This window comes from Lissotriton vulgaris, chromosome 4_1 (assembly GCF_964263255.1).
Source record: "Lissotriton vulgaris chromosome 4_1, aLisVul1.2, whole genome shotgun sequence".
Classification (NCBI taxonomy): domain Eukaryota; kingdom Metazoa; phylum Chordata; class Amphibia; order Caudata; family Salamandridae; genus Lissotriton; species Lissotriton vulgaris.
Window position 1 is genome coordinate 718,518,704 of NC_141691.1, and position 72,089 is coordinate 718,590,792.

A 72,089-nucleotide genomic window follows, 5' to 3' on the forward strand; every position below is an offset into this window, starting at 1 on the left:
TACCATTACATTCGTATGCCCTTCGGCCTTGCCTCAGCTTCGGCTGTTTTTCAACGCTTGATGAAAAATTTATTTAAGGATATTCCTGGATTTGTATTCTTTCAGGATGATATTCTTATACATGGGAAAACTGAACTTGAGCATGACGAAAGGGTTAAACATGTTCTGAGTATAGTTAAATCTAGTGGTTTAACACTGAGGGGTGACAAATGCAAGTTTTTGCAAGATGGTGTTAATTATTTAGGTCACCACATTTCCCACAAAGGCATTGAACCTAAATTTAAGATTATGGATGCGATTCAAAATGCGCCCATGCCTACCAATAGGGATCAGCTTCGGTCATATTTGGGGTTAGTGGAATATTATTCCAAATTTGTTAACAACTTTTCCACTAAAACTGCTTCTATGCGAAATTTGCTGAAAAAAAATGTCAAATTTGTATGGGATGAGGATTGTCAAAACAATTTTGTGTCAATTAAGAATGAGATTGTACAAGCTAGTCCACTTAAGTTGTTCAATATTAATGACCTATGCATTATTTCTACCGATGCTAGCAATGTGGGTCTGGGACTGGGTGCGGTCCTGCTCCAAAAAAGAAGTGATGGTCGCAAAGAAACAATCGCCTTTGCTTCTAGAACACTGAGGGGTGCTGAAAGCACTTATTCAACTATTGAAAAGGAAGCTTTGGGTTTGTGGTGGGGCGTGCAGCATTTCAAGAACTTCTTATGGGGTAATGAATTCATTTTGAGGACCGACCACAAACCTTTAGTTGACTTATTCACTACAAGGGGAGGTGGCAGGGCTACACCACGTGTCGCCAAATGGCAGTTCAGGTTGCAAGAATTCCGCTATCGTCTTGAGTACGTGCCCGGTGTTAAGAATCATGTGGCTGATTGTCTGTCTAGATTGCCCCTTTGTTCTGAGAATGACACTCTTGAGCGGGATGATTTGGAAATGGTGTGTGCTGTGTGTTCTTTGTATGACACTGTTGGTTGTGCTCTTTCTGAGCGCGAGTGGTTGGATGGAGTAGCTGAAGATAACGTGGTTTTGAAGGTAATTGATTGTTTATCGGGGGTGTAGCCATGTGATAAGGATTGTCCTTCTGAATTGGTTCCTTTTAAAAGGGTCAAAGATGAGTTGTCTGTTATGGATGGCATTTACGTAGGTGTGGTTTACTTGTGGTTCCTTTTCCGATTCAGAGCAGAATTCTTGATTTGGCTCACGAAGGCCATCCTGGCATTCGTGCCATGAAGCGTAGGGTTAGACAAGATTTTTGGTGGCCAGCGCTCGATAGAGATGTGGAACATTTTGTGCATGATTGTTGTACGTGTGTCACTAGTGACAAGTCTCAAGTGACAAGACCTTCCCCTGTTGAACCTATTGTGGTGAAGAATTTACCTTGGTCAAAATTGGCTTTTGATATTTCTGGTCCTTTTGGTCTCATTGGTTGTTCTCCCAAGTATGCCCTTGTTCTTGTTGATTACATGTCTAAGTGGCCCGAGGTGAGGTTTGTTGACAATGCCAACTCGTCATCCATCATTGATTTCTTTCTTGATGTTTTTCTTAGGGAGGGTTTTCCGGAAGAGCTGGTCTCTGATAACGGCACTCAGTTAACCTCTTTTGAGATGCAGGGATTTTTTAGGGATGCGGGCATCAAGCATGTTTGTACGTCACTTTATCACCCACGTAGTAATGGTTTAGTCGAGCGCTTCAACCGGGTTGTCAAGGAACAGGTGCAACTTGCTTTGGTGAATGGGTTGCATTGGCGTAAAGCTCTTTGTGATATGTTGTGGGCTGTGAGAACTACTCCTCATATTAGCACTGGTGTTGCCCCATTCACTTTGCTTCGTGGAAGGGTGGCTGGTTCCAAACTGAACAAGGAATGGATGTCTAGAAGGGTGGTCGATTCTAGTAAATTGTCTGGTGTAACGGATGTCAGAGCTGCTGTACAAGTGAAGTATGATACCAGGCCTGGTGCGAGTCATCCTTTGGATATTATGGTGGGTGATTGGGTGCGGTTTAGGAAACCTGGTTTTCTCCGCAAAGGTGAATCTCGGTTTTCATCCCCTAAAAGGGTGTCTGTGGTGAAAGAACGTGTGGTGGTACTGACGGACGGTAGAGTGTGGAATAAGTCTTAGATTTCCATTGTTCCTAAGTCTATGGTTGGCGAGGTCAACAAAAGATTGGGCACACATTCTCCTCCCGTTGAAGTGTCTTCTGATGTTCTTGGTAGGGATGATAGGAATGGTGTTGTTCTTCCTGGTCGTGCTTCTCCTTTCCGCGTGTCATCCAGGCCTTCCAGGACAAAGCGTTTACCTGCTAAATTTCATGATTATATTATGTAGTAGTCTGTGTGTCATCCAGGTTTTTCAGGACGAAGCGTTTACCTGCTAGTTTCATGATTATAATGTGTTGTAGTCTGGGGTTCTGTCATCTCTGTCCTTTTCATGGCTTTTGTTCTTTCTGGATATGTTCTCTTTCTGGAGTTGTGCGTGTGCCTCTTTTTCTTGTTTCTCTCTTTGTCTATTCCGTTTCGCTTCTCTCTTTTCCTTTTCCTCTTCACTTTTCTTTCCTTGTCATTTTGGCTCTGTTTTGTTTTCTGTTGAAGGAGGGGAGGTGTGTTGGGATCTGGTTCTCCCTTCTGGGAACCTTAGTGCATGAGCGTTCCCTGCGTGGAACACTCTGCGGGGAATGTTCTCTCATCGGCAGTTGCTGCCGGGGAGCTCCTGTGTCTGGCTGGAATAAAGTGTCCTCCTTCCTACCTTGCTGTGTGGAGCCTCACTTCCTTTCATATGTTCAGGGGCGAGTAACAATATTTCCTTCCTTAAAAGAATTATGGACTATCAGGAAATTTCTCCTTGGTGAAGGAGGATAGCATTTACAGACTTCCAAAGGTATACATTGGTTAACTAACTGGTAAACCACACATTGAGATGCTTTCCAGGCACAGGATGTCACACTCAAAAATGATGGCTGGGATGTTTGATGGTGCATAAGGTCTCTCTTGAGCTCTCAGAATGGTGTGGGCCATTGGAGACCTATTATGCTATGTCATGTTATGGGTATTAATATAAAAACACTCTTGTGATTCATCCAGTGGAGATTTTCCTATGGGTGGAAGTTAATTCTTGAGTAACCTTTGGAATGTGTCTCTGTTTTGGGTTGTGAGGGTTATCCTTATGGCAGTGCTCCATAAGGGGGATCTTGAGACCCTCCAACCGTACTGGTGAGATAGTGAGGTGGTTTACTCCTATGTGGTGGTTTGCAGTAGGGGTTCAGTCTTCCACCTTCACCATATCAGCTGATGATCACCTGCCACAAGGTTGATTAACACATACCTCTTGGGCTAGTAACTATTGCATTCTTCTAATAGCTCTGTGTAGCTAGATTGAGTATCTGAACTGGCTGTTCCACTCTGGAAATGAAGTATTCTGGTGAAGGATTAGCATCTAGTATTTTTGCCCATTATGCTGGTCGTAGACTATTCCTTGATGTATTGACTGTCAAGTCATATTCTTGTGTAGTTAAATCCAATTTCTTGTCCTGGGTCCCCAAGTGTCCCTGTACATCATTTTGTCAGAAGAAAAGAACTTTGTGTGGTAGGAAAAAAGACTTATGATAATGGAGATGGTGTGAGGGATGGAGATGTTGAGAAGACGTATGTGGCCACATGTATTACAAATCCAATTTTGCATTCCTTAAATAGCGAATTTTAGGTAATCTTTATTTAAGGAATGCAAAATGGTATGTAACAAAATAGTGATTACCTAATATCCATTCCTAAAGATTTGCAATCACAATTAGGTAATTGCTATTAGGTAATACTACTCCATTAGTTTCTAATGGTTCGAATGGTTTTGCATTGTCTAATTTGCACTTACTTAATTGGTAATCGGAAATTAGGCAATGCAAAACCAAGGGTGTCCAGGGGCCAAAACCCCCTTAAGCACACCCCAAAAATGTGCACATGTAAAGTTTAAAAAATGCATTTTTGAAAAATTGTACATGATTGTCATCGACTTGGGGTCGATGGTAATAGCATTTCCTAAATGCTCAGTTTGCATTTCGAAAAAGCTTGGATAATGTACTTACACAATCTCAAATTGCGATTCCGTATTTGCACTCACTATTTTAGGTAATCCTAAAAAATTGTGATTACCTAAATTTGTAACCACTAAGCCTTTAATACACCTTGAAAGGCTATTTTGCATTTGGAAACAGCCGAAATTACTGATTCACACCGTTTGCAAATGCTACATTATTTGATACATGTGGCTCATGCTGCGGCGCGGCCTCTATTGGGGACTACAGTCCATTCACTAATACGCCTGCAGGGTGAAGAGTTACCTGCTGCCACAAAGGATAGCGGAAGCATATCTTTATGTTTTTTTAAACCACACAAGGTGTTTACTCCAGGAGTAATTTGTGAGCCACCCGTAACTTTGTATTCCCTTAGTTATAAAATGCTATGATGCATTGGTTACATTGGTTATGTGTTTAGTGATTTATGTCATCCTGGGGCCCCTCTAAGCTCCGAGTGGGTTACAGAAGGGATAGCTTGTTTAATCTATTTTATTAGTTTTTACCAATCTGCCAAATTTTTAGCCGTTCAATTAGTTAGTGTAATCAGGACAAAATCAATGCAACATTATTGTTTTTATTTATTTCATGTTTTGCATACATGCACATATTTCAATCTGCTAATTTTGTTTCTTTATGCTAACTGGAGGAATATTCTTTTATCCACCCCTCATTTCAGCCTTCTCGTTCAGTTGTGATATGCCATTGAAAAGCGTTGATTTGGCTAAGAACTCCCTAAGCTACACAGTTTTCCCGTTTAATCCTGCTTTATAAACCCCTGTGAGCTTTATTGAACTGAAGGAATTTTACTTGCATCCTTCAGCCAGTTTACCAGGAGTTGTATTCAATCAATGTAATGTCAGAATGATTGAATGACTTTTCATATTCAATCTTTCAGAGGTCATGATCTCTCTAACGCCATAATGATTAAATATGACTTGTGTTCTCTTTGGCTAAAGCACTTCATATTATAAGAAAACAATCTATAACATATAGCAGCAGAGTGTAATCTTAAACATCTCTGCTGTTAGTCAAGAAAGGTTACTGACTCACATCGAACAATAAATTCCATGGGGCTCATGTGTTAGAAATACATCCGAAGGGTCATGCAATGCAAAAGCCATTAAACTCGGCTATGGATTCCAACATTATTATAGGGAATGGGAGGGCTAGTGAGAAGTCTGCACAGTGAGACTTACAAAAGAATATACACAATTTTGCAGAACCACATCTAAGTCAGTGTAGTAATTGAGGCTGAACTACAGCTTATAATGATTACATCAGATATTTTCCTTGGAAAATTCCATAATGTTTATTGCAGGTGCCGAACTACCCTTAGTAATAATGCAGCATGTTTATAAAAATCACAAAACACCACACATTTATCGATTGAGGACACGAAAAGCTGAAAGTATACTGTGCACACGTTAGACATAGTGACACATTACAATGAGACAAGTGTAGTGGAAGCACTATAAAAGAGTGCATTTAAACGTGAGATGAAGAGAACATATATTCAAGACAATACAAATATATATAAATGAGTTGCATTAAAATATTTATAATGCACATATTGCTTGTTTACGTACATTGATGGGATTTTGATGTTAAGTGAAGTGGCATGGGACCACATGCATCAAGGAAAAATCCGGTCGTAAAAGGGCAGATTCGCAGAATCTGTCCCTTTGCGACCAGTATTTTAGCATTTGGGATGCATCATCCCAAGTGCAAAAATCGTAATTTAAGTCATCTCAAAAGTTGCGATTACTTAAATTGTGAATGCATTTAAGGAATTGCAAATTGTAATTCCTTAAATGCAATGCATTAACCAGTAAAATGTTGCGATTTCCCAAATGGGAATCACAAATTACCGTCAATCACAAGTTGATGGTAATTTGCAATTTCTTTGAAAAATACACTAAAGTGCATTTTTCAAAGTCTTATGTTACACACACACATGCCCTTGGGGCATGTGTGTGCACAACATGTGGATAAATTGAAATTTCAGGGGTGCCACAGGGTGTCTTTTTCGGATCCTTGCGTCCTTGAAATTGCATGCGCAATTTGCGAGTACCTATTGGGTACTCGCAAATTGCGCATGCAATTTCCATTCATTTCTATGGACCTTTAGGAATGAATGGGAAGCAATTCCTTAATTGCAAGTCGAAATTTGCGAGTCGCAATTAAGGAATGTGCAGGAATCGCAATTTTTTTTGCGATTCCTACATGCATAGGCAATAGCGATTCTTTGACTGTGATTCCTTAAAAATCGCAAATAAAGAATCTCAGATTGTATATTTTGATGCATGTGCACCACAGTGTTTTGATGCTTTCTGCTAGAATGCACATGTTAGACAAACCGGAGGAAACATTTACAAAAATGGAGTACAAGCTTGGAACTTTGCATAGTAATACTAGAGCTCCTATAGTTTAGGAAAATTTGAAAACAAATTCTTGAAATATGAGTTAAAAAAAATTCTGCACTTATAAGAATGTTAAGAAAAGAATTTGGTAGTAGGGTATTTCTAACGTTATCTATTTGTGGAAGTTCTATATATAAATAGTTTTGCATTGATTTAATTATATTATTTATATGGTTTTAGAGCTCATTTGATGTAAACGTACTACTCTAACTTAAAGGGCTTTTCTAAATGTTTTTTTTCTAGTTCTGATGTTACCCCCGACTTAATACAATGGTTCATATTCTACTAGTAAAATGTTGCTTTATTTGTCCTGAACATGTGCAAACCCCTACATTCCTGAATGTTACTTCAATGTTCACAGTGAAATATTCTTGTGGGAACAGAATTTCAGCTTTTGCTTTAAGATAATTACTTTGTATTATGTTTTACTAATACAGGCCTATGTGGACTATCAATCTCTAGTTACTCATGACCAGCATGGGAAACCATTTCAAAGTTTTAAGTGTCTTAAGTGACATTATGACATGTGATAGTCTTTTGATAGTGGAGTGGTGCCACGCCACTGGAAATTGCTAGAGACTTTATAAAAGAAGAAACCCCAAAAGGAGGGGCAATGCCATTGATTTTTGCATCTTGATGAATGCTATACTTTCCTTTTTTCCGTGGGAGGGGATGCTTTGCCGACCGATTTTTGATGAACTTTCCTCTTACCTTTGGAATGCCTGGCTGATGCTACAGTCTGTAGCTGATGGACTGAACCTTGTTTGTTGAACAATTTCCATTTTTCATTTTCTTTATTTCTTTGTTTATGCTAATGGACTCGGCCTTAATGGACTTTAAATGCGAAGCCTTTTCCTATCTTTGTAGGAGTTGAGCTGTTAGACAATGAACTATCCTTCTGCCTTCATGGTGAGAGGACTCTGTAACTCTATAGCTGATTCTGATTATAAACATTCAAGAAAGCCTGATTAAATGTTTGGCCCTACAAGCTATGATATTTTTAAGTGAATTTCTCAAGAAATTACTTGTGGCAATAACCTTTGAATCTTTAATACAATAATCAAATGAATCAATTACCTGTCTGAGCCTATATTGAACCCTGTTGGTTCTTCCATTTAAACTCCGCTGTTTTGTAATGAATTAATGCACTGTTGGGAGAATTTGATAGAAGGTCAGGTATTGCTATTTTGTTTTGTGTTGCTGTTGCAGAGCTTTTGGTCTGCATAATCCTAACTCAACTTCTCTTCTGTAAGGGGCTGTGTCTTCCTGTTGCCATCCTTTATTTCTACAGCATGGTATTAAGATTGGTGTACCTAAATTCGATCGCTAATTTGTAATTTGGCTGACAATTATGATCCTCAATGGACAGCTAATGTGGTGTCTGGCTACCCTAATTTCTACCCCTCCTATCGGTGGAGAAAAATTTGTCAGAGGAACATTGGCTCTGTGGTAAATTGGAGTGCTGTAGACTTTCTAATTCTAAAAGGCCCAGTATGATTAGAGAACTAAATGAGAGTAAGCATATAATAAATATTTGTACCATGCTTACGCTGCAACAAATCTGGTAACAGAGCTATGGTTCTCATAGTAAAGTGAGATTTTAGGGTGCCAAAAATAATCCTTAGCCCATGTCCAAAAAGTCCACAATTGTTGGCTCAACAAAGAGAAGGATTGATGGAGTGCTGATGGAGTTTCGCTCTGGATAGAGTCAACGATTAGCAACAAAGGAGTGCGAGCATTAATAGGGATGTGCATTTCTATTGCTTTTGCTTGCGATAGTGGCTTTTGAAATGGCTATATGTTGTTGAGCGGAGTGAAATGGTTAAAGTCCATGTATGATTTTGGCTCCTTTTGTGCAAAGAGAAAGTTGTAAACGGGTCCAACGTGGCCTAATATTTAAAGATATTTACCTACAGGTTGTCTCAGTGTAGAAGACACTGCATATGTTGTCTACTTGTTTGTGGGATTGGTTGGTATATGTTGTCGATATCACCATGGCAAGGTTTTTCTTTGTGTATTAGCGGTAAACATTTGGTATGGTTGATCTCAAGTGCATAGGGACTAACCAGGGGTGCGTGCAATTTGCGTAGTCTCGTTACGGAAAGTTCCGCGAAATGTAAAAAATCTTCACGAGCTATGCAGAATTCCACGAGCACGCGGAATAGCTTGTTCCGCTTGTTTCTATGCGTTTTTCCTGTTCGGAGACGCTGTTTGCGTGCTCAGGGAAAATACCTCGCAAACTTGCCCATGCGGTCACCAATTGCCACGGCCATCTTGTTTCACTTGTCCAGGCCCGCTCGCGATGTGTGTTTCCGGTTCGAGAACGCGGATGTCTGATGGCGCGTCCAAATGACGTGTTCACAAAAACCTACTCTTGCGGGATCGCATGGCTGGCTACCAACAGATAGGAAAACTCATTGGCAAACTCAGGGATTCCTGTAAGTCGCTCCCCCAAATGCAAACACGCATTTTGAAAGCACAAACAACGAACATATTCTGCTATTCCGCAGATCGCGGAATTTTTGGCAATTCCACGTTCTACACGGAAAGCGGAATTGTCAAAATCTTGCAAATTCTGGGAGCGGAATGGAATTGACCGCCCAGGCCTACTAACTATATCAATTAAGGGAGAAATCCTGCTAGTAAAAGTTTCATTTGAAGTGAAAGAGTATAGAAAGCGAATATCCTTTAGTGAAGCAGACAGTTTTATTTGTTGCTTGCATAGTACTGTGATTTTTGGGCTTAAGGAAAAACCTGCAAGAGAAATTGTGAAGGAGGGAGAGCTGCTGCTTGGAGCAAGTTTGACATCACAGTGTGCCGTGCTGTGATTGGATCGTTGATGTAAAGCCACACTGGGATTGGTTGTCTACTTCATAAGAGTCACACTGTGATTAGTTGAGGTTGATAAACAGTTGAATTGTGATAGAGTAACATTTCCTGGATTTACGGAAATTATTTGTGAATACAGAATTGAATAAAAATGACATTCTTTATGTGATTTCGGAAATTAGTAAACAAAGATGAGACCATATTTGCCAAAACAAAGGTAGAGGTACCGCTTGAGGGTACACCAGGAAACATTGTAATGATGGACAAAGGATTACATCCTTGTCTGTGGCTTGAGTTTTGGCACAAATTTAATGAGAAGGATGAGGACTTATAGTTTCCTCGTTATGGGGCATTTAATTTGAGGATTATAGAAAATTTAAGGAAAAGAATATGCGAAATGATAGATCCTGTAAGATTCACTCTTCTTGAGGCTTTAAATACCTGGAGGCATATTGCTCAACAGAAAGATAATGAGAAATACCAAGGGAGGTTTAGGAGAACAATAGATCATTAAGCAGAATCTAGATGGGATGCTCAACAGAAAATGAGGAGAGCAGATATGATACATGGAACACAATTATATGCAGGGTTGGAGGTTGATGAAATTGTTACAGGCAAGAGAAAGGAGAAAAAAAAGCATTTAGAGGTCAGTGGTGACTCCTCCGCTATGGCAGTGGACTGTTGCCCCACTGCCTGGCTCAGAACCAGCAAATGTAAAATAAAACAATGCAGTTTTCAGTTTTTAACGTCTTTATTTCGAATTTTCTTCATAAAAGACAAAAAATTTACATACATACAAATGATAACACTATAACATAATCAAGGACAATAAAAATAGACGTAAAGAACAAGAACAAGAATTAAGAATTAAGAATTAATTAAAAAACCTCAATTAAATATGTATATAAAGACGGCAAGAGAGAATTATTATTGAACAGATAAGTATAAAAAGACACAACCTCATTACTGGTCAAAGTCACAATCTAGTAGGCTAACATGCTGTATGAATTTTTCACACCGGGATGTTATGAGCTGTTTTAGACCTTAATAACCAAGCCCATCCAAGAAATTTGGCCAATCCAATGGATAGCCATTCAGAGGTGTTAGTTTTTAGGATGAGCAAGGCTTCACTACTCGACCGGGTTTTTAATCTATTACATATAGGCTTTAGCCACTTGTGACGTGGTTCACGGTAAGCAATATAAACAAACAAAAAATGACCTATTGTTTCTTTTTGATCAGTACAACAGGGACAGAAAGAAGACTCCAACATCTGCCAACCACTAATGAAGGCCCTTAGAGGCAGTGTACCTAGTCGGAATTGAAGGTAAAGTTTCCTATCTAAAGTTTTGGGTATTACATCCAAAAAACTCTCGGTGTGAGGGACTATTTTATAGAGCAAAAACAAACCGGTCAGGTTCGGTTTCTCTGAGAGAGCAATGTGTTCTTCTTTAACCATGGACCAGAAGAGAAGTTTAAAATCTTTCTTAGAAGGAAAGATATGGGAGCCCGGCTCAGACCACAACAGGGGGAGGCCCATTCTGGTGAGAGTATTTCTAATTAGCTTAAACCATGGAATTTCACCTGCCCCCTGTTGCGTTCTAACATCCTGGAGCTCTTGGGCAAACATGGCAAGTTCCGGGGTGGACCATATGCGTCTCCATAATGCCACCATCCTGTACTGGGCTTGATGTTTAATGGAATAAAAGCCCATGTCCATCGAGAGTGGTAGAGCGGGTGTTGATGGAGGAAGGCTGACTAAATTTCGAAAGAATTTGTTCTGAATCCTATCCAGGGCAGCCAGGTCCACACAACCCCATATGTCAGCCCCGTATAAATATGGCAGAGCTGATTTTTGCCCTATAAATTTTGAGAGCAGGCAATACTCTTTTGGTCAGAGAACTCCGCTGCTCCCTCACCAGGCAACCGGACAGACGCACAAATTTCAAGCAAAGCGCCGCTATTTGCTCTTTCCAGCGTAACCTATAGTCCATAGTCACACCAAGATAGGTCATAACTTCAACCTGTTCCAATCTAGACCCGTTCATAGTAACATTACCCCTCAGTGGATTTTTCTTTGTCAACACCATAAATTTGGTTTTATTGATGTTAATTACTAAATCGTTCTCATTACAGAAATCGACAAATTTGTTTATAGCTACCTGCAGACCCTTCTGTGTTTTGGCCAGGATGAGTGTGTCGTCAGCAAAAATTAAAAGTGGGAATTTAGTCCCGCCCAGTGTTGGAGCATCGGTAGGGGTATCTGAGAGAAACTTAACCACTTGATTAATAAAAAGTATAAAAAGGGTGGGGGCCAGGACACAGCCCTGTCTCACTCCACGAGTCACGGGGAAGGATTCTGTGACCTGGCCCTGGCGACCCCACCTGACTCTAGCAAAGTTTCCCTCATGCATCCTGATGGTAAATTCTAGGAGCGCAGAAGGAACACCCATCTTTCTTAAGGCAGCCCACATCTTTCCTCTAGGTACTAAATCAAACGCTGATTTGAGGTCCACAAATGCAGCGAATATCGTGCCCCCTCTCAAGAACACAGTTTTCCAGTAGATCATAACAAATCTTAAAATCTGATCTACTGTACTAATGTGAGCCCTAAAGCCAGCTTGTAAAGGAGAGACAATGTCAGCTTCAGTCATCCATGAGTCAATTTTTCCTAAAAGCATTCTAGCCACTACCTTTTGTAGGGCGTCAATAAGACTGATGGGTCGGTAGTTTCCTGCATCAGTTTTATCCCCTTTTTTAAACACGGGCAGGATCTCTGCCCCTTTCCACGAATTTGGGATCCTGGTCCCTCTAGCTATCGCATTCGCTAGGATAGTTATATACGGAACCCAGTGCACTTGGTCATACTTAAAAAGGTCCGCTGGGACACAGTCCATACCGGGGGCTTTACCGTTCTGGACTTGTTTGAGAGCAACTACAGTTTCTGTTTCGGTAAAGACAATGTGATAAAGTATGGGCACCGCAGTCTGTACACTGGCATCTTCCCAATTGTGGGAGATCCGTTCCGTGTTACTAAACTGCGTCGCGTAGTGCTTGACCCATTGTTCTGCAGGCACATGGTTAACAGGGACTTTCGAATCCCCCGTCCCACCCCATCTCACAACCTCCCAGAATTTTTGTTGGTTAGATGAAGTGCTTGCTTGATATAAATCTAACCAGCGCTGTTCGGCCCAGTTAGTTTTTGCCGTTTTAAGTACTTTCTTATAATTAACCCTAGCTAACCTAATGTCTATGGCTGACTTGGATTTAATAGCAGCTATCAGGGAACTATGGGCAGAGCGACAAGTTTTATCATACCATTTGGTCCTAGTTTGTACTGGACCGTTTTTCCTTCCTTTTATGGGTTCGTTAAAAGAAGTTTTAATCTTGTTAAAAAGAGACTCATGGATCAACCCTATTTGTTCAAGGGAAGTGCCTTCGTTAAGTATAGGTACCATCGAATTGGTGGCTGCTAAGACCTCCATCGCAACCCTTTCTAAAACGGTGGGGTTGTCTACAAGCCTAGTCCAGCGTACCCTTCTACAATTATTTGTGAGAACAGCCTCGGCTGTAACGATTGTAGATGCAGTGTCCAATCTGATACCCTCATTCAGTAATAACTTTATTGCCAGGGGATTATGGTCACTTTCTGGTCTTGAGACTACTTCCATGTCTTCTAGGATTTTCCAGAACTCTATCTTTATTAAGAAGTAGTCAATACGACTGGAGTACTGAGAATTGTCAAAAGTGACCTTTCCCATCAAATCTGATTTGGTTCTACTGTTAGCAGCGCGCAAATCCCATTCAAGACAGAGGCCTAACCACTGCATAGCGGCCTCGGTGACTTTTTTAATTGGGGGGATAGTTAATAGTGGAATATTCCAAATTTGATCGATTTCCCCATACCCGTCTTTGTCAAGGCTAGGAAAAGGTTCAAAAGAACAATTTAGATCACCTGCCACCATTATGCATTTGTCACTACTAATATTATTCAATAGGGAATCTAAATCGCTAGCTGCTCTCGCGGGCTTCCCACCAGGTTGCCCTCTTGCGTATATATTAATCAGGTAAAAGTCCTGGTTATTTTTACCAGAGAGTTTCAAGGCAAGAATATCATTACTTGTGGTAGGAATATCAGTAATTTTAAAAGCTAAGGATTGTCTAATCCAAATAACCAGACCTCCTGATGGTCGTCCCTTAGGTCCTTTACATGCTGGTTTATGATAATTAAGGTACCCAGCCCGGAAGATAGCATCAATTGACCAGCTTTCCTGTAAAATAATTACATCAAAGGAGTCCACATAAGAACCCCAAGCATCCTCAGACATTTTCCCTTTTAATCCCGCTATATTCCAAGACAAGACTGTGAGGATATGAGTAGTGTCTTCCAGCAAGTCGTTAGATAGATTCACAGTCTCCCCGGGGACCAGGGGTCTAGGAGTATAATTTGAAAATGTTACCCTACCTACCTCCCCTTGGATGTTTCCACTCAACCCTGAGACAGTCTCCGCCCTGAGAGGTGGAGAGTAATTAGGGGAGCTCGATACAACTTCACTCGGCCCGGGGATCGATGGTTGTTTATCAAGTCAATCCACACATTCCAAGCCGGACAGCGGAGCAAACCGGTTTGAGAGGTGCGGATGAAACAAAGGGTAGACTGGGGTGTCAAAGTGAAATCTCCCTCTTGGCCTGTCCCTTCTGGAATATTGAAATGGGGTATGGGGTCTATTTACATGTAAATCAGGATAGAAATAATTCAATGATAATGTTTGCACATCCCCTACTCTTCCGAATCTAGGTTCCCTACTGATGAATTCAGCCACCCAAGGCTCTCTGAAACTTATTACCACGCAATCCCCCTCAAGATCTTTCTTACCATAACCTACCCAATCCACCCTCCTTACATTAAGGATTTCAGGATTCAGGTTGGGTGGGAGCGGCCGATTTTTATTAAGCCAGAATGTTACCTTATTATAGAGGTCCTTGTGTGTTTCTCTTTTACCATCTCCTAAAGGAGCCACGCCAGTTAAGAGGATAGTGTAGGGCTGTAACTCAGGAGGGAGATTCACACATTGCTTCCTCGGGATAGGTTTGATATTGGGCCGAATATTTTGATCGTGATTACTGAGGGTTTTCTTGGCCTGGGGTTGCTTTGCAGCCTTTTGTCTGTGTATGCCCTCAGAGCTAGCTGTTTTCTTGGGGGCCGATACGGTTGTTTGCTGCGGGGGTTTGGTCATAGAAGGTCCCGCTTTTGAACTACTGGCCCCTGCTTTATTGTTCACCAGGGTAGACTTCGGAAGTGACGGGGCAGTAGGGGACAATCCTTTAGAGGCTAAACTGGCAAGAATTCTATTAGAAGAAGCTATGTTATCTTTTACCAACCTATCCAAGGTGTCCATTTTTGTGTTCAATAGTCTTGTCCTTTCGAATAGTGGCAAAAGTAAGGATTTCATTAGCAACTCTATCTTAGCCAGAAGTATACCTTCTGTAATGCTAATTGTGGTGTTATGATCTTCTGGTTGGACCACCACATTAGCATTGAGCAACAGTGTAGGTGAATCGATAATATTTCCCGCCCCCTTAGTAGTTTCATCTAAGTCAGGAGAGTCTAACCTTTTACGTTTCCCAGGGTTCTGTGCAAGTGGGAATTGTAAAGGAAGAGGGGAGTTCACTTGCTCGTTACTGATATTAAGATTTGGTGAGTCCGAGAGACCTGATTTCTCTCCAGGCTGGTCTAGAAAAATAGTGGGCCCTCCATTTAACAAGTTATCGTGAGCAGTGTTATATGAGCTATCTTGACCTGATCCCACTAACTCCACAGCTTGGGTCTCAGGAACAGTTACTAACACTAAATCAGCGTTAACATCATCGCTATCAGTGTCTAACAGGGAGAGCGGGATAGGGGAGGCAGCCTCATTAATTTTCCCAAGAGAGGATTGCTTGCCTGTGATTATATCTAGAGAAAGGCGTTTTTCAGCTAGAGCAATTTCCTTCTCCAGAATAGCAGTAGAACGTTTAAAAAACTGGTCAATTGTACCCGTAAAGGTACCATTAGAGGTGGAGACCTGAACTTGCCTTTCTTTACCTGATCTTAAGGTCATCTTTAAATATGCAAGTAACCAAATTGGCACCAACCTCAGACCCCAAGTTATGTGCAACAATGGGCAAAGGTTAGGACAAAGCAGTTATACTAATAATGAGGGCACAACCCTGAATATAGTCAAATACAATATTTACAAGACAAACAACTAAAACATCTATTAGGTGATACCATGAGGTACTAAAAATATTAGGAAGTAGGTCTTAGGGAGGGGGCCCAGCCCGGCCTACTCCGGCCTCTGACGGCCACAGACGGTCCCGCCCTTGTCCCGGGCTTCTTCCGGCGCCCTCCCGCGCGCTCCCGCGCAGCGGGATCTCAATGTACTAATAAGGAGTAAAGGGTAGGGCAGGGGGCGTGGCGGTCAGGGAGAGCGACCCAGGTGTAGAGGGTTGACCGCACGCAGGGACTCCTGGAAGTTAGAGTCCCTGCGGGTCAGCTCGCAGCCCTGAGCCTGCCTGTTCTTTATCCCCGGTTCAGGATTCAAGTCTCTGAAAACGGCGCCCCTTTCTGTGCAAAGTGCCTCGCACCACAAGGCGAAGCGGGACCCGCGGAGCGGGTCCGGCGAGGAGCTGCGCTGATCAGGAAAGGGTCCAGGTGCAAAGGAAAGACCACGGCAACAAACGGTCCAACAAGGAATCCCACGACGCTCTGGACGGAGGCTGCTTTCACTGCTGGGGCAGGGGGCGTGGCGGTCAGGGAGAGCAACCCAGGTGTAGAGGGTTGACCGCACGCAGGGACTCCTGGAAGTTAGAGTCCCTGCGGGTCCGCTCGCAGCCCTGAGCCTGCCTGTTCTTTATCCCCGGTTCAGGATTCAAGTCTCTGAAAACGGCGCCCCTTTCTGTGCAAAGTGCCTCGCACCACAAGGCGAAGCGAGACCCGCGGAGCGGGTCCGGCGAGGAGCTGCGCTGATCAGGAAAGGGTCCAGGTGCAAAGGAAAGACCACAGCAACAAACGGTCCAACAAGGAATCCTACGACGCTCTGGACGGAGGCTGCTTTCACTGCTGGGGCAGGGGGCGTGGCGGTCAGGGAGAGCGACCCAGGTGTAGAGGGTTGACCGCACGCAGGGACTCCTGGAAGTTAGAGTCCTTGTGGGTCCGCTCGCAGCCCTGAGCCTGCCTGTCCTTTATCCCCGGTTCAGGATTCAAGTCTCTGAAAACGGCGCCCCTTTCTGTGCAAAGTGCCTCGCACCACAAGGCGAAGTGGGACCCGCGGAGCGGGTCCGGCGAGGAGCTGCGCTGATCAGGAAAGGGTCCAGGTGCAAAGGAAAGACCACGGCAACAAACGGTCCAACAAGGAATCCCAATCCTGATGCTCTTGCATCGTTTTATTTTACATTTGCTGGCTCGGAGCCAGCGGTGTTGGGAGGAGTGGGGCAAATGTGTTTTGCCCGGACGCCTCAGGCTGACTAAAACACACATGTGCATTTAGGTTTTCCCAAGCCCAGCTGCATTGAGCAGCTGGGCTCAAGAAACCCCAATAGGCTCCCTGGTCTGAGCAGGGCATCATTCCTGACTGCTCAGACCAATCCATGTGCTGCTCTTCAGTGCAGGGATTGGACAGGGAGTCTGTTCCAAGGGCTGCTGTGACCAGAAGGCAGGAACAGGAGAGGCCAGCGTGCCAAGACACGATGCTGAAGGCGGCCTGCGACAAAAGGTAAGTTTTAATTTTTCATATTGTATTTCCCCCACACCCTATTCCTGCGCAATGCCTCCCACGTGACCCCACCCGCCCATCACCCTTTTTTTATGATGGCCCGCTGTTAGAGACAGACACAACTGATACTGAGAACGAGGTAGAAGAGAGTGACATAGATGATGAACTTTTGAATGATTATTACTAAATCAGCCACCACCTTCTAATCAGGCCTGGATGGAGTTCACTGAGTTCCACTACAGAGACGTGGAACTCAGCAAAGTAACAAAAAACTTGGCACGGTTCCGCAAGTGGCAGAGTGCAGTGCAAACTGCCGTTCACACTGATCTACCTGTCCCTCGAGTAGACATTCTATCCGAGTGGCAGCTCGCAATCGCCAACTTTCCACTGGGAAGCGCCAGGGGAAAAAAAACTCTGCTTCACTAAAAAGAGCGGAGTTTTCTGCTCTCCGTGAGCTACGCAGAGTAAAGAGTGCAGAGAAATCCGCAAACTTCATGAACGGAGTGGATTTCACCACCCAGGCCTAGTTATAAGGACACGCTGAGTAGAGATTTCATACAAATGAATACACCTGAGGGACCTAATACTCCCTTGATACCTGAAGTACTAAAGGAATCAATGCATATTTCTACTGTGAGCGGGATAACAGAAATGTCAGCTCCTATAAAACTGGTTAATTCAAATACTTCAGATGCTTTGACTGTTTCTGTTACTATTGGACATGTTGTGCCCCTCTATAAGGGGCCCATTAGGATGGCGGGCGGATTGCCTCCGCCAGGGTAGCGGTGGCCACCGCCACCCTGGCGGAGGCAGTCCGCGCGCCATCCTTCCCTGCATTCCCCCCCGCCATATTACGATGGCGGAGGGGACCGCAGCGGTGACAAACACCGCCCGCATGTTTTCCGGGGCGGAAAACCAGTAACATGGTGGCGGTGTCTGTTAGACACCGCCTGCCATATTACAATGGTCTGGTCTCAATGCGGTGTTCACTCTGGGGGCCCCATGTGGGCCCCCAGAGTGAAGTACAGGTGGGGGGTGCACATGGGGGGGTACCTATGGTACCCCCCTTCATTTGCATATACAAAGCGGCAGGCGCCGCGCGGTGCCTGCCGCTTTGTATATGCAAATGCTGACAAGCATTTCTAGCATTGTGGCGGGCGGTGCTGAGCGCTCCGCCCGCCACAATGCTAGAAATGCAGGATGTGCCCGCCACAGTGGCGGGCACATCCTAATGCCACCCCCGGGACCCCCGCCCTTATGGCGGGCGGTCCCATTCCCCGCTAGGATGACGGGCGGACAAAGTCCGCCCGTCATCCTAATAGGCCCCTTAGTCTAGGTTACAGGAAAATACGATTCACAATTTGATTGTATCTACTGTAGTAAATACAGTACATGGGAGTCCTTCAAATATGGCAGTTAAATAACTGATTCACACACTCATGGTTCCAGTATGGACTAATAATGCTTTCGCTGTGAATGTTGTCCCTTAATCAGATACAAGCTGATCTGCCACAAAGAAAGGCGCAGAGGTTTCCACATTTCTATTGTTCAAAAAAGAGTGGACCTCATGAAATTAATTATCATGCTTCTGTTCTGACTGTGCCAATAGGTATTTCTGTTCTAGATATCTCAGTACTAAAAGTTTAACCTGGAATGAGTACACATTTTACTAATGGAAGCTTACATTTAAATAGTACAGGAGAGAAACCAGGGTTTACTCCTCAAGAACTTGAAGAATGGCTTAAAGGAAACAGTACCCTGAAAAATCTGAATTCATCAATAGTTTCAGCTTCAGTTTCAGCCATGAACTCGATGACACTGCAAACGTCAGTTTTTGGCACAGCATCTACTTCAGATTTCGTTGCAGGGTCAAGCTCAGTCCAAAATTCAGTTTAGGAAAATAGACCACCCATGGACATAAGCCGATTAAAATTGGAATTAGAAGAGATGATTCAGGGAACATTTATCCCATCAAGATTAAAAAGTAAATATTGTTTCTCTGTAAAAACATCACAAGATGAGCAAATGTATCCTATGAGAGATTGTTTGAATTCGATTAGAAACATGGTATAGAAATTTGAAATTCATAAATGTTGCAAACATCTTACAGGATGAACCTTACTGACAAAGACATAGAAAACATGAGAGCACCAGGAAATAAATTACAGATAAAAGAGGTAATGGTATTAATTAACAAATGGGAAGAAAGATAAAAATGGGAAGGTAGCTGGTCGAAAAAGAAGAGAACAAAGTGAGTTTGAGTGCATTCACCACCAGGTGTTTTTCATGGCAGTATAGGTGGATGTACAAATGCTAGCTATGAGGGAAGTACCTGGAGGAGGTTATGTTCACATACAGTGGATAAGACAACATATTATGTCACTTACAAATGATTTCCCTAGATTGAGAAAAAAACAGTGGAATGATACAGACAAGTTGAACGATTTGTGAAAATTTCAAAGGTGTTCTAAATTGACTTGAATACTTTGTTTGAGATTGTGGTACTGACAGATTTGTAGTTTGAATGTAAGATCACTGTGGATTGGCCGGAATCAGAACCAGAAAGGGATTCTAGAAGAGTTTCACCGTCCCCAGAGGTAATGAGAAAATATCAACATGCAAAAACTCACCTGAAGGCTAAAATGTCCCCTAAAGAAATTGATTGGATGCAGATTGACAGTGTAACGCAGGAGCTGAAAAAATCAGTACATGCTTTTTATGAGAGATTGGTACAGGTTTTCAAACCGTATAATGGATCAGACACTATTGCTGAGAAAGATGTGGGAAAATTTGTTTACAAGTTTGTTATGGGTTTGAGGCCTGAGATTTCTAACATGCTTCAACAGCAAATACAGTGTTGGCAAAGTAAATCAGTGGATGGCATTTTGCGATTTGCAAAATATTGTGCGGACAATAGTGTGATGAGATACAAGAAACTCAAGGATAAATTATTGATTGAACAGATAAAAGCGATGCAGAAAAGTTAAAATCTGTGTGGTTTTGAGAACACAGAGCAGGTACAGAGAGGTTATAATCAAACTCCAACGATATACAGAGTGTTTATGTTTTCCCACAGCAGAGTTTCTCATTGCAAAGTAGGGGTTGTGGTAATCCTGCAGATCCTAGAACTTGTATTGAGGTGTCACTTTTAAAAAAGACAAATCCAGGCCATGAGTGCAGAAAGCTTTGACATTAGAAACGTGAGTGCAAGTCTGTTTTGAATAATATAGGGAATAAGATGCAGAATGTAAATACACACAGTCTCAAGGAAATAACATGGGCAGAGTCAAAAAATGCAGGGACAGAGAATGCAGAATTCTAGTGCATCAAAGCAAATGCAAATTCCCCAAACTCCCATGCTACAACAGAATGTTCAGGTACAAAAATAAAATGTGAATCAAAATTCTTACCAAAATCAGAATGTAGCACAGCAATATTTGACTGTATTGGATGACAGTGACAAGAGCCCATTAGCATGAGGGTGCCTTGTGCGGCACTACATGATAGACCAGAGTGGTCCTTATGTGGATGACGAAGTGGATGGGAATCCTATCTCATTCCTTGTCTGCACTGGTGCCACACTGTAAGAACAACAGAAGTCCCTAACCTACTCCTCTTGGGAGAAGGAATCCAAGTTATAGGAGTTACTAATAAAAAGTTGTCTTCCTCATCGATATGTGGTTGTGATACAGGGTCTGTGAATCTGCTTGGACTTGATTTACTTTCCAAATTGAATTGCTCACTTTATTGCACACCCAGAGGAACTGAATTCTATATGAATGATGAGGATGTTGTTTTCAATCTTGGAAAATAGAGAGCAACCCTTTGTACACCAAAAGGAATCAGGTTCCAATAACTGTGCAACAAGACTATTTCCCTCTGCATTAATTACTATTGATATTAGAAACCACTCATTTTTTCTCACTCATGCATACACATTAAAATCATGCAAATAAATCCTGTTTTCTGTAAGACTATCTCCTCTTTTAATAACAAAATAATTAAAAATTTGACTGCTACTACAGCAATAAGGTACAGTGTTAAAATATCTAGAATATATACATAAACACTTTCAAAGTCATAGAGATACAATTGTATATGTTGAGAACAAAGTAATTTCTAGATAATTCCTTTTCTCATGTGGTTGAATCAAGATGTATTATTGTTTCATATTTAATCCAGAAGTTTCAAGATAAGTCTCTATACATGATTTACAATTAGCATATATACTGTATATTAATCAATTCCATATTAACCAATGTATTATTTAAAAAAATACACAAATCATAAAAGCAAGTTGTCAACTTGGCATTTCAGTAGATTTGACTTAATTTAACCACCTTCTTCGGACAAGCTAGATTTAAACAAAATGTGTTTCAGTGTGCAGATGATAATCTTTAGGCATGTACGTTTTTCTCAAACTTCATGGGGTACAGTATCATAGCCCACAGTTAACTCCAAAGTATAGAGTGTACTGGAAATTACTTCCTTTTCTTTCCTTATAGGTCCAAATCTTTGGACTTCTATCCCCAAATTCCTGTAATCAGTCAAGGAATTGTGTTCTTTGTTAAAAATATGGATTCCATTGTTTTTGTAATTTTCGGGACTATTAAGTGCCCATAAGTATACTTTGGCGGCTCGCATCAGAGACCGCAAGTCCGTTTCTCTATGATAGAACCGGTCCCAGGATGCTTGTTTCTGGTCCAGGGAGGACCTGGCCAGGCAGTTCAGGTTGGGGAGCAGGGTCACGACTGATTTGCATATGGCTGGGTTTAAACTGAAATGGCATGGGGAGCAAAAAAACAATGGATTTAGGACCAGATCTCTTCCAGGCCACTGCAGTCACTCTAGCCTGGCTGATGAGGGGTGAAACCCCGAAACTGTTCCCAGGATGCATTTTTCCGGTCCAGGGAGGACCTGGCATGGCAGGTCAGGCTGGACTGATCCCATGGTGAGAAGGGTCAAGACTGATTTGCATACGGGCGGGTTTAAACTGGCGTAGCATGAGGAGCAAAAAAACTATGGATTTAGTCCCAGATCTCTGTACTGGGGTGAACGTTTGACATTGTTTAACTTTCTGTTTATCAATTGTTCTTTTTTCATTTGGCTTAACGATTGAGCAAGGGATTTTGAAGGAGATAAAGGGAAGTCGATGTAACTCTTGCATTATGGCTTTATAGAAGCTGAATTGCAGGTATTGCATTGTGCAGGATTTGCGCACAGTAAATGCCATTGTTGTTCCATGTTGTCCGGTGGTACCGAATCCAGCTGTGATTTTATTTGAATTTCACGTGATGCCGAATAGTTTTCAGTCATTGACTTGGACCAGGCCGTCTTTTCGATTCCATTGCATGAAGATAGACAATTTTTCTTTGCTTTCCATTTCGGCAGTCGTGTTTTGGCATAGTGCCGAGTACCACAGGGGTATACAGAAAGCCCCTCAATCTTTAATCAAATCCTCAAAAAAGAATCTCTGAAAATGCCATATCACTCAGTGTTAGTCCAATACATTGATAACCTATTGATGGTGACGAATACGAGAGAAGCTTGCAAAACTGACACTCTTGCCTTATTAAATCATTTTGCAGAAAATGGACATAAAGTATCCCGGACCAAGATACAGTTTTGTAAAACAGAAGTCCTGTACTTAGGTCATCATATTGAAAAAGGAGCGAGGAAAGTGTTGCAGTAAAGATTGTCAGTGATTCTTAACATGAATACTACAGCTGCCCAAAAGGAAGTCCGTATTTTCTCAGGAATGGTGGGCTAGTGCAGACAGTGGATTCGGAATTTTTGCTTAACAGCAAAACCTCTTCAGAGGTTGCCCCAGAAAGAGGTGTCTGATCCGGTACCCTGGGATGACAGTTGTAGAATTACCTTCACAGAGCTGCAAGAATGCCTTAGCAGGGCAACAGCTTTTGAATGCCTGGTTAATAATACATGCTTTTTCCTATTCTGCAGAGAGAGAAGGCTGCACCCTTTCAGTGTTAACACAAAAGCATGGAAGCAATCGCAGGCCTATAGTCTACTCTCTGTGACCCTTGACCCTGTTGCCGCTACTTTGCCTGGATGTCTGAAAATGGTTGCATCAATGAGTGTGTCTTGAGCAGTGCGAAAGTATTGTCATGGGTCACCCACTGACAGTATTTGTGCCCCATTCAATGGAGATACTGTTGACTCATACGCAAACATGGCATCTGACCAATAGTCGTTTGACAAAATACGAATATATCTTGTTGGGTACGTAGAATGTGACTCTGAAGAGATGTACTGTATTGAATCCGGCTACTTTGATGCCATTGCTTGGAAATGAGAATGTTATTTATTAAGTTGAACATGATTGCTTGGATGTGACTGAGTGGAGTACAAATTCATGTCCTGATAACTCTGAAGAGCCATTGCCTGAATCTGATCATGTGTTGTTTGTTGATGGTTTCTGTTTGAGAGACAATGAAGGAAATCTGAAAGCTGCATATGTGTGTTCAGTTGGAGGTGTTGTAGAAGTGTCATGGTCGCAAAGACTGTTCTCTGCACAATCAGCTGAGCTAATAGCTCTGACATGAGCGTTTACCATTTCAGAACAGTTTCAAGTTACGATTTACACCAATAGCCAGTATGGTTTTGGACTCATACATGACTTTGGGCAATTATAGTCACAGCTTGGGTTGTTCGCGTCCTCTGGTCCTCCCATTAGAAATGGGGTGAGCGTGAGGAACCTTCGGCAGCCTACCCAAATTGTTGTTGTGCAATGTGTTGCTTACAGACAAGGTATTGATTATGTCCCAGTTGGTAACCATTATGCAGATGAGATGGCAAGATTGTGTGCTTTTAATGCACACACATTTAATAAAGATATCTTAAAAATGCATCTGACATCACAAATTGAACTATGATGTTATCAGCCATAGGCAACTAGGAGGAGGTTAGGAAGCTGCAGGATTAGGTGACAGAAGCAGAATGGCAGACCTGGGTGCAAGCAGGCTGTACCATGAGGGAAGATGATGTGTAGGTTTACACTAATGGCAGACCAGTATTGCCTGATAACTTATAGTCACCAATGACAAAACATTAACACACTCCTGCACATGTTGGGAGAGATGCAATGATGGATCTTTTCCAACAAGTGTAGCACAACCCCACATTTATGGAACAATTCTGTCTATTATTATTTCCACCACCTCAAATGAATACACAGCATGTTGCCTACAACCCCACCAGTCAGCCGTATTCTGGGAAAACAAAACAGAGTGGTCTGAAGCACAGCTTTTGCCAACAGCCCTGGGACTGGCAGTGTAATATAGGCATTTGAAATAAGATCAAAACAAGCAACTGAAAAAGCAAAACCCATACCTCTCCCACCTCATTCTCCTTCCGTGTAATGGCTGTGTGGTGACAATGTTGACATAGGGCAAGGTCAGGATGCAGATATAGAAGATGTAGGAACTTCAGAAATATACTGGGTCTTATCTGGGATCAGGTGGAGTAGCCACAAGTAAGTTGGGCATGTCAACTCCTGTAATTCAGAGGAAGCAATTTAGATAAAGAGAGCCCACATGTCAGAGTAGGAGGTGCGACTTGGGTCTGCTGCCAAGGACAATTTCTCCATCCCCAGGATAAAACATAGTTTATGAAGCCAGGAGGTATGGTCCAGGGACCTGTCTGAGCCCCAGAGAGAGAGTATGACCTGATGGGCTGCCTCCATGGCAAAAGCCTTTTGTTTCCCTCTATTAGAGCGAAATGGGTAAGTCAAGGAAATTCAGGAGTGCCAATCCTGTGTAAGCTGCAAACCTCGGGATAGAAGTACTGAGATCAGAGTCAATGTCATTTAGAATTTGATTCCAGTGTCGGGTTAGTTATGGGCAGTGCCATTAGAGATGTAACACAGTCCCTGTACCACGACAATCCCACCAGCATTCCTTAGAGCATCATGCATTCCATTTCTGAAGCTTCGCTGGGGTTAGGTACTAAGAGGAAATCTTTTTATATGCGTCTCAGTGCTAGTCATGCTATGCACTGCTTGGTACACTCTATAAAAAATGTCCATCCAATCATTGGTCGAAATAGTCCCGCCCAATTCCCTCCTCAGTATTCTGATTACGGAATAACCACTTCTCAAAAGGGGTCATCGGTCTCCCTGTACCCTGTTGTGTCCTGGAGCCCGTCCTCCAGTGTCGGAGTTGTAAATATTATTCGTAGTCTGAGTCAGTCAAGAAGTAATTTCAGTTGGTCAAAGGGGATAAGCCCTTGAGCATCAAAAAGGCAACGCATCGATTTACAGCACCCATCTCGCCAGTGTCGGAACAACTCTGATTGCATTCCAAGTGCAAAATCGGGGTTAGTGAATACCACAGTCATAGGGGATTTTACATACACTGGGGGACCTGTATCCGTTTGGTATACTCATGACATATGTAGTGCTTAATTTGTAAAAAATATAAGTTCCAGGGCTCTAGTTTGAAGGCCTCTGGAGCTTGCACCACCCATTGCCCCTGCCAGCATTGCCAATTACAGTACCCACACAACTATTAATCAGCACACTGTTACAGATGTGACAATTAAGCCTATTTAAGACCCCCAAAGCTACAATAAATAGATTGGTATTAGTTGTTTTAATCCATAATGAATTAATAAACAATTGCTGTCCTTCTCATCTCTGAATGATACAAACAGCGCCACCATGTAGGATCTGAAAAAAGGTGATGACAATTAAGTGCCGGGGCTGAGCACCGGAAACCACTGGCTCAAATTAAGCCCTGAAAACCCTGACACAGTAGAAGGAGTTGCCCCCGGGACATTTCATTAGTCACAACTCTTGAATTGACACATTACAGCACATCTGACACTGCAATACTTACACGTCATGGGAGAGGGGTGTTATCTCACCCGGTGGCTGGCTGCCGTGGTTTGGCTGCAAACTGCCAAGGCATTGACCTCATTGCAACATCACTGGGAGATGGACTGAACCCTTCCATGCACCTCTAAGGAATGTAACATGATTCTGGCAGTTCCCACATACATCCCTCGCAATGCCAGGTTCCGGGTTGATACAGTTCTACATTATACATAGGGCATATCTTACCCCTGAGAAGATCAATTGTTATTTTCATAGACTAGACACAGTATGTCCCCGATGTGGCCAACCTGATGCAGATATTTTACACATGCTCTTTTTAAGCCCCTCATTACAGCAGTAATGTGTTGGGTCACACGCCATCTGTCAGCCGGCACCGACCAGCATTTTGCATGCAAATGGGAGGTCTGTATATTGGGCATCCTCCTGAGAGATAAGAAGCACAGGGCCATTACATGCTTTCTAGACCTCGGTTTCATAGCAGCCAAGTGTCTCATTACGAGGCACTGGAAGTCCAGTGAACCACCGTCTATATTGGCCTGGTCATACTCCATCCTCAACTGGGCTAGAACAGGTGGGGTTTATCAACGTAGGGAGAACACCCTAGGACTATGCAACTATTCATTTCATCCAATTGGGATGCGATCTTGACTGCATTCTAGACAGCAGTATGTCCTGAGGAGGATGTCGGTGAAGATTCTGCAACAAAGATTGTACTCAAAGACATATATAAATGCATGCCATGATAAAATTTACTATGATGTTCCACTGTATATATAATGAGATGTGTACATCAGCTGGACTTACATTGAGAAGATTGTAACTTACTCAAAACAAATTGGAATTGCAGTAAGAGAAAGCGAACCTTCCCTGTTTTTCCTTTGTCCCCAACCTTCCTTACGCCACCATCCCTCCCCATGATGTTTACTTCTATTCCTTTCGAGCTAACTGGTTGCTCATAGTAAAGTAGTTTACATATGTGCGATGTCTTTGCCATGAAATGTTGCGGACAATATGGCTGTACACTGATCACTTACCTTGGTAGGCACCTCTTGTCCCTTTGTTTTGCAGTATACACTAGTATGTTCTGGATTTACAGGGATGCATGTACCAGTCCAGCTGTAACGTGCTCCCCCACATGTCTCTTGCATATTTTTTTGTCCCTCAGTTATTAACACCCTTGCATTTTTATTGTGCCTGTAATTGAACTGTGTGACAGTACGATGAAAATCTTAATAAAGAGATCAAACATCACGTTCCTAGGAGAAAGGAATTTTGTCAGGCCTGCCCTGATCACCACGGAGTTACATACTTTATTGATGATTGTTTCTGGGGAGGAGTAGAGGCCCTGGGCCCTGTGTTTACTTCATTCCATATATGGGTACCCGCTAAGGCTTGGTCCGTAAAGGACCAATGCTTCTCGGAGATCCGGTGATTCCATTCCACCAAATATCCAAGTTGAGCCGCTTGGTAGCAAAGGCACAGAAGAGTTACCAGAGCCCATTGTCACACTTTGAGCGATACATAAAGTGCTTGTGGAGGCAGGGTTTCTGACATCTGAAATGGAATTTATTGATGTCCAGTTGGAGAGAACGGATTGTGTTTGGCCGGGGGCAAAGGCAAAGTCTGAAATAAATATAGTATGCATGGTAGAATGGTCATCTTGACCACTGCTATGCGTCTCAACCAGGAGAGGTGAAGCCGGCTCCAAGTTGATAGGTCTTTGCATGTTTAAGAGGTAAGAGTCACATAGTTAGTGGCCAATGCTTAGGGATAGTCTGGGCCAGTGAGATGCCTAAGTATGGTAAGATATCTGTCGACCACACAAATGGGAACAGGGTTCACAAAGCGGCTTTCTGAGAGGTTCAATATCTGGGACTTTTGCATGTTTGTTTTAGACCGAGATCCTCCCAAAAACCTGAAGCTCAGTGACTAATGCAGGGAGTGAGGCCATGGGCTCCATGATGGAAAGAATAACGTTGTCAACAATCCCAGATGTAGAGTAACTGCAGAGACACTAAGCCATCCTTGTGTAATATGTCAGCAACAAACACCAGGAAGAAAACCACAGGTTGTCATGATTTACATTGGTAAATCTGCAGGTGCTTTCAACCGAATGCTAATTGGACTTCATAGAGATTCCCCTTTGCAATGGTTTTTAAGATATTTTTTGGTCAAGACGTGCATTTTCTTAAAATGGGTTGAAGCCTATCCCACTCATAGGAATGATAGTTTGACTGTGGCAACATTGCTGTTACAGGAGCTGGTTCAGAGGTTTGGGTTTTTCGGCTTCTCTTGAGTCAGACCACCGGACTCATTATAATATTCCAAAAAATGTTATGAGAAGCACTACAGGTTGAGCAGAAGCTCCATTGTAGTTACCGACCAGAGACTTCTGGGGTGGTTGAACAAGTTAATGGCACATTGAAATCCAGATTGGAAAAGTATTTGCTTATACATCTTTGAAGTGGCCAGATGCATTGCCTCTGGTTGATAAGCATAAGAAGTACTCCAGATAGGAGGACAGAATTGTCGCTCCACAAAGTGATCGTGGGATATGTGATGAGGATGTCGGCTTCTCTTGCGTATGCTTTAGTCAATCATACAGATGACCTTAAATTGGACTATTAGTGTAGTGTTTTGATGCTCTCTGTAAGAATGCACCATTTAGAAAAATCAGTGGAAAAACATGTAGAAATAAGTACAAGCTTGAAACCTCTAAAGTTTATGAAACATTTTTTTTAAACCTTTTTTATTTTTCATCAACATCAGAGTTACAAATTCATAAGACATTGCCAGAGAAACAAAAGTAACTTACAATTCAGAAAGCATTATCATCAGGTTCAAAACAAATAAAGCATTTTTCAAAAACACAAAGAGCTATAAACTGAGATTGCCCTCTGCATTTCTGTTTTAGTAAATGCTATCTCCAAAATCCCGCTATCCTCTGTCGTTAGCTTCTCTAGCCTGACACTCCCAAGATACCTCTCTATATCCTCGCTAGGCACCATATAGTCGGCTTCATATAGCCTCTGATAGTAGTCCCAAAAACTAGCACATATACTCTCGGGTGTTGTTGCAGCACTTCCGTTCTCAGCCCTAATCTCAGAAATATCCCCCTTAGTAGTAGCCTGCCTAGTTCGAACAGCTAGCATACGACCTATCTGCTCACTATACTCATATTGGTCCTTTCTCCACACCAGATACTTCCCTGCTGCCTTAGACGCAAATAGCTCCCCAACCGCTGCCTTAGCCATAGCAAGCTCATATGTTATTCTGACAATATCCTGATTCGCCCTGATTGCGCTACTAAGTTCATGTTCTAGTCTAGCGACTGCCCTTATCTTCGTTTCTACGTCCTCCCTCTCTGCCTTATTCCGCCTAATTGAGTACCTAATTGTCTCCCCCATTATACCTGCTTTCAGCGTATCCCACACTACTGCAGGGGGGGCAGAGCCTTTATTTATTTCCAAAAAATTTCTCATCCATTCTTTCATTAGGTCAGTATACTCCGGGTCTTGTAACAGGGCTCTCTCAAATGTCCAATTTGTCACCTTCTTTTGTTGGGCGAAAATTGATATATCTAAGATAATGTGGTCGGACATTACCCGGGGGAGTATGCTAATCTTTGCAATAGAAGCTACTGCTGGTGATACCAGAAAATAATCCAGCCTTGCTAAAGCCTTATGAGGGGCAGAATAATATGTACTACCACTCCCTAAGTAATTTTGCAGCTCCAACATATCTACTAGACCGTTATCACACATCAATTGAATCAATGCCCTGTGGCTTCTCTTCTCCCGACCGGAGAATTTCCCCGGATCGTTCTTCCACAAACCATTCAGGCCATTGACATTTAAGTCCCCACAAACTACTAATGGCAGAGGCCAGTTGGCTATTTGTACGTTAACAGAGTCCATAACTTCTGGGTCGTCTACAGTGGGAGCATACAATGAACATAGTGTGAAGTTAAAGCCCTGCACCTGACACTCCACCAAAACCCATCGGCTGTAGCAGTCTGATTTTTGCCTATTTACAACCACACATCCATGCCTTGCTAAGATCGCCACCTCTTGTGTTCTTGTTCCTTGCGTCGTGTATGATACTAATTGATATCCCAGCTGTTCTAAAAACCCCTTTTGAGAAGCCTCTATATGTGTTTCTTGCAAGCAAATCAGCTCGGCGTGCAATGTTCTTAAATATTTCCTCATAGCTCTTCGTTTTTTACCATCGTTTGGTCCACAAACATTCAACGAGACTATCCGTATAGGCATTTCTGTTTCAATTTCCCTCTCCTCCATTCTACTTTTGTTACACTGACTTCTCTAGTTTCTTCCATATCCTGATGTGCTGAAATTTTTTCCCCCTTTTTCCTCCCCGGCCCTCCTTTATCCCCCCTGACCCCTCCCGCTTCCCCTCCCCTCCCCCGGCCACCTGAAGCAAGCAGGCCTAAGGCCTCTATGATGGAATCTGGCTGTCGGCCTCCCTCTGCCTTCAAAATATAAACATCAAAATTTCAGAATATCAAACCGCTTTTTTTTCCCCCCGCATTTCCAGCCCCCTTTTCACCCCGCAAACCCCTTCTACCCCTTCTACCTCAGCAACCCATAGAATTAGAAGCTATAAAAAGAGAATAAAAGGTCCTCATGAATTGTCCCCCGCCTCCCTATTCCCGCGTATCTACTCCATATATGCCTTTGCTTGAATTTCGGAAAAAGACACTCTTGTGGTATTTAGTGGAGTATTTTCCGTTTGGCAGGGTGCATTAAGTATGCCTGGAGGCCCATCTGGCGGCATGGATCCAATAGTTCTCTAAGCCTCCACCGTCTTTCCACTGTGCTGTGACAATAGTCCGGTGTTGAAAAAAAAGATTGGTTCTCAAAAGACCGTCTGGCATTGGGGCGTGCTTTCGCATATACCTCCTCCCTTAGTAAGAAGCTACCAAAGAATATAAAAATAGCTCTGGGTCTCTGTGCTCCTTCCTTGGTCGGACGGCTGTTCTTTTTTAAGGTCATCGGGAACCTGTGTACCCTTTGAACCTCCTTGTCCCAATACCAGTGGCTCAGCTCAGGGAATGCCCCTTTCAGCATTTTTAAGACATAGGATCTGATATCCTCTCCTTCTACACCTTCCTCTATGCCCAAAATCCTGATGTTATTTCACCGTTGGTGGTTCTCCAAGTCTTCTAGCTTCCATTGGACATCAACCATTTGCTTTTCATATCCGCTTAGTCTTGCTGAATCCTATACTTGCTGGTCTTCCAGTGTACTAGTGCGTTCCTCCAGGTGAGCCACTCTTGAGTTTGTGGCTGTACAGATCTTAGCCACTTTTTTAATTGCTCCTTGTAAATTCTTCGTAGCTAGCCGGTTTTTCTTCCCTTCGATCTTTGTTGCATCCTGTAATTGTTTAATTGAGCTCAATATCAGCTGCAGAGTTTGTTCCACAGAGGGGATAGGGCCCTGTGCCCCCGCTGTTAAATTTTCTACATATGTCATCTGGGTGGCAGAATAGTCCCAGTTCAAAACTGACTCAGTCTCCGTGCTTGCAGCACTGTTGTGCCTTTGGCTATTACCTGCCTTTTCCTGTGACTGTGAGCTTCTCTGTCGCCTTGACCGCCTTTTCTTCCTTGGAGCAGGTCCCCTATCCTCCGCCGAAGATTTGCTCTCCGCCTCCAAACTTAAATCCAAGCTGGAACCTGTATTGGCGCCACCTTCCTCCTCACCTACCTCTGAGGGCAAGCCTTTAAATGTATCAGACCCATCCGTTACTGAGTAAAAATTATCCGGTAGGTTAAGATTATCTTCAGCACCGCTTGGTCTGCTGCTTACTACAACCTTTTGCACAAGTAGTGCTGTCTGCCGATCTGTCTCACTTAGGATAGCTGCATCGATTGAAGCTTGCTCTACCCTAGCTACGTCCGATGCGTCCTGGGATTCCATTATATCGCCCCACTGAGCCTCGGAATGAGATGCGTCTATCATTGGTATCAGCTGTGCCCCCCCAGAGTCAGAAACTGTTTCGATAATTGCACCTCCAGATGTGGTTCCAAGTGTACCCACCGTTTTTTCAGCAATTGTTTTATCCACATTGCCCACGTTGGAGGTAGAGAAATAGTCCGTGATATTTCTAGTTGAGCCTGCATTTAGCGCCGCATTCTGTGCGCCCTGTCTCTTTCCTCTGGTTTTGTTCCAGGCACCCTCGCTATTTTCATTGACCGTTTTAGGTGTATCCTTGCCGGTATCTTTACTCCTAGAAGTTTCTTTCTGTACAGCAGATTGCTTATTTGAAGCTTCAAGATTATCAGGACCTTTCCCCTTCCCTCCTCGTGCATTTTTAGGAGCCATTCTGGCCAGTTCTACCACAGTCTCTACCACAGTACCCGCGTTCTTGGGGCTGACTGTCTTCACACCTTGTTTTGCTGCTACCCACCACTTACGGGCCACAGAATACTCACCCCCACAATCACGGCGGGGTTCCCTGCCTCCCAAGGCTCCCAAGGCTTCTCCACACAACCGAGCTTGCAGGTCACTATGAGCCGCTTGATATTCCTCACGTTTGCCGCCAGAATCTGCCAACCCTTTACCTCCGGCTGCGCTGGCTTGAGTTTCTGCCGCCTGCGTAACTACAACCTCCGTGGGCACCGTAGGCACTCTGCCCTGCTCCGCTGCTCCTCCGTCCAAGCTGCCTGGTCGAGCTCTCAGGGCACCTCTAATTTGCCTGCAAACTCCGTGAGCTCCGCAGCGAGCCCCGAGCTGTCCTACCGCTCCGGATCCGCCCACCTCAGCTCTGAAGTGCCGTTCTCGCTCCTCCAGCTCCTCCAGCTCTGCAACAAGCCTCTCAACAGCATCCACTGCCGACCAAAGCGCCCAGAGAGACCGCCGACAGAATTTTAAATGCAAGTAGCTTTCTGGGCAGAATCCATCCAGTATCCTGGTGGGAATAGAGCTCTTCCGCAAGCTATTCGTTCACATTCCAACACACGGCATGGGAGTGATCACAACCAGCCTCTTAGCCAGACGCCATCTTGCTTCCCCTCTAAAGTTTATGAAACATTTAAGGCAGATTTTCAAATATTAGTTTAGACAATGTTTCACTATTTGAATGTTGAGAAAAAGTCTGGTAGTAGGGTATTTCTAACGCCAGCTATTTTCATGTAATAATGATTTTTAAAAGTTCTATATATACTTTTTTTCAATAGACTTCAATACATTATATCTGATGTGGGTTTAGAGCTCCTTTCATTTAAACATATGATGCTAAAGTCGGTAGCTGATGGCCTGTTTTTTGGACCATTTTTCATTTTCTTTATTTCTTTGTTTCTGCTACTGGATTCACCCTTAATGGACTTTAAATTTGAATCCTTTTCCCATTTCTGTAGGATTTGCACTGTTAAAAAATAAACTATCCTTCTGCCTTAACAGTAGCAGGACTCTTTAACTCTATAGCTGATTCTGATTATAACCATCCAAGGAAGCCTCCTTAACTGTTTGGCACTATGATATTCTTAAATGAACTTCTCAAGAACTTACTCGTGGCAATGAACTTTGAATCTTTAATACAAAAACCAAATTAATCAATTATCTGTCTGAATCTATTATTGAGTCCTGTTGGTTCTTCCACTTAAACAGGGTTGGTTCCAAATGGCTTAATATGTTGTAGGGAAAATCAATGAGCTCTTACAGAACATCAGGTGTTACTTCTTTCGTTTTGTGTTGCTGTTGAAGAGCCTTTGGCCTGCATAATCCTAACTCAACTTAACTTCATTAGGAGGTTAGGTCTTCCTGTTGCTTTTCTTTATTTCTACTGCATGGTTTTAAGAGTGCTGTATCTATATTTGATCTCTAATTTGTGAGTTTGCTGTCAATTAATAATCCTCATTGGACAGCTAACATGGTGTTTGGATACCCTAATTTCCATCTCTCCTATCGTCGGAAGATAATTGCCTCTGTTGTAAATGGGAGCACTATAGACTGTCTAATCGTGAAGGACCCAGTACGGTTAGAGTAGTAAATATTTCTACCATGCTTATGCTGAAACAAGAAAAATCTAGGAATATTTCTCCAAAACTTATTTAGATTCACTTAAATAATGTTGCCTCAAATTCTGTGCGTAGGATTGTTGACATTAATGAATGATTTTAATTTTTTGTTTTGCAAATGAAGGTTTTTTAAAGCTTTTAAATCATTACCTTAGTTGCACGGAAGTAATAATGTATTTTTGTTTAAAAAAAACAGCCGGAGGAGAAAGAATTTACAGTTGTCAAGTTACATCCCGACAAGACTGTGTGTTTAAAACACCTAGTGGCGACTGGGATGAACTAGTGCCATAAAACAAAGCAAATATATATACATGAAGAAGAACTTGTGCGACCCAGCATTTCAAATACCATTTTAGAGTGCTGTACAAGGATCTACACAAAGCCTCATGTTGTGAACGTGGGATAGTCACATGACAATTATCTAGTAACACATAGTATTGCTATCAATCAATCAAACTGCATTTGTAAAGCGCAAAACTGTCACCCTTAGGAGTATCTGGACGCCATGTCTCCATCGAAAAGCCAGGTCTTGAGTCTGTTTCTGAAGCCCACCAATAGCTGGAAGGGAAGGGCATTCTAGGTCTTGGCAGTGATGTAGGAGAAGGAGCGGCCATCGCTGCAATGGATGCAGGCAGTGTGTGCGGAGACAAGTAAAGAGGAGTGCAGGTGTCTAGAGGGTTGATGAAAGTTTAGTCAGTGGTTGATGTAGGCAGGTCCTAGTGTCATGTCCTTTAGGTTATTTCCATCATGTACATACCGATTTCATACATTGCGTTCCATCAACACGACATAATGATATCACACAGGTGGCCTTTTACCCAGTAGCTTACTTCTGTCTTTCGACATGAGGCTCTTGGTATCATATCTTAATCCCTGTACCTGACGTACACCAAACATGTCCTCAGGCATGGTATATTTATTCTTTACAAGGGTTACCACTTTTATCACTCATGACCAACAGCCAGCTGCAAATGCTCATGTTTGTTTAGAAAAGGATTAGCAGGGGACTAGCAAATGTTTCAAGACATATCGATTCGAGAAAAACCCTGGAGCAACCACTTTAGTATAAAACACTCTCACTCCCCTTTAGCAAGGCAGAGGAGAAATTCCTTTCAAGCTGGACCGTGATTCTGCAGGCTGATCCTTCAACCTGGCAGGATATGACATCCCTTGCAGGGTGTCAACCTCGACGCAGAGGCGGGGTCCTTCATCTTGAACCATCAGGTGAGGTGTTAGCACTTCCCTGGAGAATTCTTGGCTCCATTAGGACATATCCTAGCCCTTACACATACATCCTTCACCGGTACCTCTAGGCTATGCACGGTTACATATGCTGCGCATCGTAAGAGTACGCCAATACTATTTTTTATGTAATATGTTTTGTTTCATCTTATTAGCACTACAGTAGAAATGTATCTACTTCTTATGATATTGGTATTAGCAATTACTTTTGTCTGCTCCTGTCTTTTCATTGTCGCAGCTAACATGTTTCATACTAAACTGACGCTAGACCAATAAATAATTATTGAAACCATTCTAATCATCATTCTATGTATTCTGAGGAAAGCAAGCACAAGTGACTGAGCAAAAGATATCATATTGTTTCCAAGATACCTGAGGAATCAGGGTAGTCATGGTCAGCGGTTGCCAGAAACTATCTACCACACTGTATAGTGCAGGGGGTTGGTAGTGTCCCTGTAGAGCTAGCCTCATCCTGTGGGGGTGTCCAGAGTTTGTCTTCACACCAAACCCTCAGTTTAGGTCATCCAAAGCACGCAGGCCCCGGGGGTCCTAGGAATTGTACGACAATAGGTCCTCGGTTCACAGTCCTAGGTCGTGAAGCTTTGTAGGTGAGCTTGAGGATCTTGAACATGCATCTCTTATTGATGGAAGGCTAGTGGAGGTCTCCTAGGTGGGGGCAATGTGGTATATTTGTGGAGTTTCAGGATGTGTCTGGCTGCAGCATTCTGTATGGCCTGAAGTCTTCTGAGGAGCTGGATAGAGATGTCGCATAGAGGGCATTGCCATAGTCGAGTTGGCTGGTGACAAGGGCGTGCATGATGGTCTTTCTGGTTTGGTTGGGGTGCATCTGAAGATTGTGTGGAGCATGTGGCGTGTGCAGAAGCAGGAGAAAGCAACTGCATTGACTTGTCGTTTCATGGTCAGTTGGCTGTCAAGGATGATGCAGAGGTTGCTTGCATGGTCAGTTGGTGTAGGTTTGATTTCTGTAGGCCATCAGCTGTGGTCCCAAGCTAAGGGGTTTTCCCCAAAGATCAGAACTTCAGTTTTGTTGGAGTTGAGTTGGAGACTGTAGTCTCTTATCCATTTGGCTACATTGGTCATGGAGTTGCAGAAACTGGTTTTGACTTTGGAGGGGTCCTTGTTGAGTGAAACGATCAGTTGAGTGTGGAGATTATATTGAGTCCCTGGGATCTGATAAACGTCTAAGAAGGGGGTTATGTAGATGTTAAATGAGCGATGAACTTTGTGGTACACTGCGTATGATGTCTTTGGGTGCAGAGGTGAAGGGAGGGAGTGGGATGCTCTGTGTGAATCCTGTAAGCAAGGAGACAATCCACTTGGGGGCATCTTGCTGTATGTCTATGTTGTAGATTCTGTTGATCAGGGTGTTATGGGAGATGGTGTTGAACGCCATGGAGAGGTCGAGAAGGATTAGTGCAACAGTTTCTCTATGGTTTAGGAGTGTTCTCATGTCATCTGTGGCAGCAATTAGTGCGGTTTCAGTGCTGTGGTTGGCTCAGAATCCTGATTTCGACTCATTCGGTAGGTGGTTTTGTTCCAGGAATTTAGTGGCTGCTTGTTGATGGATTTCTCAAGTACTTGGGCTGGGCAGGGGGTAATTTTGGAGTTTGCTGGGATCTTTAGGAGGGGAATGATGTATGTGTGTTTCCATCCATCCGGTAGGATTGTTGTGGATACTGGTGAGTTGTTTGCTGATTGGGTTCATTGTGAGGTTATGGAAGTGGTGGGGGAAGGGGTGTTTGGGGGCACTGAAGGATGGCTGAGGTGGTCAGGGCAGTGAGTGGGGACCAGGTGGTAATGATTCAGCTGATGATCGCTGGTTGGTAGAGGTCGTTGGGATTGAGGGTTGTGGGTTGGAGGTTGAAGTTGTTGCAGATGTTGGTGGTCTTGCTTTGGAAGTAGTCGGAGAGGGTGTTGCAGAGTTCTTAGGAGGGGTGTTCTTGATTTCAAGTGGCGTTAATTTTTGTCTCAGATTTATGGTAGATGGGTAATGCCTCAAAAAGCATGGGTGGTTGCTTAGAAATGCCCTTGTACCACACATGTAACATCCCCTTGATGATAAGTAACATAAAGCATCTCTTTGTGTTGTTTTGTCTTTTAGGCAACTTTCCAGTACAAAACAAATTTTGCACTTAAAATTAAACAACACAAAACATTTTTTTTGCTGGTTTGAGTCACTTTTTTGTGATGAAATGACAGCATAAAACTTTTACAAATCCGACCCTTCGACTTCCATCCATGTCAGTGGGACTAACCATTTTGTTGGATCTGTCCAGCGCTCCATCATTGTCAACCTGAAATGCAACTAGGTTCCGGTCTACCTGGACCATTGATTAACATTGGTCTTTGTGATTTGAGGTGCTCTTTCTACTTATTTAAAAATTCATATCTCCAGGTTCCCCCATTGAATTTTTGTTGTTTTGGTGCAATTCTGATTAATACCTTTTATTCTATTTTAATTTTGTGACTTTTGTGGCTTCACCCTGTTAAGAGTTGTAATTATTCCTTGAGGTAGACAGCCGCCCACACCAAATAAGAATCCAATTCCTTACAAAAAATAATGTGAAACTGTCAAAATTACGCAAAATTACGATGGGGTAATGAAAACCCTACTCAGGTTCTTCTCAATCTTCGGCTCATGCTCAACTCGTCAGACAAAATGCCTTTCACCAGCTCTAGCATAAACATTTGGTAATGCCATCACATACTCTCTGCAGCCTTGGCTGAACCTAGAACATCTCTGGCAGTGCAAATACGGGTCATCTTTCAAAAGCCATCACTTTGCAAAAGTAAAGACTGTTATGCAACCCAACCTTTAATACCTAAGAGTTATAGTCTTAAGAAAAATACTAATGCAATACATATTTTGAACCTTGTGATACATTCTACAGTTGTAGCAGCTTAAAAAGTATTTTAGAAAGTGACAGGAATAGTTTTCATCAGCTGTACTTGTATAAGAAAATAAGCTCATTCATAGGAAGCACAAAATGCACACTTTTAAATGCTTTAATTCAAGTTTACTGGAAGACTGACGTGGCAGTTCCCTGGTACTAATAGAGAACAGCTTGAGTGAGTCTACCTAACATGGTTTGTACGTTGACAAAAGCATGCAAAAGCATTTCTTATAAAAACATTTTGTAAAGCCAGATGTGCCACGTTTTACCATAAAATAATAGATTATTTCTGGGAACAAATATACGGCCTATTTGAAAACGAGGTTGTTCCCAATGAAAATCCCTTCACAACTAAAGGCCTGATTTATATCTTCGTGGTATGTATACACTGTCCCAATCTGACAGAGTATACATACTGCCAAGATAATAGTCCCCCGACAAATTTATATGTGGGAATACCTTGGGCCATATTATCAAGAACGGCGATAACATTAACGCCACTTTAGCGGCAGAAAACTGCTGCTAAAGCGGTGATAAGGGGCTTGATAATATGTCCTTGTGAATTCCCATAGAAGCCCAGGTTCTGGTGTGAAACTGGGCTTCTATGCGAACTCACAAGGGTATATTATCAAGCCCCTTATCGCCACTTTAGCTGCAGTTTCCTGCCGCTAAAACGGCGATCATGTTATCGCTGGTTTTGATAATATGGCCCCATAGGTTTAATCACGGCAGAAACTACATCATTTCCACCGTGATTAAACCCCTCTGAAGGCCCTGTGGAGTACGGGCAGTCGAAGGTAGACCTGTGATTCAACTCACTTACTTTAGACGGGTGGAATTAGAGGTCAGTTTTTACTGACCGTCACCACCAGTAAATTCCTAGTGGTAAGCGGCAATTAAAACCGCTAAATGCTCCCTTTGCTATGTGAGAGTATTCCCATGATGAGGGGAGCATTTTATTTTATTATTTTCAAAAAGAAAATCCAGTTTTGGGATTTTATTTTTGTAAATAAAAAAATAAAACTGTTTGGTACAAGGCTTCGTCATGTTGACAGAGCCCTGCACCAGACAGCGAAATGCATCAGCGGTTCTTCCCAATACTTTATAAAGGACCGCCAGCTCAGTGGTCATTTATAAAACTGACCACCGATCCTTCCCAGGGTGATAGAGTAATTTACTCCATCGCCATGGCGGAACAACTGGTCATCCGCCAGTATATATACCACGGCCTAAGACTCCTATTAATCCTGGCTCTGTTTACAAAGTAGGTTCTTTAGCACCTTCGCTGCGGGGGCTATTCTGCCGCAGCGCTAAGGGGGCAGGGGGACACGCGGCGCACCCATGCTGGTGACGGAACCGCACCGTCACCAGCACCGGTTGAGCTGTGCTCATGACGGAGCAGTTCCGTCATGGGCCAGCTCAATGGAACGCCCAGCGCAGGTGCGGAATCCGTGCCGCGCAGGGGCGTCGGGCGGGCCATGACGGAACCGCTCCGTCATCAGCTCAGCGCTATCGCGGCTGATGACGGAGCGGTTCCGTCATCAGCACGGAAGTGGTTAAATATATTCCAAGAAGCAATATAAAAGAAAAAAATCATTCTCTTATATTCAGCACCAGTGAAGACATATTGTCGTAACCCATGTTTTCAAAGAGAAGACTTTCTGTCAAAGTCAAATTTCTGAATAAAATATTCTTTCCATATTACTTTCTTTCGTTCTTCTAGGTTTATTGTGTTTTGGGCTGATGAAGAACGAACAAGAAAAATAGGAGGAGGAAAATGTTATTCTCAAAAGTTGCTTTCTGAAAAATGATTACATGTGTCAAGGCAAATCTATAAAACAGTACAAAAAAGCTAGGTTTTCTGCATATTCTCAAAACATTATTTGTAATGTTTGAATTCAGTTCAACTGAATGTTGGCACATAGTGAAAAAGGTATAAAGAGACTTTCATTTCCCAGAAAGCTATTTCTGATTGCTGATCATTACTGGATTAGTTGTTTCATGTTACATTATAAATACAAGCTTTGTTATAGTTGCTAAGTGCTTCATATTTATATTGCATTGGGTTATTATTAGGAAAGGAAGCGTGCATATCCTTAGAGACAACTTAATGCGGCAACTTGGGGATGCTGTAATGCACACAAACTTCATGTGTTTTAATGTATTATGCGTTGTAATTTCGACTAAAGAGCCCTTGTTTGGCCTAATTTTCTTACTGGAATGAGTATGGGCAGGGCATAGTTTAAAGGCAACATTGTGTCAAATTGTTATTGTACAGCAGTATTACTGAGCACTGGCAAGCCTCTGAAATTCTGCTTGAGGAGTAACAGACCTAGCTATTGTTCAGGTCGCTTTAATAATAAATGAAAAGTTTTCAGATAAAGCTAAATGTGTCATTTGTGCCGTTTTTGAGCCCTGTAATTAAAATATGTTCCTATCCATTTACATTACTCAATTTACCTACTTCAAAAACCTAGAACATTGAGTCTGCCTTGCCGTGATTTGCCGTGATTTGAAATCATAACTTCTGGGTTTACTTTGTCCCTGGTCTTCAAAACCACAGCAAATAAAGCCTTGTGGCACAGCTCTTTCATCACAGATAAGAGCACGCTGGCAAAGCGAACACACGCCTACTTGGTTGCAATTACACATTAAATTTTTTGATTTGCTAATAACGTTGGCACCTTTTGACGATCCTTCACAAAAACTTCAACAACAAAAAAGCAAATTCACTCCAGTGTCTTACTGGAAAGGAGGATCCAAAATGCAGATTTCCCCATTATTTTTCCATAGACTTCTTTGAGCAGGGCTGCAGTGAAAACTGCTGATCAGAATCACACCAAACAAGATCTTGGTTCACAGATTGTGTTTTTTGCAATTTGGTGTAAATCTGCCTAGCAGTTTAATGAGAAATTCAGGTTCAAGCATTTTTATATCTGGATGGCTGGGTCTGCAGGAGTCTCGCAAGAGGCCCATGGTAGGCCAGCGAGAGCAGAAATTAAAAAATGGATTGCTTTGATTGGTTGAGAGACCCATTATTCCCTGTTATTCTTCTTGCTCTCCTGGGAGCAGGAGAGTCCAGCGAGTCTTGCAGGCGGTAGCACTCTGATTGGCTCATTGTTGGAGGTTTATAAATGAAATAGCAACCATTATTACTGATTGTGAAAAATGTCAGGTGTTCCGAGAATGATCTAAAAAAAAGCTATGTAAGGGGGTCGGAGAAAGGCATCCTGTACCCCTAGTTATTGAGAGTAGGTCTATGTACTATTAAGGAATAAAAAGTAAATTCTTTATTTAAATAATTTGTGATCTCGCTGGACACTTGTGGGATCATAAAAAGTGGAAAGGACTTGATGACCTCTCAATATACTCTATTAGGAGAAAGGCAGCTAGTCTCTGGATACATTCTACTATGCACACCTTTCACTGTAGAAAGCACTTTTGCTGGGTATGGTATTTGTTTATCAGAGCCTACTATTCATGCCCATCTCCTTGGGAAAGGATCTGAGTAGGAGGGTACTCTCTCACCACACCATACTTTGTACGTGAATCACTTTGCCAAGGGGTCTTAGTGGGGAGACCAGATTCTCCCTACACCACACTACACACAGTAGTCACCTTGGGGAGAGGTCTCAACAGAGCGGGAAGTGTTTCCCCACACCCTAGTACACTTGCAACTGTGTGGATAGGTCTGAGCAGAAAGGTTAATCTCTCCACACCCAACTGCATACATTTGTCACCCTGGAGAAAGGTCTCAGTGAAGAGCCTTTTCCCTCCCCACACCCTACAAAGCACATCTGTCAACATGGATAGAAGTGACAGTGGAGAGAAGAGTGTCTGTCCACCTGCTATTCTGGTGGGAGACGTCAGGAGAGAGGCCACTCCCTCCTGACACTCTACTAAGCACACTTGTCACCCTGGGGAGAGGTATCAGCAGAGAGCACAATCTGTCCCCACATGCTACTATGCACATTTGTCACACTGGGAAGAGTTGTCAGTGGAGAAAACACTTCCTCCCCACATAATCCTATGCATGCCTGGGCCGAGGCGTGAGCGGAGAGGCCAGTCTCTCTGTACATGTTACAATGCACTCTTGCCACCCAGGAGAAAGGTGACAGCTGAGAGGCCTCTCCCCCACACTCTTCTATGCACACTCGTCCTTCAAGAGAGGTGTGTTGCAGAGAGGCCCATCCCTCCCCACACCCTACGTTACACAAACGTTATCCAAGACTGAAGTTTCAGAAGACAGGCCTGTCCTTTTACACCCCCTACTATGTACACTTGTCACCTAAGAGAGAGGTGTTAGCGGAGAGGGCAATCCTTCCCCACACTCCACTTTGCCCACCTCTCATCCAAGAGAGAGGTCTCAGCAGAGAAGGTAGTCCCTTTGAACACCCTACTTCACACACCTGTCATCCAAGAGAGAGGTGATAGCAGAGAGGTGTTATCATGTGGTATCGGGTTCCCAAGGCCTACATGCTCCACAGAAATACCCACTTACACCAAAGAACTGTTGGCACGGAAACTGAAAAGTACAAAAGACAAATTTATTAAGACCCCATGGGGTGGTGGTACATTCCTACAGCACCCTTCGGCAATGCAAGAAGTATCACACCGAACGTTGGTGTGATTCCTTCTTTTATACATTTTTACAGGTAATAAAAGGTAGGCGGTACAAGGTTACAGAGCTTTATGTACATATATGGTCATTTTTGGAGCACAGCCAACTCATGGGAGGGGTTACAACTCCACTGGTCAGTTTGGCGGAACATTCCTGAGGGGTGACTGGTCAGTTGGGACTGCGCATGTACAGGCTTGACCGTTACTAAAAATAGCCTGTTGCTGGGCAAACTCGGATGGTCAGTGGCACGGACAAAGGACTAAAGGGCATGCTGACCACGAGGCAGCTCATTCCCTAAAATTGCCGCCGCAACATACAAAATGGCGTTTTATAATATGGTCAAGTTAAGGGGAATAACGTGTAGCAAAGCTAAGCGCTAACCCGGCCATTGTCAAATTACGACAGACGACCCTTTTAGCGTTTAGCTGAAGCTACCTCATAGTGGACATAGTCAGGATTCTCATCTTCAATATCAATTAACATTATTTGAGCAACTTCTTTATGAAGCATCATTTCATTTTGGGCAAGAGCTCGTCTGGATGGAATGCAAGCTGATAAGCATACAGAACATAAGGCAGGACCGCATTGTATACATAAACATACAAAGAAGAGTATCCCAACAATGATACACAAAATTGTCAACAGTTTCCAACCCCAAGAGGTAATCATCGACCAGAACTACCCCGAAAGGGTCCAAGTACTATTGTCCGGGTGTATTTCAGCAGCTATTTTGTGGAGCTTTGAGATGGCATCGTAAACAGAAGGCGAATTATCAGGCACGTAAACGCAGCAGCTACTTCCGATGATTCTACATGCCCCCCCACGGTCAGCTAGAACCACATCTAGAACCATACGATTCTGAAGCGTAACAATTCTAGAAATCTAGAGTTCTTCCGTTATGTTCCCCAATGCAATAGCAGTGTCATTAGCTACAGCCTCGACAACACGAGTCAGTCGTCGTATTTTCCGACTGTTCAAGGCAGCCCCCACAAAGGAAAACAGTCCCAAATTAAAGTCTACATATTGTTGTAAGGCAGTATCGGTCTGGTCTATGTCATCCAAAACCACAGCTCGTTTGACTCGATTTAACACAAAATCGTGATAAAGCACGTAATCATTGTGATACATTGGTGGGGCAATGAATACAGGGGGCAATACAAAGGATACATAACATGTGCCTAACCATCCTAAAGGGAGCTGATGATAACCTTTAGTTCCGCAAATAAAGTAGGTATTACGGGATGCCACAAACGAGATGCCATTCGGACTATCAAATGTAAGTGTGGTGTTACATTCACTTTTCCCAACCGGGATTGTACCTTTATTACGTATGCACAAATCAGCCTTAGTGTTTATAACATTTATAACATGTGAGCTGGACATATTAATATTCCTTTGATTACTGTAAATTCGAGGCGCAGACATATTATCGGGGCGATACTCTTCCCATTCAAATTGTGTACCCTCAGCTCGTGGATAACCATCTTTATCATGATGGCATATTTTATTCAGACGGAAAAGCACCCCCCCTTTCGTTGGCCATCGTAAAGTGAATAGGAGAGTATACCAAGCATTACAGGACCCGTTGTGGGAAAACGGGAGTGGGATAAGCGGGGTGCCCCCTTTCTTCTGATGACCAGGCAACATCCCACACACCCAGCAAATAGAAGTGTTCGTCATGTTATGAGTATGATGCAAAATCTGAATAAAGCTATTGTTCAGGTAAGTCTGTCGGTGCCGTTCTTCATGGTAGGGCAAGGTGAAGTGAAAATGTTCAGATGGAGCCGGGGTAGTCGGCAGCAAATGTTCCCGTACAGGCACCACAAGTTCTACTACCCAGGCTATTACTGCTATCACCACGATTGTCAGTACGAACAAGATGGCACCAAGAATTATTTTATCTCGTGATGCAGAAGATGCCATAGTTCAAGAGTTCACAATGTCTCAAATGTTCAACTACAAAAATTAAAAACAATGGTGCTGAGCTCCGAGGTAGCCGTTGTTTTCTTCTCCGGGGTCAAGACGGGTGTCGCTACTCTTGGCAGAACTGATCCCCCCCCTTGAGATTCCCGGCTTCCGTTTCACAAACCCCAGAGCGGTAACCAACCAGTCTCGCACAAAAATCTTCTTCCTATCTTGGCCGCAGATCGTAGCGCTGTCGTCCAGAAACAGTGTGGTCCGGGAAGGCTCCCTCAGATTCGGCCGATGTCACAGTTGGGCTCTTTTCTTTATCCAAAATTTCTTTGTAGTCGGACAGCACAGTAGGATTCACCAGATCCGGAGAGACACGGCGGCAGTGAGTTGAGTGCACCCACCGCTTTCTGTTGGTCACTCGCACAGCTGTTCGAGTTGCCAGGAGGGCTTGCTCGGGGCCACGCCACCTTGGTTCCAAGCTATTCGCCCTCTCAAACGACTTCACCATCACAAAATCGCCAGGACGAAGATTGTGAGCCTCTCCAGTAGAATTGTCAGGGAGCGCTTCTCGAACCTGTTGATGAATAGAAAACAAATCATTTGTTAATCGTGCCAAATAATCGTTCATCATTATGCAAGGCACATCATGTATCAATCGCAGCTTAGGCACTCCCCATATGTTCATAGGCCTTCCGAACACCACTTCATATGGTATGAGGCCTGTTCTAGAGTGGGGCACTGATCTAAGAGAGAGCAATGCTAGCGGCAAGGCATCCGGCCACTTCAATGACGTGGACGCCACAATCTTAGCCAGTTTTAACTTCAACGTAGCATTGTACCGCTCGACAAGACCTGCTGACTGAGGGTGGAACACAACATGAAACTTCTGCTGAATCCCCAACCCCTTCAGTACATACTCCACAATTTTCCCAACGAAATGAGGCCCATTATCACTCCACAAAAATTTGCAAACTCCAAATCGAGGAAAGTACTCCTTGAGCAACACCTTAGCTGTTGTCAAAGCTGTATTGTCTTTCGTGGGGAAGGCCTCAACCCATTTGCTAAAAGCACACACCACCACTAAGACATACTTAAGGTTATTGCAACGCTCAAGCTGGATATAATCCATTTGAAGTACCTCGAATGGTGCAGAAGGTGGAACGAACCCTCCTTTCGGAGTATGAGTCCCTTTTGCAGGATTGTGCTGTAAACATATCAAGCAGGTCTGCACTACTCTCTTGGCAGTATTGGCAATCTCAGGATGCTCCCAAACTCGTGTTAACAATCGAGTAATTGCAAGAGCTCCTACATGCGCTACTCCGTGTGTCATCTGGACCATCGCCTGCAAGTAAGCTGCAGGCAATTTCCATCTCTCCATGTCCTTGCTCCTCCAACAACCCTCATCATCTAGTACCCCCTCTGCTGCCCATGCCGCAAGTTCTGATTCAGTCGCTGATTTTTGGATATCTTATATCTCCGCTCTAGCATCATACCATCGCTCAGCCTGTGATTTAGTGACATACATGGGGGAGTCAGTTCGGGACATAGCTGTTTGTCTTGCTATGCTGTCTGCAAAAGCATTGCCTTGACCCACTTTATCAGTGATCTTTTTATGTGCACTGCATTTAATTATCGCTACTTTCTTTGGACAAAGCAACGCGTTTAGGAGATCACGCACCAGTTCTCCATGCATAATGTGTACTCCATGAGAAGTCAAAAACCCACGTTCTCTCCAGAGTAGCCCGAAATCATGCGCTACTCCAAAGGCGTACCGGCTGTCCGTGTATATGTTCACACATAGGCCAGCACTCAGTTCGCAAGCTCTTGTCAAGGCTATCAGCCCTGCTGCTTGAGCCGATTTCTGTGGTATTCTCGCTGTTTCTACCACTGTCTTAAGTGTTGTGATCGCATATGCTGCGGAAGTCGTACCATCTGGCAACCTCAAACACGATCCATCAACCCACAGTTCCCCATCCACATCTGGAAGTGGCATATCCTGTAAGTCAACACAACCCTTTGTCTGTTCCTCAGTCAGGAAAACACAATCATGATGTTTTTCTTCCTGTCCCTCCTCAACTGGATAGGGTAATAAAGTGGCAGGGTTCAGGGTAGCGCATCTTTTCAGTGTAATATGTGGCGTCAGGAGTGTGAGCTCATATCCTGTCAAACGTGCACTCGTGAGATACTGTGTTTTCGTTTGATTCAACAGGGCATCTACTGCTTGAGGAACTAACACCAACAATTTGTGCGACAAAACTATTCCCTCACTCTGCCGTATAGCTACCGCTGTTGCTGCAACTGCTCGAAAGCACCCAGGCAACCCTCGTGCTACAGGGTCAAGAACCGCTGAAAAGTATGCACATGGCCTCTGCTTGTCCCCGTGTGCCTGCACTAACACTGATAACGGGCACCCATCTTTCTCGTGCACGTACAACGTGAAGATCTTTGTATAATCTGGTGTACCTAACACGGGTGCAGAGCAAAGGGCTTGTCTCAATTGATCAAAAGCATTTTGACATTCATCTGTCCATTCGAGGGGCATTGGTGTAGTTTTGGACAGTAATGCTAACAACGGTTTTATAATGTGCGAAAATCCCATGATCCACTGTCTACAAAAGGACGTTAATCCTATAAAGGCACGTACATCTCTCTGAGTGCGGGGGACTGGTGTGTCTAAAATTGCCTGAATTCGATCTGATGTTAATGCACGCCCCTCCTTAGACAAAAGATGACCGAGGTAGGTCACCTTGGGTCTACAGTATTGAAGCTTTTTCTTAGAAACTTTGTGGTTATTCTGAGCCAAGAAGGAAAGCAAGGCAAGCGTACTCTCCTCACATTGTACATAGGTGTCTGCAGCTAACAGGAGGTCGTCAACATACTGTATAAGGGCTACTCCAGATTGCAATTCAAAAGAATCAAGCTGTCTTTTTAAAGCCTGGCTGTAGATGCTAGGACTCTCAGTGTAACCTTGAGGAACACGACAAAATCTATACGATTTATTATTTAACGTAAAGCCAAATAAATATCTGCTATCAGGATGGATGGGGATGGAGAAGAACGCATTTTTAAGATCAATGACACTAAATGTCGTCGCCGTTGGGGGAACCAATGTGAGCAATGTCGTGATGTCGGACACCACCGGATATTGGGGAATGACAATTTTGTTAATTTCTCACAAATCAATAATAAATCGATAGACCTTGTCGTCAGTGTCTTTCTTAAGAATCGGAAGAATAGGGCTGTTGCAAACATTGTAAGGAACTTCCTCCACTACTCCTGCAATAATCAAATCCTGAACAATGTGTGTCAGGGCAATTTCACCTTCCCTGGAAATCTTATACTGTGGTACACGTGGCAACAGTACTCCTTCCTTTACAGTTATTCGAATAGGTGGAATAAGCATCTGTCCCACATCCATATCTGAGGTCGCCCATAACGTGTGCGGAAGAGAGGCTAGTGCTTCACTTTCTTGTATAGTGCAAAATCTGTCTGAGTCTGGATAATTGTCATTCAAAATAACTCGCACTCCCTCCGGAGCGCAACGTATCGTTGCTCGAAAATATTTGAGCAAATCGATGCCCAGGATGTTATCTGGGGTATGGGGTGACAAAAAAAATTGACCAAAACTGAAAAATTTATCAAGACAAAGTGCAAGAGGTTTTGATAATGGGCTAGGAGAGGGTGGGCCATCAAACCCTATACATGTTATCGTTTCGCCAGACAGGGGAGCCCTCGGAACCAAGTTTTTAGACAAAGCGCTACGAGTAGCTCCTGTGTCGACTAAAAACTGATCAGTAGAACCCAAAATGCCCGCTGATACATATGGACCTCTCTGATCTACTGGCACTTCAACTGATTCCGTACCCCATCCTACGCAGTCCTATGCATGCACATAATCCTGATGCTCCACATTCTCACCCTCCGATATCTGATATTGGTTCCGTCTATCAAAGGTATTACATTCATCCTGGCCACGGCCCCTCTCTTCGACTCTACCACGATCACCTCCGCCACCTCTCGCCCCCGAATAACTGTTCCTTGACCTTCCACCTCCTCGGCCACGCTGACTACGTTGCTCACGAAGTACCGGACAATCTTCAGCCCAATTCCCAAACTCCTTACAATAGGCACATTGGTCCTCCGCTATATCCGTACGCCCATACGACGCATTGCTCCCACCTCTTCTACCTCTATCATTCCCTCTAGATTGCGTTCCACGAACCTGTGCCAACATCACCTTCGTTTTCAATTCCTTCGCTTTCTTATCAACACTTTCTTTAGCCTCCAACTCCTGCCGCTCATAGTACTGAGCCATAGTTAACAAAGACGCAGGGGTCGCCGTGGCCCAGGAACTTTCACTCGTCTTTAATCGTTTTGCAATCTCCGGTAGGAGATTAGCCACATACTTATCTACAAACAAATGCCTACCCGTATCATCGGTTAACGATTGAGCACTGTAATCGTGAAACGCTTCTTCGAAGCGTGTAAAGAAATCTGATACCGTTTCATTTAACTTTTGTTTGCACGAAGCTAGCATAGTCCAATCAATCTTTTTAGAAGGAACAAGCGTTTTTAGTTTAGTTAAGATAGCCGCTGGGAGGTCTAGAATCAAATCACATGGTTTACATGCAGGTTCCCTATCTAAATCAGCCTGGTTTATTTCTTTCCACGTACCCCCAAGCATTGTTTCATCATTATTCTTACGAATCAATCTCCACATATCAGGCGGAAGAATTAACCCAAAAAAGAGATCTATATCAACAAGAGTCATAACACAGGAGGAGATCGCCCCCTCCACCCCTTCATAGAATGCGGCTGGATTTTTACGAAGATCGGGTAAGGAGTTCTTTAACACCATAACATCTGCTCTATTCCAGGGCGTATACACCCAATTATATATAAAATACCCCTTCGCATCCTTCGATGTTTTATCCTCATCTGTACCTTCCCCTTTCGGTGGAACATACAAAGGTGCAGCTTCACGCATAGGCATAACATGCACTTTAGAATTCTTATCTGAACCCCGGAGAGAACACTGTTTGGACTGCTCCATCGACCCCGGCACGGACTCCGTAGTTTTTTTTCCTTCTTCCCGCAATCTGGACGCCTCATCCCGTAGCTGGAGCAGTTGTTTGAAAAGGTCATCAACATCTGAAAGGACAAATAAACCTTTATCCAAATTCTCACAATAAACCGACACAGCTTTAGGCTCTAGAGTGTCTGAATATTTACGAAATTGAATAACAACTTCAGTTGCAAGAGTATTCATAAAACACAGCAATTCTCGGTCTGTCCATTTACCCCTTTCAGTTACAACTTCTGCCACAGTAACTTGATTCAAATTCAACTTCCTAGCAAGACTACGCAACTCCGCTCCTCTCTGAGCAGATAACCTGACACTCGACTTATCCGTTTTATCTTGGTCTTCATCGCCAGAATCTTCGGTCGGGGCCGTAGGAGGAACGTAAGGAGGCGGCGATCGATCTAACAACGAAAAATCATCAATTTCATTATTAAGGACAGGATAAAGTGGTCGTCGAAAAGGAAATTGACCAGTTGTTTGCAAATTACGTTCCCGTTCCTCCCTCTCTTTCTTTTCCTGTGCCTCCTTTTCCTCAAGCTGTAAAGCCTTATCTCGAGCAGCCTTGCGCTGCTCTTTGTCCGCCAAGGCAACTTCACGCTTCATACGTTCACGCACCGCTTTCTCCCACATTCGCACACAATCGAACATATTCTGTCTAGACCTGCGCTGAAACAAACATTGCTCCACAAACTGAACCTTTCGTAAATCAAACGACCCATGTAGTGGCCATTGTAACTCGGGATCGGTTCTGGTGTATTTATGCCATAATTTACTATACAGTATAGGGGGAAGGCCAAATTTGACGTACATCTCACGGTTTGGAGTTCCTTCTGGGGGAGCCGGCTGTGATTCCGCTAACCTAATTGTGGTACCATTTCCAAAACAGTACATCCCTCGGAGCGTGCTTAAAACAGGCATGTTCAAAAAGTATCACGAAAGCGTGATACTATACAAATGGCACTTACAGTACTTCACACAAATGTGCCGCTCAGAATACAAAACAAAGTTAGAGAAACATCTCTACATGCCTGCCTATGTGAAGTGCACTACACATATAGATTCAAAGTTCACAAAGTCAAATAGTTAGCTAACTCAAATCATAGACACAATCATAGAACTTCAGTAAGCGTCCGTAGACTACCTTACCGCTCACAAATCTTACCCAAATCTCAAAAGTCCAGATTCCAACTGCCAAGGTCTTTAACCGAATCAGCCAAACGGCACTATCCAGCAACGCAGACGATCAAGAACTCTGTTGGAGACCGGCGCCACATGGAAGGTCAGATCAGAAGGAAAGGAAGAAAACACTGTGGGTGCCAAGACTCGGGTCACTCGGTGGCAGCGTACGCGTCCATGGCGAGTTTCCAATCCTTCGTCACGACCTCTCCTTCGGGCATCCGAGTCGCCGATGAGTCCCTTCGTGGTCGCCACTTTGTAGTATCGGGTTCCCAAGGCCTACATGCTCCACAGAAATACCCACTTACACCAAAGAACTGTTGGCACGGAAACTGAAAAGTACAAAAGACAAATTTATTAAGAACCCATGGGGTGGTGGTACATTCCTACAGCACCCTTCGGCAATGCAAGAAGTATCACACCGAACGTTGGTGTGATTCCTTCTTTTATACATTTTTACAGGTAATAAAAGGTAGGCGGTACAAGGTTACAGAGCTTTATGTACATATATGGTCATTTTTGGAGCACAGCCAACTCATGGGAGGGGTTACAACTCCACTGGTCAGTTTGGCGGAACATTCCTGAGGGGTGACTGGTCAGTTGGGACTGCGCATGTACAGGCTTGACCATTACTAAAAATAGCCTGTTGCTGGGCAAACTCGGATGGTCAGTGGCACAGACAAAGGACTAAAGGGCATGATGACCACGAGGCAGCTCATTCCCTAAAATGGCCGCCGCAACATACAAAATGGCGTTTTATAATATGGTCAAGTTAAGTGGAATAACGTGTAGCAAAGCTAAGCGCTAACCCGGCCATTGTCAAATTACGTCAATCAGAGAGGTCAGCCTCTCGCTATATGCTACCACACACACCAGTCATAAAAGAGGGAGGTCACATCTTTGAAGCCAGTCCCTCCTCACACCCTACTATATACACCTGTTATCCACTAGAGAAGTCTCAGCAGGGAGGCCAGTCCCTCCAAATCTTTATTTATCCTATCATGTGCAAGTTGGAACGTTATAGTTAGGTGTGATAAGAAGATCTGTTTTTGTTTAAAAATAACTTTAGAAATTCACTGAAAAAACAATTTTTAAAGTCACGTTATAGTTAGGTGATGTCGGTGACAACATTAACATATTGTACTAAAAAAACACAGAAATTCACAAGTTATAACTAGCAGAGCTTACTATAACTTCTAACCCACCATGCACTGCTAATGCTCTCCCATATGCCATCACTCATGACATGTTCTTTGACATCAAATATGACATCGCTGATGACATCTCAAATGACATCACTAATATATATATATATATATATATACATATATATATATATATGTGTGTGTGTGTATATATTTATATATATCACAACACATCAACTTACCTGTGATGTAAACTTGCCTGAAAAGAAATTAATGTGATTTAATGCAAGTTTTACAAAACATAACTTATCTAGCCCTGTCACATTCACTCCCAGCTGGTCCGGAAAGGCTTGCTCCCTATCGATGATGTTGGCCCAGTGGTGTGTCACTTGTTGCTGGGTGAGGGAGATCCTGTTTGACAGCACCTGTAGCACCAGACTCTCTGCAACCTCAACTGTTGGTCCACTAGTCCGTAGGCCCAGCTGCTTCTGACATCTGTTGCCATCATGAGCAGGAGGTGAACCTGCACATGAAAAAAACTAGCAACCCCACCGTTCTCTTGATTCAAATGTGACAGCGCATCACCCCCTCACCCCTCCATCAACTAAAGGGGGTGTAGGACTCTGCGGTGCTGCCTGCCTCTGTCATAGCTGGAGGTTAAGTGGGATGGGTACAGAAAACTGACTAGCCCGGAAACAGAAATGTAAAATAAACACATCTTGGAGTGAGAAACAAATAAAAAAGTGACAATATATTTTTAAAAAGAGTGACTGGTGAAGCAGAACGGGGTGGATTGGGTTTGATGGAGCCTATGGAGCAGGAAACACAAGTGGAAGGCTAGACTGGAGCAGGCCTAAGGAAACAAAACGGCTACACGCTGTGCCCCAAAGCATGCAGTTTGCACTGTTTTTGAGTGTGAATGCCGTCACCGGCATTATTTTATTAATGTGAAATAAGCTCAAAGCTCCTTACGTAATTTTGCCTTATCTCTCAGAATTCTTCCGAACTTTCATGTAATTATGCTACAGCGGCTACTCAAGTTACGTCCACCCATAGCTGAATGTAGAGATGAAAGGAGAAAGTTAAGTGATTCAACCTCAAGACAACTATAGCAAATTCACCTTTCCTGCATGGTTAAGCTCTGTGCACTTTACCCCTGCAAAAAAGAAGTAAAGAGCCTGTGCATCTACTTTAAACATGGCTAAATTGGTGTACCCCTGTCTGGCAGAATTCAACTTTGCCTAGAAGTCCATGGCCTATGGTGAACTTAACTCCAAGAGGGCCTTCCCTGTCACATATATATATATCAGGATACATCTAGGGAGGAGCAGACTTTGTCCCACTAGTCAGGCAGGTGCATAAGTGGGAGGAAAGTTACCTCCAGAACTGTTTTTGAGTGACCACAGAGAAGATGCCTGATCCTTACTCTGGCCACACCCCTGGATAGGAACAAAGGCACATCACAAGGTAAGGTGCACCGAGGGATTGTTTGCAATAGGGAAAATAGGAACTATTGCAAATGTGGGTAGGGTTGCCCCTGCAATGTTTAACTCATTGGTTAAGTAGGGGCCAGAATTCACTTCGCCCTCTAGCTAATGTCAGATATAAATGTGTCGCCCCAAGGCACTCTGCTCAGACTATTTTCTACCCTGTGGAAGAATAGGAGAGGACTGGACCCGATGTCTGTGGCCTGAGAGGAGTCCTGAAGGACTGGGCCTGTTCCTTCCTCTACTGATAACAAAGTGGGCTCCAAAGGGCAGTTGGTATACCTCTGAGTGGCTATAGGGATACAAGAAGCTACAAGAGGCCTCTTTTCCGAACTGACCAGCACCATTTGTACATGTACTGGTCCTTGCTGGTAGCCTATGCTGACTAGAATTGACTTGGAGCAACTGAAAAAAACAATGAAAAGTTGGGAATATGAATATGTTGGGATTTTTAAGACCTGCAGAGCTGATAGACGGACCTTGTGGCAAAGGTGTCCAAGTTCAATGCAACTTTAAAAGGCACAGTTTCAGGCTCGCCCAGCTGGAAGATTTTTAGCTTCATAAGAAAGGCTAAGGCCCAGATGTATTGATGACCTGTGTTGACCTTGCATAATGCAAGCCATTGCAGGGCAAAGTAAGTCCTTGTCTAGGATTTACTTGTCCATGCAAAGCATGGTTTAGTGAATTCAAAGCAACGTAAGTCAGCACACATCACACGGCGTTCCATGGGTGGAGCATGAGTTTTCCATTGCATGGATTTTTACGCAATCTAAGATTTACTAAAGTGGGTAAACCTAGCATTTCGCCAATAAGGTGTGCCTTCTAGCCAAGGTGAGAAATATATTTATTTTGCCTTGTTACTTCCTTTTTCTCTGTGTGATGCATTCTGCTTCACAGGGAAAAAGGAAAATGCCTTTAATGATTATTTTTGTTCAGAAAAGTCCCCTTCCTGTACAAAAACAATCCTGCTAGTAACGCAGGCTCCTTTGCAGCATTATGCTGGGTTCCTGCATTAGGGCTGGGCAGCACATAGAGCGCCAGAGCAAGGAGGGGCAGAAGGGCACCATATCTTAGTAGATGTGGCGCATTGCTGCTTTCTCCATTTCATGCAACGCTGCACAGCAAGTTGCCTTGCTGCATTGCTTTACATGCCCTAAAGTCAGACGGTAAAATCATGGGATGAAATTGTTGGTGTACCTGAGGCATCACCTAAAATTGTGCTTTGGCCTCAGACTACTGCTTCCATTGACTGTCATTGCCACTCAGTGCTTTCTGGGTTCTGTTTTTACTTCAAATGTTAAAAATGGTTCCTCTTATTGGATTTGTGTCATTTTGGAGCCATTATGTTCACTAATATGTGCCAATTATCATAATCTGGTTAGGATGTTTTATTGTTTCGTGTCTTGACTCTATTGCTGTTTTGGTACTACATAAATACTCTACACATTGCCATAAATTAAGCCCGACTGCAGTGTGCCATAGCTAACAGGGGATTAAGCTTAGATTATTTTAGAGACTTTAGTATTCACCCTTACAGGTTCGTGTCATTATTCCTTGAGGTGGGTGATCGGTCACTCCAAATAATAATACATTCGCTTACAATGCCCTTTTTATAAGTAACAAAGCAGGTAAACTGAAAGAATCTAACTTGCCATATTTTCAAATGTAGAACACACTTCTTCTTGGGTAGACCTATTTTTCTTCATCTTGAAGGAAAGAAGTTACCAATTTTACTGAATACCAACTATTTGTTGCTACCGGGCAGAGTCCAGAACCTCTTATCTCTGATTATCATGCCAATACTCTTCCTGCATTTGGTATAGGCATTTGATTGAAATTAGGTCAATCTGTTATTTTTAGGTATGTGGGTTACAAAAATGAGGATGAAAACATTTCCATTGTTTTAACCAATCCAAACAAGCTTTATTTGACATATTAGTCATAAAAGTACAATACAAAAATATTTAATAAAACACTGAATAAAATGTGATACAAAGCCTGAATGGGGAGATTAATTATCCCACATTAAAAACTATTATGATAAAAACATTTTTAAAAACCCTAAAAAAGTTGGATAATAAAAGTCGTCAGCATTTTTTAAGTTCAATTTTAAAAAGGGGTTACAAATATCAGGCCACAATTGGTTAGTACAGTCACTTGGTTCTGCCTATTATCTACTGCATTTGCTGGATGGCTTATATGTGTCCTCTTTCATATGCAGCTACACAAAAACTGATTCACCCTTGATAGATGAAGCAAATCTGCCATAGGCTTGAGAGGAAATGGCGTACGCAGTACAATCACAATGACAAAATCTCTTATAAAAAAATCAACCCAGGACTATAAAATAAAGGTCTCTACTGCTAAAACACTTTTTCTCCCACTAAAATCAAGTGCTCGCTTGAAACCCCTAACAAACTCTTCACAACAGTAAGAAATCTGAGTAAAATCCCAGAAACGAAAAACATTGTAGTGAACCAAGAATTCTGCGATCTTTTAGCAGGCTTCTTTCAAGCCAAAGTAAATGCAGTCTATGACTTATTTGACTCCGCTCATTTCGTAGAAAGTGGGCCCACTGATGGGAGATCAGAGCAGATAATACCCCTCTCTTCAAAACCTTTAACCCAATTTCTGACTCATTTGCTCAAACTCTATTTGGTCAGATAAGATCAGGATCGCCCTGGGATACCTATCCCCCTAAGTTCCTTCATTTAGTTCCTGAGGTCACAGTCGGTTATCTCAAAGATATTTCCAACAAGATGTTTCAAGATGGCTACTTCCCTAGAGAGTGGAAGAGAGCGTCTATTCTCCCGTTGTTGAAAACAGATCACTGAAATATTATCGACGGTCAAAATATCGACTTGCAAAAATATCGTTGATAAATTATCGACAACAATAATATCGACTTTCTATACTTATTTAACAAACTACAAAAATATCGAGTAAAATATATTGAGTCTTTAAAATATCGAGTACATAAATAGAGACCTACTATATATCGACTACAAATATATCGTTTTTCATCCTATTACATCTAACACTACAAAAATATCGACTACAAAAATATAGAGTACAAACATATCGTCTACTGAAAAATATCGACTTTGATTTATTACCCTTTCATGTCTAAAATACTATATAAATAGTCTAAAAAATGCATGCCACTATAGTAAATACATATTACATATAATACTAGTTACTTTTATTACATCCCTCTTTATCTACATTTTCCATACATTATATGACATGCGTGCTATCATTTTATAAATATTTATTACATGTAACTAAGATTTTTTATATTTATTTTCACTTATACATCTAATTTCTTAAACAACTAACCTGCTTTCATGCAGAAATCAGCACATATCACCATTCCCACATCAACAAACACACCAATTAACTTAAAAAAAATTCAAACTAGCCTATACAATGCTTCTTTTCTTCCTACACCCAATCAAATCAAAGAACACAAAATACACATACTATAAAAGGAATACATGCATACTACCATTTGTTGCTGCTAACTCTATAGAAAGAAGAAGCCAACACTCAGAGGATCTTGTTCCTGAACAAACATCTTAAATAATCCAGCTTCCTACCAAAATATTCAAGTAAGTTACCCTTAATTATTTAGAAATCAGGAGTTGTAGTCTACTATTTTTCCTATATCTCCTAACTCTTTTACTCATTTTTTTTCATCTCCTCCTACATTTCTGATAGAGACTACTCCTAAAAACATCTATATACCTGCTCCTATTTGTTCACCAGGAATTTCTGATTGTAAGTATATGCAAATGCTCTGTTATACACAAACTGCAGTTCTTAAACACTATTTTACAATATCCATACTTTATTTTCTCTATGTTCTTAACAGATAGTGAGAGAAGTTCCTAATTCGACTCTACAAATGTCTAAAACTACACAAATTAAACATGTAAGTATATATGTATTTGTAATTAAACACCGAAAAATACTTAAGCTATTTTCTTAACACCATATCTTGCATATTACATCTTCCCTACAGATCCTGTAAAAACATCCTACATCGACTATACCAAAAGACAAGACTACCCTTGTAAAAAATGTAAGTATACTTTTAATTTTTCTAAAAGTCCCTAAAAATACTAAAGCTATGTTCTAAACACCATGTTATATATTTTATATGTCCTCTACAGATATTCTGAATACATCATACATCTACTCTACCTACAGCAAACAAAACTACTTTTTAACAAGTAGTATTTATATTTATTTTCCAAATTTCCCAACCATTATTAATATTTTTACTAATAATTTACAATTATTTATTCTATCTTCTCTACAGATCTCAACTGTACAACCTTGATCTACTCCACCAAATACAAAAACTCAACTGTTTAAACAAGTAAGTATGTCTAATGTTTTGATCAAATATACTACTAAGCTAAATATAAAAAAGCTTTATCCTGGGTAAATCGTTTGTCATGTGTAAACATTTACTTATCATTTATATGTTTTCATACCAACAGTAATTAAAGAAGAACATACAAGATTATATTTGAAAACACAGTTCAGCATTTTTGGAAACAACTTTTAGTAACTGTAAGTATAAATGCAGCAATAATTATGTATGCACCACAAACAGAAATATTTCTCTTTTAAATATGTTTCTTTCTACTCTTTCCTAGAACAAGTAAAACAAAATGACAGAAGGTGCAGAATTTGTAATGTCACAGAAAAATAAATTACTGTTATGTTATATGGGGTATGTTTATAATCAGGAAAGACAAAGTGGAAGAAAAGTATTCTGGAAATGTACCAAATATTACTCAAACAAATGCTATGGGAGGGCTACTACTGAAGAAACAAATGTGTTATTTACCAGGGAACACAATCACCCCCCCCCCAATGTCACCGAAATAGAAATAAGAGATGCATTGGAAAGTATAAAAACTGCTAGCACACAAAGTGATAAACCAACAACACAAATCCTTAAAGAAGAACTGTTAAAAATTCCAGCCCATGCTTCAGGTCAACTACCCTCTATTGACTCCCTTAAACGCACAATAGCTCGCACTAAAAGACTAACTACCACAACACAACCTAACCCTGCTACATTTGAGGAAATTATCATTTCCCCAGAAATGAGCGTAACACACAATAATGACAAATTTATCCTTTTTGACAATGAAAGCAGTACAAACCGAATAATAATGTTTGCAACTGCAAGTAATTAAAGAAAAATCCAACAATGTGACCAATGGATGATGGATGGACCTTTTAAACCATGTCCAAAACCTTTTTATCAACTATATTCCATACATGGTTTATACCATCACTATAATATCCCTTTCATTTACTGTTTGTTAACTAACAAACAGCAAAATACATATACAGAAATATTAAATGTTATCAAAAATGAAATCAATAATTATTTTCCACAAAAAATAATTATTGATTTCGAGCTAGCTATGATTAATAGCATTTTGAAAACATTTCCCCACACAGCAATCCAGGGTTGCTACTATCATTTCAATCAGAGTATATGGAGACATCTCCAGAAATCCACCTTAAGTATTCTATACTCAACTGATAGCAACTTTGCATATCAAATTAAAAAATTGATAGCACTAGCCTATGTTCCTGTTACAGATGTAGCAGAACACTATAATTTACTAATTGACAGCACATATTACAATAAGAATGAAGATAAACTGGCCCCATTACTGGACTATTTCGAAGATACTTGGGTGGGAAGGTTACACAGATCTGGGCACCGACGCCAACCCAAATTCCACATACCTTGGTGGAATATATATCTAAGTACATTAAACCAAGAGGCAAAAACTAACAACAGTGTTGAAGGGTGGCACAATGCATTCCAAGCTACCACTAGCAGAGCCAAACCCACATTCCAAAACCTACTAGAAGCTTTAAAAAAAGAACAAAGCTACCAAGAACTAAGAATCGAACAATCTGTGACCCAAATTGGTCCGAAACTAACTAAACAAACTAAACAAATGTTCAGACTCCTGCAAAGTCAGGTCACACTATATCCTACAACCAGAGGACTAGAATACCTGTCACTAATAGCTAAAAGCCTACTATAAATAATTAACCCTAATATACAAATGTCTTCTTACAATAATGCAAAATATAAAAAACATAAACATTTCCAAATAATTATGAATAATACATATTTGTTTTACATATTAAGAACATTTTGGTAAATTATTTCTGAACAAATATGCAATATTTATAATAACATCACACATACACATTACATCAAAATCGACTTTTACCACCCAAATAAAATAACGTTAAAATACTTACAATTTATGTAGCAGAGAAAGACGTAATCCAGCCAGATATAATCCATACAATCCCTTACAATCCAGGACAAATCCAATATCGGAAACCCTCAAAAACCCGAAAGTTATGTAAAAATAAAATAAACACTCCAGGAAATCCTGAAAACACAAGTGTGGACACTTTAGTATTTAAAGTGATATACACACACCTTTAAAAAAAACGGTAACGCATATTAGTTTCCCAATCCAATACGAGCCCCTCCAAAAACCCGAAAAATAGTAAAAAAAATTAAAAACCGCTCCAGGCAATCACGAAAAATAGGAGATAGATGTTAAAATATAACTATTATAAGTTATACAGTACTTTCTCCCCGAAAAAAAAACGCTTCCTTCCATGTACTTCTCATGCGAGGAACCGGAACCTGTAAAAAAGCATACATAAAGAAACCCACCCACAAATACCCCATAACATTTGTAAACACACTCACAATTAACATTAAACATGTAAGAAGACATTTCCTAACCCTTAAAAGAACACTAGAACTGAAACATACACGACGCATCCATAACTACGACATTTCACCTAAAAGATACCTAAACAAGTACTACATACACACAAAAACACTACACAGTTCGAATATACCCTCAAACAGTACCAATCTGTAAAAAATACTATTTAAAAATAACCTTACCTCTCTCTACGCGAAGCAACTCCCAACCGCGAGCTTCTCCAGTCCTGAATTAAGCTCAATAACCTTACGCGGTAAAAAAGTAGTCCCCTTAAACCATATTAGAAAACGAATCATAGTAAATACAATGTTATAATACAAAATATAATACATACCCATACTTATTATATAAAAATAATAGGCCAGACTCATAATAATTTAATGTGTTTAAATATATATATATATATTTAATATTAAATAATATATATTAATTAAAATATATTATTAATATTAAAAACTTATTAAAAAAGGGAATAAATATATGTTAATATTTTATAATCATGTACATTTATTGGAATCACTTTTTCCTTTATTTTATTGACTATACATTATTATTGTTCATGCAAATTATTAATAATATTAAATAATATAATTTATTTATTTTTAATAATATAAATTCTATATATCCATTTGAAACATAAACAATGACCTAAATAAAATATATTTTGTATTTGCTGAATGTATGTGTTTGAGAAAATAAGTTAGAATTACTTATGTTTAGTAATTAATAATAATAATAATAAATATATATTAGTAATTATTATTATTATTAATTATTACAAATATTTTTGTAATAATTACTAAGTATTATAAATTAAGATAATTACCAAAGTCATTATTTTCCAATGGAACATATTATTATTAGACATATTTTTTCCCTATACTGTTATAAACTTTACAACATAATATATGTATATGTATCATTTAATATGAACATTGTATTTAATATGTACCAAAAAAATGTCTTACTTTGTATTTTCATATATTCAACAAATATAATAAATTTGCTGTTACTTTATAAAAATGTATATAATCTAAATATATATTTAATAATATTAATATATGAACTATTAACATTATTAAATATAAATTGAAGAAGCTGTTAAAGAAGTGAATATTTATTTTATGAAATATAATTACTTGTTACCCAAATATAAAGAATAAAAACATTAATTTGTTCTGAATAAATATTGTGAAATATTTCTTTGTGACAATGTACAACATGTACATAAATGATAATGTGTTATTCTGCTAATACTACTTTGCAAACTACTTTTATGATAATTTTGCTTTTCATTGTATTGTACTGTACATAAATAAAAATTAAATATCTGAATAGACTTTTGTGTAAACATCCATGTTGCATTATTTTCTAAGATAATGACACAGTTATGTTAAATTTTATGCAAATGTGCTGGACACTGACCAATTATAATGTACTATCCCTACTCCAGTAAAGCTAATATCAAGAAAGGTGCACGTCAATGACCAATTATAATTTACTATTCCAACTCCAGTGAAGCAAAGATCAGAGAAGGTGCTGGACACTGACCAATTATTATTTAGTATTCCAACTCCAGTCAGGCGAATATCAGGGAAGGTGCTGGACACTGACCAATAATAATTTACTATTCCAACTCCAGTGAAGCTTATATCAGGGAAGGTGCTGGACACTGACCAATTTAAAATTACTATTCCAACTCCAGTCATGCAAATATCTTGGAAAGTGCTGGACACTGACCAAGTTTAATTTACTATTCCTACTCCAGTCAGGCTAATATCAGGGAAGGTGCTGGACACTGACCAATAAAAAATTACTATTCCAACTCCAATCATGCTAATATCATGGAAGGTGCTGGACACTGGCCAATTAGAATTTACTATTCCAACTCCAGTCATGCAAATATCTGGGAAAGTGCTGGACACTGACCAAGTAGAATTTACTATTCCTACTCCAGTCAAGCTAATATCAGGGAAGGTGCTGGACACTGACCAATTAAAAATTACTATTCCAACTCCAATCATGCTAATATCAGGGAAGATGCTGGACACTGGCCAATTATAATTTACTATTCCTACTCCAGTCAGGCAAATATCAGGGAAGGTGCTGGACACTTACCAATTATAATTTAATATTCCAACTCCAGTCAGGCAAATGTCAAGGAAGGTGATGGACACTGACCAATAATAATTAACTATTCCAACTCCAGTCAAGCTAATATCAGGGAAGGTGCTAGACACTGAGCAATAATAATTTAATATTCCAACTCCAGTCAAGCAAATGTCAGGGAAGGTGCTGGACACTGAGCAATAACAATTTTATATTCCAACTCCAGTCAGGCAAATGTCAGGGAAGATGCTGGACATTGACCTTGAATAATTTACTATTCCAACTCCAGTCAAGCTAATATTAGGAAAGGTGCTGGACACTGACCAATTAAAAATTACTATTCAAACTCCAGTCAAGCTAATATCAGGGAAGGTGCTGGACACTGACCACTAAAAAATGACTATTCCAACTCCAGTCAACCTAATATCAGGGAAGGTGCAGAACACTGACCAAATATAAATTACTATTCTAACTCCAGTCATGCAAATATCAGGGAAAGTGCTGGACACTGACCAAGTATAATTTACTATTCCTACTCCAGTCTAGCTAATATCAGGGAGGGTGCTGGACACAGACCAATTATAAATTACTATTCCTACACCAGTGAAGCTAATATCAGAGAAGGTGCTGGACACTGACCAATTACAAATTACCATTCTAACTCCAGTCATGCAAATATCAGGGAAAGTGCTGGACACTGACCGAGTATAATTTACTATTCCTACTCCAGTCTAGCTACTATCAGGGAAGGTGCTGGACACAGACCAATAAAAAATAACTATTCCTACTCCAGTCAAGCTAATATCAGAGAAGGTGCTGGACACTGACCAATTACAAATTACTATTCTAACTCCAGTTATGCTAATATCAGGGAAAGTGCTGGACACTGACCAAGTATAATTTACTATTCCTACTCCAGTCTAGCTAATATCAGGGAAGGTGCTGGACACAGACCAATACAAAAATTACTATTCCTACTCCAGTCAAGCTAATATCAGAGAAGGTGCTGGACACTGACCAATTACAAATTACTATTCTAACTCCAGTCATGCAAATATCAGGGAAAGTGCTGGACACTGACCATGTATAATTTACTATTCCTACTCCAGTCTAGCTAATATCAGGGAAGGTGCTGGACACAGACCAATTAAAAATTACTATTCCTACTCCAGTCAAGCTAATATCAGGGAAGGTGCAGGACACTGTCCAATTATAAATTTGTATTCCAAATCCAGTGTACCAATTTTTGTAAAATGTCATGTACACTAACCTATCCAAATGTACTAATCCTACGCCTGTAAATGTAATATTAAAGTATACCTTTTTAATATTATTATGTAAATAATTAATATCTCTTTAAAGTTTTTAATGATATTAAATTGTTATATATTATATAATTATTTACTAATAAAATGTTCTCATAAATGGTTATTATGAACAATTATTTGTAAATGAAAGTACATTTATAAATGAAATAAATACAATTTATTTTTTTATAGATAATAATTTATGCTAATTAATTATTTGTTTTATTACATTATTATATGATGAAAAAAACATTAATAATGATATTTCATATTTTAATATATTTAATAAAAAAATTATTTTATTAATGTTCAATTTTTAAATTTTATAAAATTGTATTTGTAATTTGAAATTTTAAATTATTTTGCACTAATTATATTCCTTAGACAAATATAATGTATTACTTTTTTTTATAAATAATTTGCAGACTAGTGGTAAATTTATTATTTTGCAAAATAATTTGCAATTTTTTTTGCAAATATTTTTTTGCAATATATAATTTGATCCCTTTTACTACTTTTCTATTTTTGCAATATTTATAAATTTTAATATTTTTTTCAACAACTATTTTAAATTACTCCCCACCCTTATCCCCTATTAACCCTACATCCCGCTCCTAAAAATTTACAAACTATTTATTATATTTTAAAAAAAATTATGATTATTTAGTACATTTTTTCACTTATTTATTTATAAAATCTACAATATATTATTATTATTTTTTTTAAATTACTCCCCACCCTTATCCCCTATTAACCCAACATCCTGCTCCTAATAATTAACATTCATTTATATATTTTTATTAGATTTTTTATTTAAATTTTTAAAAATTTTTTCCTATTATCTCGATATTGTCGATATTTTTTCCTATTACTATGTAACGATATTTTGTGTAGTCGATATTTTTGTCTCGATATTTTTGTACTCGATATTTTATTAACATTAATTTTTTCGATATTTTGGCCAACGATATTTTTTTTTCGATATTTTATTACTATCGATATTTTTGACACAATATTTTCTCCTATCGATATTCTGGAGTCGATATTATGCCTAGTTACCGTTGAAAACATCTAATCTGGACTGCAAGGATCTCAACAACTATAGGCTGATTTCTCAGCTGCCCTTCCCACCGAAGATCGTAGAGAAGGCAAGGAATTTTGAATTATCTCAGTTCATTAAGGATAAAAATATCCTGCAAGGTACACAATATGAGTTTGGATGCCAGCATAGTACAGAGCTGGCTCTGATAAGTGTGTCGGAGGAGTTAGGGAAGTCATGGACAGAGGTGGGAAGACAGCCTTCATCCTGTTGGACCTCTCTGTGACACTCAACATGGTCAATCACGGTCTTCTCATCTATCGACTCTTTACCCTGGGCATAAGGGACAGGTCACTCAAATTACTTAAATTGTTCCTAGCAGATGGGGAGTAGTTGTTTGAGCATGATGGGTTTAGGTCCACCTCTTTCTACTTTCCCTGTGGGTGCTGCAAGGCTCATCATTAAGTCCAATGTTTTTCAATCTGAATAGCAACCCCCTTTACCACTGTAATAACATAATTTGGCATTATGGTGGTGTCATATGCTGATCTCTCTTATGATACTCCCCTGGTTACTCCTTCAGTGGAGTTGTGCCAGTGCCCTGATGAAGGTGTGACCTGATTTGTGGGCCTAAACTGAGACACGCGTTGGCGCATTATTAAACCACAAGACATGAGTGTTAGAAAATCCAATTGACAATATGTTGAATGACCATAGTCTTTAAAAGAAAGTAATCATTTATATGTACAATACATTTGAGAATTGTCAAATCTTTTATTTATATAACATTTATTGATTGCTAGTATTTATAGCCGACCAATGTTTTGTGTGTTTATGGTTTATTTTGTATGAGAAAAGGCTTGCACTTTGAATAAATGCAGTATGAATGATATGTCCGATGAGTTGGAGTACTAGTGAGGGTTATGTCATTATTAACTTTGTGGATGTAGTTATTTCCCCTCTTTATAAAGATGGATTTATGTTATGTTACATCTTGCAATGTGAAAGAGACAATAGATTTTTTTCTTCTTATTTTTTTCTTAGTATTATTCTAAGCTCTATTGAAAACATATGTATATACACCATGACTCCTAGATGACCTAATTGGCATTTATCAAAATTCAGTGACATATTTTGTTAGTTGGTCTGCTCAGGCATGTTGTTTATTTTTTTGTCCATATTTCCATTTCCCTGTTCTTTTTGCCTATTATTTGCTTATTCAGGGGCCCTCTTATATTTTTGATTAATTGGTGACATATGCTGCTGACACCGCCCTTAGATTCCTTGATTGCATGCATCAAGTTGGAAAACGGATGTCCACAAATTGTCTCACGCTGAACTCGGGAAAGACGGAGGTTATTTTGTTTCCACGTGCTACTTTGTTTGGACATCTAGTTGATGGCCGCGGGAACTGGGAGATCTTCCGAACCCGGTCTCTAAGGTAACACATTAGGGGCCTATTAGGATGACGGGCGCACTTTGTCCGACCGTCATCCTAGCGGGGAATGGGACCGCCCGCCATACGGGCGGGGGTCCCGGGGGTGGCATTAGGATGTGCCCGCCACTGTGGCGGGCACATCCTGCATTTCTAGCATTGTGGCGGGCGGAACGCTCAGCACCGCCCGCCACAATGCTAGAAATGCTTGTCAGCATTTGCATATAGATAGCGGCAGGCACCGCGCGGTGCCTGCCGCTTTGTATATGCAAATGAAGGGGGGTACCATAGGTACCCCCCCATGTGCACCCCCCACCTGTACTTCACTCTGGGGGCCCACAGGGGGCCCCCAGAGTGAACACCTCATGCCTTTCCGTGGCGGCATTGCCGCCACGGAAAGGCATTGAGACCAGACCATTGTAATATGGCGGGCGGTGTCTAACAGACACCGCCAACATGTTACTGGTTTTCCGCCCCGGCCGCAAGGCGACCGGGGCGGAAAACATGCGGGCGGTGTTTGTCACCGCTGCGGTCCCCTCCGCCATCGTAATATGGCGGGGGGGAATGCAGGGAAGGATGGCGGGCGGTTTCCTCCGCAAGGGTGGCGGTGGCCACCGCTACCCTGGCGGAGGCAATCCGCCCGCCATCCTAATGGGCCCCTAGGACTTTACTTCGACAATAAATTGTCCTTCAAAGCCAAATACATGCCATCACCTCCTCCTGCTTTTTCATGATCCAAACTCTTAGGAAGGTTCTACATTTATGCCTTCAATTCTTCAGAAAGCTGTAATTTCTGCACGTATATTAATCAGATATTGACCATTGTAGCACACTTTTTTTTATATTCAATCGAGACTTTTAAATAAATTGCAGATCCACCAAAATGCTGCAGAACGCCTTTTGCTTGCCATCTCATAATCTTAATCGTTATCTCATGCTCAGCCGATGCTGCATTAGCTACCATTTAAAACGCACATTTTATTTAAGTCACTCTGAATTGTTTTTAAAGCACTGCATGGGCATGGCCCTGATTAATTTAAACACAAATTCTGGCGGTATTGTCCTGGAAGGCAGCTAGGATCTTCTTTATCTTTTAATTTTGTTATTCCAAGGGCTAAAACAGCTTTGTGTGGGGTAGACGTTTTGTGACAGGCACAGCCAGGCTGTGGAACTCAATACTGCTGGTACTTAAGAAAAAACTCATCTTCTCTCTTTCCGTAAACTATAAAAATCCTGGCAATTAAAAAAAAAAACAATAAAATAAGGTCCATTAACTGGTTGTTGCCACTTTCTGTTACTTTCATACTTCCCTTCTTTCTTTTGAAGTCAGAGCACTCGCAACCTAGGCACCCTAGAGTATTAGTGCGCGTTACAAATTAAAATGTAATTTAATTTAATTTCATATTACCAAGTAGCATTTTTATTTAAACATGCATAACTTTTTAAACAAATTATACCTACAGATTTCATGTCGTATTTTATGGAAATGCTTGTTGAGGTTTTTGTTTTTGTTGGAAGATTATGGTCCAGGTACTAGATTTTTTCTGATGAGAAGTTTTCATTTTCTAGCATTAGAAGTTTGAGAATTATTTACTTGTTATGACTTTTTTATTTTAGTTTAAAATAAGTATAGAATGTTTTTGGTTTATTTTACCCTGACTTATATTTACTTTAATTTTTAATCATGTTTGTTGAGTTTGACACTTTAAAATGGTGATATTTTTATTTCTTCTTGCTGTAAATTTTGTTTTCGCTGTGATGCTGTTAACTATATCAATAAATAATGAATAGAAATATTTTTATTCTTTTTTCGTTTAAGTAACAAGTTTGACTGTTGGTGGTATTTAGTTACTAGAAATGCAATGTATCTTACTTACTTTTGAGAATTGCTTTGCCTTTTTTTTAAATTGTATTTTTTGTTTCTTGGTTTTTGATTGCTTCTGTCCAGAACCCGGCAGAGTATCAATTTCTTGAAGTGTTGGCTTTTAGTAATACGTTATTACACTTTGTGTGTCCTTTTTACATTTAATTAATTAGTAAAGTGTTTGTATTGGTTAGTATATTTATAGTTTAATTTCATTGGTTGTTTACTTTGGTGTTTAAGTCCTTATTTGGGGGGAAGCTAATTAATGTTTATGTGTTAATGTTGGGCAAATATATTTTTCAAGTTATATTTTAATATAGGTAACTATGTGTAGTTAGTGTTTTAAAAAATAATTGTTTTTATATTTATGTTCATTGTTTTAATTTGATATTTCAGTATTAATGTTGTTTTAATATTATTCACATTATTTTATGTTTATGTAGCTTAATTTTAGTTTTGTATTATATTTATGTTGTTTTTACAACATTCATTTACTGTATTTTATAGTGATGTATTTAACATGTTAATGATATTGTACCTGTCGTTACTTTCAATTTCAATGTTTCGGTATTTTAGATATTTACAACAGTGACATTTTTGTAGTCAAATAGTTGTACATTCCTTTTTTAAGAAAAGGATCACAATATTTTGTGAAGAAAATGTTGTAAGGATATTTCTGTTTTTTAAGTTGTTCTTCTCGATATTCTGTCATAGAGGTGTTTTGATGAATGAAATGAATTGCTTTCTCCTGAATTACTTGCCACTTATTAGCAGATTTCAGAAGAAAGCAGGATTTAAAGAATGATGCGCCATTTAATAGTCAGACTACAGGAGCCTTTAGGCCCTGTCAGATGGCCTGCCATCCTGAGAGGGAAGAAGTGAGTATGTCCTGTTCTTTCCTAATTGATCATCTGCCACCCGATTTAGAGAACACTGACTGCCATGTTAGGTTTTCTTCACCTTTAGCACAACTGCGACTGTGATGGCTGCAGAGTTTTAGTAGCAAACACTCTGATTGTTGTGTCCACACTGTAGGCTTTTTTTTTAAATTTGAAACGATCTTTGAAAGCAGGAGATTGTTTTTTATTTTATAAATAGTGTGTATTTTGATGTGTGCTGGGTCCGTTCATTGATTTCTCTGCTGGAACTACAATGCCTTGTATAACGGTCCTGACCGCCATGTCCTGGCTGCCATGCCTTGCATACCTTGCACGATGATCCTTTGCAAGGAAACATAGATACATTTGCCTTGCCCTATATAGGGAGGGTGACTGTCGCCGTGACCTGATGGCTATCATGCATTGGTGCAGGGGCCAATGGCGGATCCAGCTGGCTTCACTGATGGTTTCACTGCTGGCTCTAACAGTGAAGTCAGTTGGGACTCTGCTGTAAGAGCACCTGAAGGTCCACAATTGTAAAAGGCATGGGGAGAAATGAGTTTGGATAATGGAGCATGAGCCTCTTTTGTAGCAGATGTACCCCATTTGACATACTCTAAATAACCCCCTGTGTTCCTCATTATGGGTATACAGTATCAACCAAGGGACCACTTTATGGGACATTCCACCTTGCCTGGTGTCTCCAGCCCCAGAATTAGTGGGTCTGCAAACTCCAGACCCAGTCATTCTTGAACAGTGAACATTAGACCTGGCTCTGGGGATGCTGGGTATACTGGCAGGTGCAGCACACCGCCCTTGACCACCTTCCTCTTTCACAATGGGATGAGCTGCAAATGTTTCCCAATCTAACCCCTCACTTGCTTTCGCAAACCATCTGCATCACAGGTCAAAATTAAGTTCCACATCCATTTATCATCACTTCGAAGAAGGTATTAAATAGATGTAGATTTTGCCCCATTAATTTCTACTGAATAGGGGATTCCTGGGTCCATGTGTTAATGTTGATATCGGTGAAAGTGACTCATAATCTTCATAGTTTGTTGTGAGGGCTCCAATCTGGAATCAATTATTCCAGCCCCTGGTATACCTACTCCAAAATATGAGAATTGTGCAATTTCAGTATCCAATGTTAGATTTGTTTTATGACGGATATCTGATTAACTGTTATATCTGAGCCTTCTCTGCAGGACCTGACACTCCTCAGGATCCTCAAGAAAGCATGTAAAGAGATATTCCAAATGTGGACATGATGACTGAGTAACAGAGTAGACATGGCAAAACCTACAGAATTAAGAATGGATAATGACATGTGGGAGCACTAGGCAAGAGAGGTGCAATGCCGGGCAAACCAAAGGCTCCTTTCATGATCCTGTGTTGCACTGGATTTAGCTGGGAATAAATGTAGCACAAGACTTGTGTCCTGGCCAATTTAGATTTAAATTCAGATGTAGAATTCAGTGGTGGCTGCCATGCATCGGACGGGCGGTGGTTGTGAACTGGTAAAGAAAAAGAAAATTAAATTTACCTCCTCATCATGTCTCTCCTCTACCGCCCCTACACTCCAGCTGGAACAAGAAGCACCCAGGCTCACCTAAGCCAATCAAAATGTTAGAATGCAGCGTTGTGATTGGTCTGAGTGCCATAGTTCAGCGCTCAGACAAGGACTGGGAGCCTAGGAATGTTCTCCATCCAGGCTGTAATGCAACCTGGTGAGAACATGCTAAGTGCACATGACTGTTTGGCTGCCCAAGACGGACTGGCCATCATTCATGCAAACTTACAGAGTACCCACCACTCCTCCCCCTGCTCTGTGAGCAGAGCGGACCCAACAAGCTGCTGCAGCAGGAAAAAATAGAATGATAATAACATGAAGTTATTATCATTTTAGTTTTCCTTTATTTACACTGCTGAAAAGCAGTGGGGCGATGCTCCCCCGCCTTAGTCATGGAGCTGCCACTGGTACAATTTGGTAATAGCAGCAAATGGAAATGTGGAATTCACTGGGGGATTCATCACTGATGCAGAACCCTTATGTCAATTACCACTATCCCTACGGCATTGGCCATTTAACTGTTATTTTTTCCGCCATCTGAGAATCCTCCAGTAGAAGATTTAACACTGTCTATGTAGATCTGAGTATTTTCAATTTCCGTTCATCTCTAATGGGCATATTACCAAGCAATAGCGATAGTTATCGCTATTGCTTGGTTAGAGACAAAAATTTACTGCTGAGCTGCGGCGATTTTTATCGCAGATAAACCTTGGTATTACCAAGGTTTATTGCAAATGCGATAAAAATCGGCCGCAATGCATGAATATCGCTGAAAAGTCAGCGATATTCATGCATTACCGAGCTAATGCTCTTAGCCATGTTATCCACCTCCCATTGGATAACATGGCTAAGAACTGCTCAGGGCAAGTGTTAGCTTTTGGAGATATTCGCGCATAGCGCGAATATCTCCATAAGTTGGTAATAGGAGATAGCGATGTTAGCGAGTGTTTCAAGTCGCTAACATCTTGGCACGCCCACTTTGCATGTCATTAGTGATAAATATCACTGACATGCAAAGTGGGGCCAAAGATGGTCGCTATCTGCTACTAGCTGTCGCTAACTGGTGTTAGCGACAGCTAGGTAATAGGGAGATAATTTTATCTCCGCTTTCTTGGCTTTTAAAGCCAAAAAAGCAGAGATAAACCCCCTTGATAATATGCCCCTTAGTCCGGCTGTAATTAAAGAATGCTGTGTTGCCTAAATCATGGGCAGTCTAGAGTCTTGTGGTGCATATGTGGAAAAAAACATTAAACATACATTGGCTTTTCGTTTTATTTACGTTGTTGTAGGTGAATATTTACTTGCATTTAATTTTGTACGTCTCATAAAAATCACTATTGTACAGAGATGCTACATTACTGCACTAGGTACCGAACGAGAAAATGTATTGTTCATTTTATTTTTATTTAACCCACTGCCACTTTTAATGAGTAGGAAATTATTCTCAATTAACAATAGCTGATCAGTACAGTGGGGAACATAAATAAATGGAACTATGACAAATGACCACAAACCGTGTGATCAGG